At 35.6% G+C, this 68,522-nt stretch overlaps 7 protein-coding genes and 3 pseudogenes across 8 annotated transcripts; 4 read left to right on the forward strand and 6 right to left on the reverse strand.

The window, feature by feature from the left end:
- Positions 1–10: 10 nt before the first annotated feature.
- Positions 11–2,357, forward strand: LOC114747409 (protein FAR1-RELATED SEQUENCE 6-like; annotated as a pseudogene).
- A 1,123-nt stretch (positions 2,358–3,480) lies between these two features.
- LOC114747407 (zinc finger BED domain-containing protein DAYSLEEPER-like) lies at positions 3,481–7,042 on the reverse strand. The gene is made up of 2 exons (XM_028935733.1): positions 6,999–7,042; positions 3,481–5,695 (listed from the first exon to the last, which is right to left on the reverse strand). Coding segments are annotated over exons 1-2 (2,049 nt in total). The 5' UTR covers positions 7,001–7,042; the 3' UTR covers positions 3,481–3,648.
- A 4,395-nt stretch (positions 7,043–11,437) lies between these two features.
- Positions 11,438–18,481, reverse strand: LOC114747413 (chaperone protein DnaJ-like). Its single transcript, XM_028935739.1, has 11 exons — positions 18,020–18,481; positions 17,779–17,847; positions 16,719–16,808; positions 16,349–16,470; positions 15,293–15,488; positions 14,672–14,847; positions 14,274–14,403; positions 12,883–13,043; positions 12,652–12,743; positions 12,314–12,431; positions 11,438–12,037 (listed from the first exon to the last, which is right to left on the reverse strand). Exons 1-11 carry the CDS (start codon positions 18,323–18,325, stop codon positions 11,992–11,994), a joined length of 1,506 nt encoding a protein of 501 aa, XP_028791572.1. The 5' UTR covers positions 18,326–18,481; the 3' UTR covers positions 11,438–11,991.
- Positions 18,482–19,942: 1,461 nt separating this feature from the next.
- Positions 19,943–23,556, reverse strand: LOC114747412 (uncharacterized). The gene is made up of 5 exons (XM_028935738.1): positions 23,173–23,556; positions 22,613–22,745; positions 21,916–22,136; positions 21,209–21,382; positions 19,943–20,355 (listed from the first exon to the last, which is right to left on the reverse strand). The coding sequence occupies exons 1-5, from the start codon at positions 23,332–23,334 to the stop codon at positions 20,269–20,271; spliced, it is 777 nt and encodes a 258-aa protein (XP_028791571.1). The 5' UTR covers positions 23,335–23,556; the 3' UTR covers positions 19,943–20,268.
- A 9,725-nt stretch (positions 23,557–33,281) lies between these two features.
- Positions 33,282–45,691, forward strand: LOC114747410 (pre-mRNA-processing-splicing factor 8A). The gene is made up of 26 exons (XM_028935734.1): positions 33,282–33,707; positions 34,504–34,627; positions 34,739–34,831; positions 34,937–35,327; positions 35,593–36,076; positions 36,196–36,986; positions 37,105–37,190; positions 37,472–37,654; positions 37,782–38,096; positions 38,211–38,515; positions 38,596–39,050; positions 39,143–39,269; positions 39,655–39,896; positions 39,980–40,103; positions 40,201–40,390; positions 40,538–40,645; positions 40,787–41,040; positions 41,441–42,057; positions 42,139–42,245; positions 42,451–42,705; positions 42,794–43,267; positions 43,841–44,002; positions 44,095–44,292; positions 44,373–44,651; positions 44,854–45,096; positions 45,220–45,691. The coding sequence occupies exons 1-26, from the start codon at positions 33,442–33,444 to the stop codon at positions 45,412–45,414; spliced, it is 7,068 nt and encodes a 2,355-aa protein (XP_028791567.1). The 5' UTR covers positions 33,282–33,441; the 3' UTR covers positions 45,415–45,691.
- A 110-nt stretch (positions 45,692–45,801) lies between these two features.
- LOC114747411 (PTI1-like tyrosine-protein kinase At3g15890) lies at positions 45,802–49,264 on the reverse strand. 2 transcript variants are annotated; one of them, XM_028935735.1, is made up of 4 exons: positions 48,794–49,264; positions 48,219–48,366; positions 46,870–47,132; positions 45,802–46,792 (listed from the first exon to the last, which is right to left on the reverse strand). In XM_028935735.1, exons 1-4 carry the CDS (start codon positions 48,835–48,837, stop codon positions 46,144–46,146), a joined length of 1,104 nt encoding a protein of 367 aa, XP_028791568.1. In that variant the 5' UTR covers positions 48,838–49,264; the 3' UTR covers positions 45,802–46,143. The 2 variants fall into 2 exon arrangements, with proteins under 2 accessions (XP_028791568.1, XP_028791569.1); XM_028935736.1 differs by lacking the exon at positions 48,794–49,264 and adding an exon at positions 47,231–47,385 and having other exon boundaries at positions 48,219–48,300.
- Positions 49,265–53,122: 3,858 nt separating this feature from the next.
- Positions 53,123–54,629, reverse strand: LOC114747406 (protein TOO MANY MOUTHS-like). The gene has a single exon (XM_028935732.1). The coding sequence runs from the start codon at positions 54,592–54,594 to the stop codon at positions 53,143–53,145; it is 1,452 nt and encodes a 483-aa protein (XP_028791565.1). The 5' UTR covers positions 54,595–54,629; the 3' UTR covers positions 53,123–53,142.
- Positions 54,630–55,944: 1,315 nt separating this feature from the next.
- On the forward strand, positions 55,945–57,354 carry LOC114747414 (SNF1-related protein kinase regulatory subunit gamma-like PV42a). The gene is made up of 3 exons (XM_028935740.1): positions 55,945–56,390; positions 56,568–56,928; positions 57,019–57,354. Exons 1-3 carry the CDS (start codon positions 55,945–55,947, stop codon positions 57,352–57,354), a joined length of 1,143 nt encoding a protein of 380 aa, XP_028791573.1.
- Positions 57,355–62,373: 5,019 nt separating this feature from the next.
- LOC114747415 (phosphatidylcholine:diacylglycerol cholinephosphotransferase 1-like) lies at positions 62,374–63,897 on the forward strand (annotated as a pseudogene).
- A 1,945-nt stretch (positions 63,898–65,842) lies between these two features.
- On the reverse strand, positions 65,843–67,603 carry LOC114747416 (uncharacterized; annotated as a pseudogene).
- Between the last annotated feature and the right edge of the window lie 919 nt (positions 67,604–68,522).

The raw sequence follows: 68,522 nt of genomic DNA on the forward strand, positions 1-68,522 counted from the left end.
ATTGTTTTATGTATTCGAGAGGTTAGGTATCTAAAATATGATAGCACACTAGATGAGCAGTTATTTATGTCGTGAAATTTTATGTTGATCAGCTTAGTATCTCTATATTTTCTATTTAATTATGTGTGCCATATTGTTATTGTTTGATAGTGCTCTAGATGGAAGATGCCTCCATCTGCCATGAGCAAGTGCCAGATAGTGAATGCATTGAGGATCAGAAAGATGTGGTGTAATAGCTGAATTAGATGGTCAGAATGGTTTTTCTGAAGGAAGAAAGGAATTTGTGGCACCTGCTGTTGGGATGGAGTTTGAGTCCTATGATGACGCCTACAATTATTATATCTGCTACGCCAAGGAGGTGGGATTTCGTGTAAGGGTGAAAAATTCATGGTTCAAGCGGAATAGCAGGGAAAAGTATGGTGCAGTTCTATGCTGTAGTAGTCAGGGTTTTAAAAGAATAAAAGATGTCAACCATTTAAGAAAGAAACAAGAACTGGTTGCCCTGCAATGATAAGGATGAGGCTAGTGGACTCGCAGAGATGGAGGATACTTGAGGTTACACTTGAACATAACCACCTTTTAGGTGCTAAGTTATACAGATCAATTAAGAAGATGGGAACTGGAACCAAATGGAAACCCCACCTGGTTCTGATAATGAAGTGCGAACAATCAAGTTATATAGGGCACTTGTGATAGATGCAGGTGGTGATGTTAATGCAAACTCAAGTACCAGAGCATTCAGGACTTCTTTGGAATCGTCCTCTAAGTTGAGCCTTAAAAAAGGTGACACGCAGGCCATTTATAACTACTTTTGTCGCATGCAACTGACCAATCCAAATTTCTTTTACTTGATGGATTTTAATGAGGAAGGACTGTTGAGAAATGTATTTTGGGCTGATGCTAGGTCTAGGGCTTCCTGTGGCTATTTTGGTGATGTTATTTATTTTGACAACTCGTATTTGTCAAACAAATGAAATCCCTCTTGTGGCATTTGTTGGAATTAATCACCATGGTCAATCAGTGTTACTGGGTTGCGGTCTACTCGCTGGTGAAACATTAGAATCATACATATGGTTATTCAGAACATGGGCTACGTGCATGCCAGGATCTCTTCCCCAAACTGTCATCACTGATAGGTGCAAGGCTTTGCAGAGTGCTATTGCAGAAGTTTTTCCTAGGACACGTCATTGTTTTGGCTTGTCACTAATCATGAAAAGAGTACCGGAGAAGTTAGGAGGGTTGCGTAATTATGATGCAATCAGGAAAGCCTTGAGTAAAGCTGTTTATGAGACGATGAAAGTAATTGAATTTGAAGCAGCTTGGGGATTTATGATTCAGCGATTTGGAATTTGTGATCATGAGTGGCTTCGTTCTATCTATGAAGACCGAGTTCATTGGGCTCCAGTATTCTTGAAGGACACATTTTTTGCTGGAATGTCTGCAGCAAGTCCTGGTGAGACCTTGAGTCCTTTTTTTGAGAAATATGTGCACAAACAGACTCCTTTGAAGGAGTTTCTTGACAAGTATGAATTAGCTCTTCACAAGAAGCACAAGGAAGAATCTGCTGCTGACATTGACTCTAGAAGCTCTACTCCCATGCTGAAAACAAGATGTTCCTTTGAATTGCAGCTATCCAGAATATACACACGAGATATTCATGAAGTTCCAATACGAAGTTGAAGAATGTACTCTTGTTTTAGTACCACACAGTTACATGTGGATGGTCCGATTATAATTTTTTAGTCAAGGATCGTGTTTTAAGTGAAGGAAATAGAAGGGAGATCAAGGACTTTGAAGTCTTGTACAACAGGACAGCCAGCGAAGTTCGCTGCATCTGTAGCTGCTTTAACTTCAATGGGTATTTATGTAGGCATGCACTGTGTGTGCTCAATTTAATGGGGTGGAGGAGATACCTTCCAGATACATACTTGCCAGATGGAAAAAAGATTATAAGCGCCTGCATGTTCCTGATCGCAACTCTGGTATTGTCGATGAGACTGACCGCATTCAATGGTTTAATCAGTTATTTAGAAGCTCCTTGCAAGTTGTCGAGGAAGGGGCAATTTCTCTAGACCACTATAATGTAGCTTTGCATGCTTTTCAGGAATCATTGAGTAGGATACATGATGTAGAACAGAGACAGGAGTAATCTTCAAAATGTAACATACTAGATAAATGAACCATGTTCGTGCCCGGTACGTTTGTATATTTCCTTGCCTGCTTTTGCCGAGCACTATCTAGGTTGTTGTAGAATGTCCATAAAATGTATATATTAAGAGATTTTGGGTCAACACTTGTTTCTGTATCTTATCATTATTCAGTCATTGATCAATGAAATCTCCTGATGGTGTCCTGCTTGTCCCCGATATTGGACGCGCGCACGCGCAGAGAGAGAGAGAGAAGACAAATGAAATCTTCTTAGCATTTTGCGGAGCCCTATCTTTGCGTAACAGCATCAAAAGGCTCTCCCTTGAGAATCCTCTGCAGATGCTAGAAAATGGCAAAAGAACAACAAAATAATTTTTATACCAAAAGAAGGGGATGAAAGGGGTAAGAGCAATGAACGTCAGAATTAATTTGACAGCGAATTTAGACATGTTGAGAATGTAAATAAGGATACAATAGAGAGAAAAGTTCGAAATATTAGAGATTTTGCGTTTTCAAAAAATACTGACATGTTGAATCTCAGCTGTACTCCCCAAAACCAACTTGTGACGATTGCATTTCCTTAGTATTCAAAGGACCAGCATTTCTCGCCTAAAAATCTGACAATCGTAACAAAGAAACAGGATCTGAAATGGGAGAGTAGAAAGAAGCGAAGAAACGAAGGAAATGATCATATAGGAGACGAGATGAGGCAAGGAAAGAAAGGAGGAATGTAGTTGTAGAAAAGAGGTGGAAGCAGGAAACAAATTAATTTCAATATGAACATTTAACAAATTACAACAGGATGCTATTGTCAATATCAATCAATAGTCAATAGCTCCTCCCAATTTACAAATATTACCTCATATTCTTAATATAAAAACTAGTTTAATGTTTAATTTGGTCTTATAAGGCCTCAGTCTACTTGTCTCTTAAATATATATTAATTTCTTTGAAATATCCTATTGATTGTAAAAAATCCCCACTAATGAATAGTTTTACTGCACATGATTAAAGAAGATAGTTTAGAAAAATTAACATATATTTGTTATGATTAACTCACTTAACTAACTTCTTTAATCTCTTTAACTTAGTTATTTGAAGTAATAGTAAATAGTATAACTCAGTTATCTTATTCTGGATACATAGACATGCATACAGGCATGGGTGTTTAGTTGCATGTATAACAAAAAGAAAAATCTCTCCCCTCTCAGCTCACTGGAGTTGACTGCGCAAATGAGGAATTAATCAACTTGAGGGATCATTTTTTCCCTTAGACCAGGAGAATGTACTAGATCCATGGCTCTACAAGACGCATAAAAATCTTTCAGGCGCGTCATTGAAACCATGAATACAATAGACTTCTGGGTACAGAAATAATTTAGTGGTCAATACGAAGTTAAGATAGGATTGATTCTATACTATAAACAAGTAATTGCCATGAACCACAGTATCAATAGCTAAAAGCTACTTGAGGGTCCAGCCCAACCCTTAAACCTAAATCTAAAATCCCATTTCCACAAGTGCATTCGAAACATCTATAGGTAGTGATTCATACTGGAACCAATCCTTGGCACAAATAAGAGCCTCAAGCGTCATAGAGCTTAATGAGCTCCGGGAGCAATTCATATTTCTAAGTTTTGTGTCAAAAACAGAATCTGCGGAGAGTGTGGAGACAGGTATCGACAAAATATCAGATGCCATTGTAGACAAAGTTGGATACTTCAATCTGTTTAGTCTCCACCAACTCAATATGTCAAATTCTTCTGCGCTGGGCAGCAGAGGATCTTCAAGATACTGTTCCAATTCTGACTTCATTTGTTGATTACATGTAAAATCAGATATATAAATGTCAAAATCTGACAGCCCATCTTCGGCAACAAGAAGAGATTCATCAAAAGACTGGTCTTGACATGAATCAGTCCTGATCACATCTTCATTTCCTTCATCCCCATTTGAAGCTGTAAAAGGAAGCATTTGTACAATATATTCAAGGAAGAGCTCACGAAGACCATCCTCAACAATTCTAATCCATGGCTCAGAATTCTCACCAAAGATTTTAGTAAAGGTAAATTCCACTAGCTCTAGTTTGTACCTTGGGTCCATGGCTACAGCAACTGCCAAGATGAGGCAGCTCTCTCTCCAATACTGATCAAACTTCTCTTGCAGAGGCTTAATCAAATCACTGAGGAAGGGATCCTGGCTGACGGCTGCATGAGTCAAATCCAACTGAAGTTTTGCCACTTCATGGAAAAATAAGTTAGCAGTTGGGAAAGGTAGGGTAGTTAAAATATTGGCTGCATCAAACAAATACTTCAAATATGTGCAGAGAGTTTCTATTTGCTTCCATTCACCCATTGACAGAATCATTCTGAAATCAGGATCTGAAGTATCAAAGCAAGCAAAGACTTCCTTTAATTCACAGGCAGCAACAAGCATATGGTAAGTTGTGTCCCATTTAGTTTTGTCATCAATTATAAGGTCCTTCATACTGGGGACTTGAAGTTGTTGTTTCAGTTCAAGAAACTTCTCTTCATGAGACTCTGAAGTTTTTACATATTTCACACACTCGCGAACTTTACCAATGGTTTCTCTCATGGCCCATAGTGCATGTAGTGCAAGGCGACTAAGCACACGAGCATAACAATTACAGCTCAATAACTGGCCATTGAGGATCACAGGGTTCTTCACAGAAAGGAGACCTCTAAGACTTCCAATTAAAGTCTCATTTGAGAAGGATTGATCAAGAGCAAGAGTAAATAGCCGTCCTTCCAAGTGCCAATCAGTTAGGCAATTCAAAATAGATTGACTAACGGAATCATCAGAATCAGGGAATGGTGCCATAATAACACTGAGAATTGGTCGATGTAAATTCCAGTCAGCATCTATGAAGTGCCCTCGAAGAAAAATGTAACCAGCTGTCTGGCTTGAAGTCCATAAGTCTATGGTCAGGTTGACTCGTCCAGGAATCCCATCAATAAGATTTAAAAGATTTTTCTTCTCTCTCAGGTAGATACCAACACAATCTTCTTGAACAGAATTTGAGCTTGGTACATTGAACTGAGGTTGAAGACTATGTACAAAGTCAATGAAACCACGGTGTTCCACAATATGAAGAGGATAATCATGCAAGATTATCATTTTAGTAATATCACGGTTGCTTCTGTCCTGATCAAGTGACATACCAGCAAACCCAGTTGTTTCTCTAGCACGTTTTCTTGGCAGGTCAACTATATCTCCAGAACCACCAGTCGTGGGATATAGGCTTTGCGGATTGTTCTGGCGACTTACTGGACAAATTCCCAAGGAAATATGCCGCTTTAAATGGCTTGTGCCAGCTACTTTAGACCCAGTTATGTAAGCAAATGATTTTTTGCACTGTTTACAGTAAGCTCTGGTACATCCAGCTCCAACATTTTCTACAGTGAAGTGTTCCCACACCATAGATTTCTTTCTCTGACGCTTACCTGGCTGTGTTTCTGGATCAGCTTGCTCATTATCATCAACTGGGGTTAGAGCAGTGTCAATCTCCATGAGAGCAGGTATGTTCCTTCAAGAAGGAAATGTTAAGAAAGCATCAATAGGTGGTTTAGCAAAACAAGCTAATTAAAGAAATTAACTATAAGTGTCCTAACGGCGTTCAAAATCAGAAAATAAAAATTCATTATAATTTCTGATTGAAGCAAATCACATCCAAAACATAAGGTTCTAGTTACTCGAGATTAGAGATATTTCTTACAGAAATTTGTGGAGATGATCTGACAGAAAACCTTTAGACAGTTCAATTTCTAATTGAAGCAAATTACACCCCAAGACACAAGGACCTAGCTACTCATGATTAGAGATCTTTCTTCAGGAAATTTGTGGAGATAACAAAACTGAGAATCTTTGGGCACAGTTCAATACTTGAATTGTTTCATCAGTATCCAGGTCAATGATTTAACAACTTGGATTTTAAGGGAATATAAGTACACTATAGAATTACAGCAACTCACACAGCATAATAGTAGCTGTATAAACAAGAACTAGGGGATCATAGAAAAAAGAAATTACAGGAGGAAGGCCCCTCATTCTTGTTTAAGCCCTACAAATTGAAACAGCCTATCTTTCATGAAAGATAAGTAAAAACAGGAGTGAGGAATCTGGAAGGGGGGAAATATGGATAGCCACTAGTTGGTTGCTTACAACCTTGCATGTTGTTTAGCAGTTCTATGGCAAAGTAAAACAAATTAAAACTCAATAATATTTGCACCCTTGTTGAAGCCCTACAATCTATCAAATCAGTTTAATCACTTAGATGAGGTCCGTTGTTTCCTTTTCTAGAATTTAAACCATTAAAAGGAAACTTTCTATTCATGAATATGGTAAAAAATCGAACAATATTTATGAAAACTCACTGTATCCAATTGAATCTCACAGTGGATAGCCACAACTGATTCTTGTGAAACTTAAGAAACGAGGTTCTTTCCATTTAAAAGCTTATTTTTAAGAATGGAACCTCATGCTTGTTTAATTCTCCATTGTTTAGTACCAAAAAATAGATCCACCTCTGTGAAAGGCCCTAAAAGCCAATTTTGAAGAATGAGCTCCCTATACTTGCTAAGGTCTACATCAATATCTCATTGTATCATGGGCCAAAATGGACTATCCAGTCTCCACCTTCCTTCTATATTGCTTCTTCACGAAACATAAAAATATCAATCATATCATTTCGTTAAAAAGCAGGATACTTGGTACCGTGGTTAAGAATAGAAAATATTATATTATGAACAAAAAGTGGTTCATAACTTTTCTGCAAAAATTTACAGGTTCGCAAATTATTCACATCAATAAGATAAAATACTTATGCATACATCTTTATGCTGAAAATCTTCCTTTCACCAATTTTCCTCCCCTCAACTTGCAACACCTTCAATTTTTGAGTCCTCACTCAGTCAGCAATTCATCATACTAAATAAAGAAAACAAATCTGAACTACACAGGCAAGGTCCTAAAATTGTTTATATAAAAGTACAATTCCTTCAATAAGTTCAAAACTGGCCTGAAACATGAGAGGAAAACAAAACCCAAAAAAACATCGGGGCCACAAGCAAAGGGCTACCATCAAGAAGCTTCGGCCTGACTCATGGGTCATATATCAACATTTTATTGTTGGCTGTTTTTTCCTTTGATAAAATTTTACTGGATATGAAATCTTTTCTTGTATTGAGGTGCCTGTTAGAGCCAAATGTTAGTAAGAGTCCAGCTCCTTCATGGAGCTGCATCTATATTTGACACTTGTCACAGAACTTGTGAGACCTCAAAGGATAAAATACAGCAAATAATGCGAAACCTACACCTAGCTCAGGCCGCTGGGTAGGTTGATTTAGACAGAAGTTCAAGGCTTATTTCGAGAGAGTATCACTTTAAAACATTGAGCACATTTTAAGGGTAAATGACTTATTTGCACATTTCATATTTATATTTGTCTGTGTCTGCATATATCCACACATACACCAACACCAGTCACTCCTTTCTTTTCTTTTTTTATATACCATGAATTTTTACACGTGCTCATATTCATTCTCCATAGTTGGCATAAGTATTCCAGCTAAAACGCTGCATCAAACGCAGGAATAAACACTGCCGTAGAATCACTACCGGCATGTAACGCTCCTCTATCATAGGTATATAATTTTGTAACCAATGCCGCACAAAGCCTAATTCTTTTAAGATATCAAGACGGTTATTTATCAGTCATTAGCAGTAAGAAGACAAGTTTTAATATAAAAACACGGAACTTTGAAAAATATTAATAGCCACTACTCCTGGAGTTTACAAAGAGTAGAACTAATCCATAATTCACCCAAAAAAAACTAAGTTAAATCACGACCAATCACATACAACCCTCCTGTCAAAATCAAGTAGCTAATAACCAGTACAATAACACAGGACGAGATAGGAATATGCGCGAATGGATGTCATGATCAACCGGGAAGAAGGGGCGGGAAGGGAGGGAAAAAAACCTTGAGGATGCCGGAGTTCTAGGACCACATGCTACCGCCGGGACATACGGTGTCGACGGTCACGGCAACAGAGAGAGTGGGGAAACAAGAGATTGATAGTTTAGGAACCGCCCAAGATTTTGGCGTGGTTGAAGATCCTCTAGCGTCAATACCCTGAAGTCTGAAGTCTGAACTGAAACCAATAAAGGGTTTGACAACTGAAAAGTAAACTGAAAATAATTGTTTAACAGGTCGAGAAATTTATAAAATTAACAAAATAAAAAATGACTATATTATACTTATACATAACCACCCTCATTCACAGTTCGCGCAAATTGCAAGTTGCCACCACCCTCATACACGGTTCGTGCAGACTGCAAAGTTGCCACCATCATGAAATCATAATATTCGCAATAAAAAGCGAGACAATTTTTTTTTAAAAAAAAATTTGACCTAATGCATGAATGAACATGTAATATTATAAATGGGACTAAACATGCGACATTCCAAGTTATTGGTCTATTTCTTGAATACTACCTCCAATCCTAATTATAATTGTAAGGTTTCGTTTATAGACTGTAAACTAGGTTTTATAATCAGGACTAGAGGTAGTATTATGTAAACATAATAAAATTAACAAGGGAAAGGATTAATATTCGTACAAATGAAGTGGTTCGTAAGGGTCAAATTCAAAGCTGAAATGAAAATAACAACTGATCATTCTAGCCATAGCAAATGTGCCTATGGTAGTCAATAGTCAAGGTGAAATGAAATATAGAGGACTCAAAAAGAAAAACTGAGATAGATGATGACATTAACAAAGAAAGAAAGAAACAAAAAAAGAGAGGGGGTATTAGGGATTGTTTGGAATGAATCAAGTCCAGAAATGTGGCATGTTTTTCCGCATTTTCCTTGAACTTCTATATGCCCAAAAATGTGTGTGTGTGTGAGAGAGAGAGAGTGAGAGGGTTTAAGCATAAGAAGTTCAAGAAAGCTGTGGAAAAGCAGGACAGGACTTGGGAGCTGTTTCTGTTTGAAATGCTTAGTGAATACAGCAAAATAGAACTGCATATATACACGTAGCTAGAAGCAAACTGGAGAGGCAGGGGCAGGGGCAGGGGCCTTTAGGTAATTAAGCAATCAAAGATCTTCAGGTGTATACATACTTGCCTATTCCCTGACCCCACCCACACAACTTAAGTAAAATTTTTAAGATTTTTATTAATGTATGATAAAAAGGGGAAATTGTTGAAAGTTTTCCCATTTATAGCCCAAAGCTACTTTAAATTTATCCAAAAACTCACGTCGTTTGAATAAGTGCAACTCTCTTTTAGCGGATGTAATTCTTTTTCAGTTGTATGTAATATAATATATTTTCAATTATGCACAAATGTCTTTTATTTTGAAGATTTTTGCACATAATTACATATAGCTAAAAGAAGATTTGTATCCATTAGAAATAGGTTACACATCCTACTTTTAGAGGCAAAATTTCTTTTGCGCATTTTTACATATAGCTAAAAAAGATTTGTATCGATAAGTTATACGTCTTTTTTTTCATAGACAAAATAGAAAACCATTTGCACATAGTTGAAGATTTGTTCCACACACATGTAAAGAAGAGTTACACCTACTAAAGTGGTATGTCCTTAAATTTCAAATACATTTGAGAAATAAAAATTCCAGCGAGATTTGTCAATAATTTTTCCTAATAAAAATTCCCATATCTTAACATAATTTAAAAAAAAAAATGAGGAGTACAAAAGCTTATGATAAATCCTTACTAAATGACTTCAGCTATTTTGATATCATTCGATAGCTCTAAGTACAATCACATGCAAAACTCAGCAATATTAATTATTGGGGCTTCCATTAGGGCTTGCAATAAATATATGATATCTGATTTTTTCCCCCTAAGATTTATATTTCATTTAAAAATGTAATAACCATACATTTACATTTAAAAACTTGTAATTATATAAAAGGAGGGCCAGAAGGAGGACTAAGAACTGAGGGGAGCAGGGTACGGTCAGGTGGGTTGAGTTAAATTCACAAGTTTACTGAAACATCAACTGCACAATGCCTGTTAGCCACGCTTTTCTTGTGAGCATGAGCAGGTGAGGAATAACAATTATATTTATAACAACAAAATATTACCACTGGTACTTAATATAAGAGCTTGTTTAACTTTTATTTTGGTCCTAAATATAAGATCCCAATCCACTTTGTCTCTCATATTTATACATTTTTTTCCAAGATAATCCTTCTAACAATGGTTATTATAGTCAATACACTTAATTAGTAAAGATATTTTAGGAAAGACAACACATATTTATTACAAATAATTAACTTAACTCATTTCCTTAATCTCTTCAAATTAGTCAACTAGCTCCTATAATTAGGATCGGAAGTAGTAAGATAGAACAGTCAAGAGAATAATAGAATGTGAAAACGAAAAAGAAGTAAAAATCAGTGCTCTTGCATTTGAATTGATATTTAGAACTTGTTTGAAGTTATTTGGAATTTTGTGTGCTCTTCAAGACAAAACAAGAATTTTGTTTTTTCATTAATGATAGTTGTGCTAATACGGGAAACTATTATTTCACCATTTTAGATGTATTTTTCAAAATAATGATTCAAACAAATTTTTAAAAATTTTTTAGAACTTATTCTAAAATTATTTTACAGCCCTAAGCCTTTGCTAATTTTATAAAACAAGCCAGCACACGGATCTTTTTTGCCTGTAACGTCTTTTCATTGAAAGTTCTAGCTCGCCATGCTACAGCTTAAACTTTGACATTAAATAATATCTATGGACACAACTACATATAAAAAGTTGCAACACTAGAACCCCAATATATACAGAAGTGATGAAGCATAATTTATAAAAAAAAAAAAAAAAAAACTGGCGACGGAGCATCGAAAAAATTGCTGCAGAATGGTACACAGCATACACACTCAAAGAATTCAAAAATTTCCCATTGATGAGCCCGGCTCCTGCATCACACTGCGATTTCAATCAAAACAAACTTTGAGCTCAAAATCTTTGGTTAATCTATTAGTCACCACCACCACCAAACATTCCCATCATCATGTCTTTCAGAAACTTCAAATATACAAGTAGGAAAATTCTTGCTAGGATAACATAACTATTCATGAAATCTGACAACATTAATGGAGAGCAAATGATCAGAGAAACGCTATTTTTTGGTGTGAATTCGCTACAAATCTTGGACGAGCAATGCAACTATTCATTAAGTCTTGAGAAAAAAACAAGATAAATTATTCATAAAACGTGAAAAATTCCATTCAATCTACAAGAAATTATATCGACTTAAAACAAATTAAAATAAAAACTAGCATTAAAAGAGAACACATCTGATGTGCAGGCAAAATCCCAGATCAAAATCACATTGTCGATGACTCTCCAAGAAGGAGTAGGATAATTTTATAGAAGATTTAATTTCGTTGATGAAAGTTCATGAAACTGACCATAATTGATGAATGATGTGTCAAACATTATTGGGGACTTCTATAGTTCTATCAGAATGTGTACGGTAGACTTTTTCCGGCGGAAATCTGCTTCATGGAATAACATTGGAAGTGTTATTCCTGCCTTGGACAACTTTCCTCCAGCAAGTTGTAGTACTACTGTGTGAATTGACTTGTGTCAATGTACAAGTGAAACAAATGAAAGAATACGCAAGCGAAACTATTCGTTTCTACCGCGCAATGCTAACAAACTTTCTAACGATTGCATCCGCGAGGAAATGTTTCCCATAGCACTCGAACTTCCAGCAGTTTTAGGAATAATGAGAATCAAAATCTAAGCCTCATTCGGTATACCCTTGGGATGGGAGTACTACAGGTTATCTTTTAGCCACTTCAGAGCTCCATTTGCGACAGACCTGAAAATCCAAAAGTACTTTCTGGTCAACTCGAAAGTATTTCCAATGAGGCGTGGAACATTAGCAATTCCATTTAAGAAAAAGTAAAATTTGAATCCTTCTGGAAATTTGTGCCAAACTAGCATATTATGTGGGCTAAATAGTCTTCTTTCTGTGACTTTCCTAAAAAGAGGAAACCAATAATTCAGCATACTAGTAATGAAGTTGGACGTGAAGTTTCCAATTTATAGACAAGCAAACCATACCAAAAAAAAAAAAGATGACAAAACTATTTACCCAGCAAAATTCTTCAATTTATTCCATACGTCATCTTGGTCTTCTGACTGTTCAGTTTTTTCTTCAACTACTGTTGGACTTTCAGCACTTTGAGCCACAGAATCTTCAGCCCTTCCCTCTGCAGAAGGTAAATATCTTGGCTCACAATTCAAATATATGCAACATACTCATTGGTTTCCAAGGCTTCCCTATCGTAACTAGTGATTGCAGTGAAAGGACCAATTCAAATGATATCCATTTTTTTATACATACACATTCAGAAAGATATCAAATGACAACAATCTCGTTCCTGTTGGACAAAAATACATTATAGAAGTACCAAATAATAAACCACCTACTGGAAGAGTGAATGCTAGGACGGGGTTTTGAACGGCTGCTTGTTTTGCTGCCTCGTGAAGCAAGTTCTTCAAGCAACTCACGCTCCTTTAAACTGAAGATGCAGAGGTAATTCTGGATAACTTTCCAATATGGATTCACACGATAGGAAATAGGAAAATACATACAAGCAAGCATGCCCATAAATACACATTTAGACAGAGAGAAATGACATGTTTAATATTATCTATTACCTGACACGTTTTGGTATCATAACTTTAACTGTAAATAAGTGGTCACCACGTATTGATGGTTTGTTTAATTTTGGTGCACCTTTCCTCTCAAGGACAAGGACATCTCCAGGTTGGGTACCGGGGGGAATTTGTAGCTCAGAAATGCCTTCAACTGTATTTACCTGTAGAGTGGCTAAATATTCAATTAATTGATGGATGGCAGGAGGTAGTCCTTCAGCATACCCAAAGAAAACAGAAAATGCAAAGGAATCAAGTAGAAAGTAAATCTCCAATCCTACATTAAGTCATGCACAAAGACCTAGCAAGATCTCAGAAAACTGTGTCCACAAAAGGCTCAAGCCCCAGTCCCCCCCCCCCCAAAAAAAAAAAAGACATGTATTTGGTTTATCAATCAAAGGTCAGATTATATATAATTGCACAAATTCGGAGATTTTTGGGAACATCTGTTCTGGAGTCATGTGAAACTAGCGATACATGCAAACACATATCAGCAAGAGGATTTTGTTAATCAAACTATAAACCCTTGTTTAAATTAATACAATTAAGGTCAGATGATATGTAATTGCATAAATTCAGAGATTTTTGGGAACATCTGTTCTGAAGTCATGCAACTAGTGATACACACAAAAACATATCAGCAAGAGGATTTTGTTAATCAAACTATGAACCCTTGTTTAAATTAATACGATTAAGGACCACCATACAATGGAAGAGTTAAATCAACTGAATCGTATGGCTCTGCCATGTCTTAGTTTCTGATAGAGCTACGGAATTTGCTAAAACCTATAGGAGGAAAGGAAGAAAAAGTTAGAAGGACGCAATACTGCTGGTTTGGAAGATTATTCCATGGTTCCTGGCCGCAAGGGATAAGAAGTGCTATGTGAGTAGGCTTTAGGTGCTACTAGGTATAGGGGTAGCGTCTGTCATAACTTTTAGGGTCTTTGAATCTCCCCTTTAATACAGAGAGAGGGAAGTTCGGTGATTTTAAAATTGCAAGTGGTGAGGAGAGTTCTAGCCTCTCGAATGCTAGGTTGGAGGTGGAGGAAGATCAACTTTCTTCATCATTTTCCGTTTCTGTTTTAGTGTGTCTCCTCTTGCATCCTCTGTGTGACTTCTGTGAGTTTTCCTCTATAGTAACTCCCTTTCATTCCATTGGGGGAGGGGGGGAGATTATTTTGATATTTAATTAAATTCAGTGTTCAATATCTACTATTCTGCCGGGGCTCTATCAGTTTCCATCCCAAGGAGAGCAGGGCGGGGCAGTCACTCATTGGCCATTACATCCAAAGAGAGATATATTACTACAATTCCAGAAGTGAAGACATGATATCTAGCATTAGAAGAAAAACAAATGCATAAAAAAGCATGCATACAGACGGAAAACCATTTACCTTGACAACAACCCCTAGTATGGCATCCAGATAATTGATTGTTATCGTTGAAGAGAGATTAATGCCATCTCTTTGAATTCCTGGAATCTCTTCTACTTCAAGATACACAAATAGATCTCCAGGGGGACCCCTGCAATGACAAGAAAGCCAGCAGCCGCTTCTATAACATTTTCTTAGGCAATAATATCATCTGAATTTACAAACACAAATTACTCAGGTAATTTACTGAGTAAAAACTTTGACGAAGAGAAAAACATTGTATTTCATTCCCATTCTACAGTTATAACTAAACTTGCAAACCGTAACACTTCAAAAATTAGATCTATAATCTATCTAACTGGTTGCGCAAAGATTGTAATAATGAGGCTCAAAGATCATATGTAAATAAAGAAATATACCCTCGAGGTCCAGCATCACCCTCCCCAGCAACTCTCAGAATGCTGCCTGGGCTAACCCCTGGAGGAACTTTCACTTTAATATTTTTCTTAACCCGAATACGTCCTTCACTATTACATTTACGACAAAATTCAGATATGACTTCACCATCCCCTCCACAGTTTGGACATACTGAAACCTAATAGAGAGATAAAAAAACAATATTAATTTCAAGCAGAGAAAGGTGCAAGGCTTCAACCACAAACAATGTGGACTAGAATATGAATCTCATGTAATAAATTGAGTAGATGAGGATGAAGCTATATATGCAGTTGAAAGATGCATTGAGAAAATAGGGAGAGAAATTCAGGAAGAAACCAAGCAAAATATAATATCGAAAGACTCAAGAGACTTCCATTGACCAGACAGAGACACTTGTACAGCATATGATATTGTTTCCCAGGATCCAACAAAGGGCCAACCCATTACACCCCACATAATTATATGTTAGATCTTGACAGTAGAAGTAGAGCTCCAGTCTGGGAACCACATATGAAGAATTATTACTTCTTTTTTCCTCATTTTAGCACAGGAAAGAAAATTAAGAATTTTGCATCCAGACCCATCTAGAAAACTCAAATTACCTGTGAGAACAAGCCAAAAGGTGTTTGTTCAGTCCTCATCACCTGACCCCTCCCACCACAAGTCGAACATATTCTCATCTTGGAGCCAATCTTTGCTCCAGTACCATTACAAGCTTCACATTTTTCCAAATGTGAAAGCTCAAATTCCTTTTCAGCTCCAAAAATTGCCTCAGAAAATTCCAACAAAATATCGTAACTGTTGACATTAAATAGGAAGTCAATTCAAAATTCCAGACTCTCTTAGTAGTAGCATTAAGCAAGTCACACAAGGGAAAAAAAAAAAGAAATTGGCATATAAGCTTCTTATAGATTAGGGGACCTTAAAAAACAATTAACATTTACCAATTCCATTTTTAGCATATGAAAATGATTACTTAAAGACCATGAGTTTCACATTATAATTTTCTCAGATTCCACCCCCCCCAAAAAAAAAAAAAACTCCTCCCCAACCCACACAATGACACATTAAGGATAGGGGAGGCATTGATATATATTAAGCATGACAATCAGCTTTATTTTTCACATGCAATCAGAATACCCTATATGCAATGTGTAAAGAAAGACATAAATTAGCAATATATAAATTGATAGTGAGGCCAAAAGGCCCAGAAAGAGGCAACCATAAAGAGCTTCAGATTGAAGAAATGAGCAATAAATAAAAAGTGTCTCATGAGATGTTTCAAGCAACTACTGACAATTTTTTAGGAAAAATTACCCGAAGGTCTCAAGAAGGAAAGTTAAATGCCAAAAAGTCTCTTGAATTTGATTTAATATTCACAGGTTTGACTTGTAAATGACGCAACTCAACTTGTACATATGAAAGTTTGACTTGAAAACACTAATCCGTAAATTTGACTTGTAACTGATGCAACTCAATTTGTAAATATGAAAGTTTGATTTGTGAATATTAAATCCCTTGAAACCTATTAGTATTGAATAAAATTCGTGGAACACATTTGCATTTAGTTTTCTTACCTATGACCTATGGGTAGGTTTTCCCATTTTTTCAACTTGACAGAACTTTGATATAATCATCCAACTCACTGCATGACTTACCGAATGTCTTGACCCTTAGTAACAGTACTGCGGCGGCGTGTTCCAAAGCCAGTTGGATCCATGCCAGCAAAGCCACCCATACTTGGCCCGAAAAATGTCTCAAACAAATCAAATGGATTAGTCTGCAAGAACAGAGTCAATTCAGTATAAATTTCACAATAAAAGAGAATCTAGGGGGAAAGGGTCATTTGGGCGTGTATTTCAATATTGGCCCACAAAAGAAGACAACATGCACACAAGAATGTCAATGGGAAATTCTTCAGAAAAGAAAAAAGTTCTATCATCGTTGTTACCACCAGCTAATCATTAAATATTTAAATAGTAAAAACCCAAAAAATGGAAAAAAGAAAAAGGAAAGTTATGTGAATACCGTATAAGCATTTGCTCCTCCTACCGTACTCTTAACTCCAGCCTCTCCATATTGATCATACAATGCCCTCTTCTTATCATCTGATAGCACCTGACAGTGTTGTACTTCAGAATTGAAAGGACAATAAAACCCAAACATGTTTGGACGTTTGGCGGGTTGGCTAAAATCCAAAGGCATAATCAAGGCACACATTCATGGCTTTGTTCCGGTACAATGCAGCCATTTTTCAAAACGGTCAACACCTACTCTACAACTACAGAACTTGAAAAATCCAACAAGAAATGTGTGAAATCAGACTCCAGCCACCAAGGCTTTGATGGCAATGCCTTTTTGTTCCAGGCTTTATAACATGTACTTCAAAATGATTGACATGCCAAACAGAGTAGCAAAAGACAAGGACAAATTTATGAATATAATTTATAGGCAATTTCAAATCATGGAGATTAATGTAAACTGTGTAATATTAATGTTCGATAAGAACAAGGGGTTTTCTTTTTACCCCTTTCTATTGGCTGAAGATTAGAAAAAGAAAAATTTTGCATGCCTTTTTTTTTTGGGGGGGGGGGATTTCAGACGCAAAGTTACCTCTTTTCACTTAACTGGCAGAATCATTTACGTCTAAGTAAATCAGATTTGAGAACCAAAAGAGTGTTACATGTATCTAATTCAATTTCATGTACTATAAATCACTGAATCATCCTGAGCATCAGCTTCCTAACCCTTGAACCCAGGGGCATTTTAAGTGCAGTTTCTGAACAGCACATTAGAATAATTAACACCTCCTTCTGCCACGTGATGATTAATTACATCACAAGACCCGCCAAAGATAAAACACCATCACCGCAACTACTTTTCTTATCAAATACTCAATTGCTTCAAAAAGTGTTGTTTAATGCATACTATCGTAGCAAAGAACTACACAGGTACTCCAGTGCATTACAAGGAGTTTAAATAAGCATCACTTTCGATGGTTTGTGAACCGCATGATGATACTGGTGCTTAAAAATTGAAAGAGGCAATAAATAACTCGAACAATCAAGACGGTACTGTCCATGCATACCTCATATGCAGCACTGATTTCCTTGAACTTGTCAATAGCTCCAGGTTCCTTGTTCACGTCAGGATGGTACTAAGAAGAGCACAAGAATTTCAAAATAAGTCCAAGAAGAATTAAGTTTAGGCTCGCAACTCTAGTTCTAACAACTAACGACGAAATTAAACAATTTCCATTTGCATATGCAAATCATTACGAAGATCAAGACAAATAAATAATCCGAATTTCCTCACTAAAAATTGTATACCTGACGAGCTAACTTTCGATAAGCCACCTTAATCTCCTTGTTGGTCGCGGATTTGGAGACTCCAAGAGTAGCATAATAGTCGCCAGAAGCAGCAATCGCCGTTCGAAAGCTCCTCGAGGAGGACCTACTATTTAATGTCGAGGAAGAAAAATGGGAAGGTGAATGGATAGAGATGAAGTTCTTATGGGTCCGAAGGTGGACACCACCACATAAAAAGGAGGAGGAGGAGGAGGAGGAAGACGACGACGACGAAGGAGCGGAGGGGGGATGCAAATAAGGTCGAAAAGAGAAAGAAACAATGGCCATTGAATTTGAAAGAAGCAAAAATGTTGTGATGATTCTGTATTCTAGAACAACAGGCAGAAGAGGAAGAAGCACTTGAATTTGTTCATCCTTTTACCGCATAGGGACAGGGAAAGGATGTGAACTGAGGAAAAAAAAAAAAAAAAAGGGCTTTGTAGCAGCAGTTTCTTGACTGAGTTTGGGGTAGAAACCAGAAAGTGGAGGTGAAGTGGGACCCCGAAGAAAAGGTGTGGAGCTGAGGAAGACGATGCTAGGCTACGGAACTGAACACGCAGTACAATTTCGCAGCAAGAAGAGGAGGGGAGATAAATCTGCTAAAAGTTAAAATTAGACTGAAAAAAAAAAAAAATTCAATCCTCAGCGGAGAATTGGAGAGACGATGACATATTAAGAAGAGCACTGTATTTCTCATCTGCTGGTGTATGCCCCTATTTATGAATAGGCACGCCTTACAATTTATAATTGAATTTACAGACATAATAATGGAAAATAATTGAAGGATTACAGAGATAATAAGAGAGATATGAATATTCACACAGATATTATTAGATAAGTAACAAATCCAAATTAGTCATTAATCAATAAAGGAAAAAATCATCGGTAATTATGTTATAAGCTCACCTTATTTCATTTTAAATGTCTTTTTTTAAAAAAATATTTTAATTATATTTTTATTCACATTAATTATAAAAGTCTAAAACACCATGAATTATCAAAATAATTTAAAAACATTCAGTAACTCAGAATAAAATATAAGAGGGAACACCCTAGGGTTTACGTGACTTGTTGCAGAGTGATTAACTGGGCACTGGCTGCCAAAACATAAAAATAGAAATAATAACAACAAATATGCTATTTTTGTGGAGAAAATCCAATGAAAAAAATCACTATTTCGAAATTTTAAATCTCATATGATTTTATCCTTTACAAGATTCCATATACAGAAAATACTAGTACTTGAATTTAAATCCTCCTTGCCAACAAAATTTCTAAAGTGGGATTATTTTTTTTTACTGATTTTTCCCAAATTTTTTTAAAACCTATGTTCTAGAATTTAAATTGAAAACCCTCCCAGTCCCAATGATGATGAAAGGCTGAAATGAAAAGGTGGATGTAGGAGAATCCTCTCAAAAGAAAATATGGTTTTTATGGGCATGCGCGTTTAGCGTTATTCATTATTCACGATATGGAGGTCAAAGCCGCGACTTTCCGAGCGTTAAGAACCGGGGACATCTTGAGACTGACTGGTGTTAATAAGTAAAGAAACCAAACACGATGAAAGGCTTATTTCATTTCATTCTTTCAAAAGCCAATGTGGCAACACATTACAAGACAATGAAACTAGTCATTTGAGCTTCTCGTTTGGTATAGCTTCAAAAAGGTGGAACGGAGTCTTTTAACATGTGAACCAATAGCTCTCTGTATGAAAAGATGGCTCAGGGCGAAGTAGGAAGATCATGGAAGAGCACCCCAAGAGTCATCTATTGAACTCAAAAAACAGCCCATTATAGATTCAGGTAGCAGCAAAACTAAAACGGCCAATTATATTAATTTGAACTGCCCAGAAATGGAAGTCTCTAAGCAGTTTAAAGAAGCGAGCTTCAAGAAAACCTGTATAGCTAGACGTTAGAAATTCAATCCAATACCATATTACTAATTGTCGTGGGAGAATACAATACATATAAAGGAGACATTGTAAGGGAGGAAAAAAGGAACAAAGCAGAAATCACTAGACGTAATTGAATTAATAGACAAATCTTACTTATAATGACAGATTCTACCCCCAGAATGAGAGGATAGAATCACCCCCTGAACTAGGAACAGCATTAAATCAACCATGCCTTGACCTACAGGAGCTAACCACACTATGGGAACACTAGATATAATTAACACTATGCAGCTATTTTTGCAGCCCTATTATAATAATAGCCTACTTATTGATTTGGTTAGAAGACATCAGGATGGAAACGCCCTGGAAAGGAGTTGCACTGCTGAGCCTGCTTCAGATGCATTGCCAAAGCATAGTTATTCACCTGTCGACAAAACCATAGGCACCACATTCATCAGCATACAAGAAATGTAAATTTGTTTCTTATAATCAACACACGCCAATTGATTTCTTTGAGATTAACTATGAATCAAATTTTGTTAAGTTAATACTTTATGGTACAACAGATACACTACTGTGTATCAAGAAAAAAAAAAAACAATAGATACACCACTAATCAGATGTATAATACCAGAAAGGAAGAGGGGAGAAGTCTTGTCAATGGAAACTTTGCACATGGTCATTGGTAAGGTCTGTAATTGATCTGTTCCCAAATACTATCATTTTTATCTCGGACGCTAAGTTTGTGTCGATATGCATTGCAGAACAGAACATCACAAATATTTGTAACAAGCCACGCCACCCAAAAATTAACAAAATCTTATTTCTTAGAAATTTAAGCATTATAGAAGCCAATTATTATTCATTTCATTTAATAAATATAGTAGTAAATTCCATTTGGCATCATAAACACTGGCATGGTCTGAGATGATAGTGCATTCCAATCGGCAATGCAAACAATGGAATAGCCCCAAATCCCACATCGAAGGGATACAGAACAGCTAGCCTCTTTCCTAAGACACATTTTCAGCTACCAAATTCCCAGCAACATTGCGCTAAGAGTTTATTGTAAATCTTCCATATAATCTGTGTTCACTTCATGCCCTTCCTTTCTATTCCATCTTCAAGGGAAATGAGGTTTTACAATGTTTGCAGATGATAGCTGAATCTATAAACATGTTTTTAACCGAAGAGTATTAGAATTATTTCATGTTTCAAGTTTCCCTGATGAACAGTTCAACCGGGAGAATTAAAACGGAAATAAAGCTCATTCTGACCTCGAGATTTCTCAACTGTTCCTGGTACTGAGACGTCAACTGCTTCAAATGCTGCAACTCTTGACTCTTATTTTCATACTCAATCTGACGTTCGTGCTGGATTTTAAAAGCACTCTTTAAAATAGTATTCTCCCTACTCAGCCCTTCAACTTGCTCTTTCAACATCATATTTTCCTGACAACAAAAGGGCACTTGTCATACAATCCTCAAAGAGAAAAGAGAAATAGAAAATCAAGACTAGGTGGTAATTAATCCTAGAGCATTATTTAATATGTAAATAGATGTGTTGGATAGCAATATAACTATGGAACGGACAATGAGACTTGAGATCTAAGGCCAACCCCCCAAGGGGGTTATGAGACCAGCTTAATCCTGACAATGGCAGATAATCAAAACCAATCATGGCAAATCAAGATGAAAGATGCATGCGTAAGAGCAAGACCACACTCTTGCCAATAATAAAAAATCCTTCAACACCCATTATCACTCCACTGCTTATTTCAATAACCTGTATCCCGTAGCACACACAATTATGCTGTCCTCTAAGTTAGCATGCCTTTTGACTCAAGTAACTGGCTGATAGCATTCTCAGTTATGACCTCAACAAGCTATTTTTAACTTGAATGGATTCCCAAGAACTCACTCTCATGGCGAGTACAGCCATCAGCCATAGAGGTGCGTTAATTAATACTAGCATCAACATATACCTTTTGAATATCGTGTGTTGCCTCAGCACTTGCATGCCCACTGATTGATCTCTCTAAAACCTCCAATATTCTAGAAGCACGGATTCTAGCATCATCAACACTAACAGCACTCATCATTTCCCTCACAAACAAGTCAACCCATTCTGCTCCATCTGCAGGCAGGTCATTTGAAGCTGACTGGTTCTCAGAAGCAGAAGCATGCCCATCATCTCTCAAAGTACCTGGAAATTTTCCGAAAGACTTCAGTTTCTCACTTACGAAAGCTCCAAAAACACACAAATAAACTACTCATTGTTCAGTGTTTTCACCTGCATAATTCACCATACTGATTTCAGAACATTAAATATATGTTCCCCAAAAAAAGCCACATGAAGCCACATCACCAGTTCATGCTACGCAAAAATATAAATGTACCGCTGATACAAGTCATGGCTGCATGCACAGATGCTAATATCATCCATACATTCAACCGCCAAAAAGTCTACAAGCGGAGGCCAGAATATTGGCAAGTCTCAAGAAAAAGATCGTTCAGACTAATTGAGCACTGTCTACTCATGATTCGAGCAGCTAAGAAAGTTTAACATGCTTAAATACTAAATAGCAGACACTGCTCTTGAAAATTAAAATCCAACCTAAGTAAATGCCAAATGCTCCTTAAGCATGCTAATGAAAAAATCCATCGCAGCTACGGGAATACCTGTAACCACAATAGCATCGGATTGCTCAGCAGCACCAGAATTTCCGTCAGCGGATCCCAAGCAACGCTCGTGCAAGCTTTTGATAGCAACATCTAGATCATTTCCACATTCTTGGAGAGCTATCTCAAGAAGCTGAAAGGTTATATACCAACTGATAAGAAATTTGAGTAAAGAAAGTTGTGACAGATATAGAATATTCAATACATTTGCTGATATGAAACAATACAAACATCTAGTGAATCAACTGTAAATAGACAAAATAAGGGGAAAAGAACCCCATCTCTCAATCAACGATAAGCAAAGATGCAAATTCACAACAGTGTAGCACGATTGGTATTATTACTATCATTATCGTCATCGTCATTGTTGTTGTTATTGGCCTAAGAAGGGCGAAGATGTATAGAAAAACCCGACAGTTAATTAAAATCGAAGAATTAAGTAATTTAAAATGAAAAATTAATATATCTGCTTCACTAATGTTTTCTGCTGATTCCCCAGAAACAAACAAATTGCGAGAAATTAAACCAATCAGTCAAACCCAGAAGCCAAGGAAAAACACCTGAACTTCCATTTGAGGGAATACCGCCTGAAGCTGATCGACGAGGCCCGCAGCGGAGAAACGAATGGGAGAAGATGAGCAACGAAGCCTCTTAGATACCGGAGGAGACGGAGGAATATCTTCAAAGAAAGATCTCTTGCTCCCACACACTGCGGCAGACATCGTTCCAATACCAAATTGTTCTATCTATCTTCTTCCAGTTCCTCCACCGACCCTGATCCCCAAATTACAATTGAAAATCCGATAATCCAAAAGAGGGAACAAGGGTCAGGGGACCATAAGAAGATCGAACTTCTGAGGGTTTTGTTGGGGTTCCTCTCTGATTTTCAGTATTGCCTTGGGTCTATTCGCGGGATTTGCAGGGAAAGGCACCAACTTTGGGTGATAATGGGATTGCGTGATATATAGGGACCGTAGAGGCTTTTGAGGATCGGTGCAAGGAAGGTAAAAGAAACGGCGCGGAGAGGGAAGGGATATTTGCACGTGCTTTTCCGGCGCGTTGGTCCAAAGTCAAAAGGCCCATCCCTGCAAAAACTGTTGCCGGAGAAAAAAAAAATGACGGAAAGATAATACCGGACTTTTTATGACAAAATAAAACAAAATTTCTGGAGTCTGGACCCCAGAGAGCACTACAAGCGCCCGCTTTCCAATTTTTTTTATTTTGCCAAATCCAATTTCGTTCTTTTTTTTTTTTGGGAAAGATTAGTGGTTTCTAAAGATTTAGTGTAACTTAAATTTTTTTTTATACGCAATCATCTTTTCTTATGTGTTACTCCTCCGGTCCTTAATATAGGACCCAATTCTTAAGTTGGTTTTGGTCATAAATATAAGATCCATTTCTCATATTTATCAATTTTCTCTAAATTACCCCTATGAATACTCCCTCAACCATAATCAAGTAAAAGAGGGAGATGGGGTATTAAGAAAGATGATTATGGTGTTTTAGGAAAAATGTGTCACTTTTCTTATAATTAACTAATTTACCTAACTTCCTTAATCTAATCAAATTAGTTAAATGGGTCTTATATTAAGGACCGGAAGAGTATTTTTTTTATGTAACCAAACTTCTTACGTGTCCAATCAATTTTTTTATATGCAAATTAGTTCGTTATATCAAGTAATGTATTGTGCAAAACATCTTCTTTTGTGCTACTTTTTTTTTTCCGCAAAGCATAGGCACTATTGCCTACTAAATAAAGACACTTCTCTCAATATTCGAATTTTGATATGTCATGCTGTAAGGGACTAATATTTTTTGTTAGACCCAATAGTATTGGTTTTTCCTTTGTATAATTTAATTTTTCTTGTATGTAACATATCTTTCTTTGTGCAATCTATCGTCTTAATGATCTTTTGCTAGCTTTTTTTGTGTGTTTTTTTCCTAATTTTCTTGCCAACCCTATTTTGCAAGTTTAAATTGATAATTAATTGAAAAATTTGATGAAAGTCATTTATTAGATAATTAATAGTATAAATGCACCTAAAATTTGTTTAAAGATTTAGATGCAGTTTATTTTCCGCAGATGCAACTTATTCAGTTATGTTAAATTCCCTTTTACTTTGAACATGGTTGAATATGGGTTTATGTTAAAATCCCTTTCACTTTGCACATAGTTGAATATAGGTTACGCAAAACTAAAAAAGAATTACCCCTCCTTAAAAATTTAGATCTCTAGGCATCTTCGAATAATTAATTTTCTAATCAGAGATTTTTTATCTTAATTAATTTGATAATATTTAAAATTTCATCTATTTTTGTTATGTACTTTTGTTTTATTAACTCATGTGTTTGTGTTAAAAAGGTAATTTCCATGTTAAAATTATATCTGATGAAATAATAAAACAAGAACATATTAAATTGCAATATAATAATTTGAATTTGAATTCTTGTATCAATGTTTAGTCAAGGTCAAGGATGCTCATGCTCAGAGCTTTTATAGGTGAACATATTTAGATTATCAATAAATGAGCAATCCAATTGATAGGAGATGTACTAGCTTAACCACTCAAAACTACTCCTCCGGTCCTTATTATAAGATCCAATTTGATTTTTTATTTGGTCCTAATTATAAGACCCAATCCATTTTCTCTTTTATATTTATGCATTTTTTTCCAAGATAATCCTTCTAATAATGATAGTTTTAGCCCATATACTTAATTAACAAGGATATTTTAGGAATAACAACACTTATTTATTATAAATAACCAACTTAACTTACTTCCTTAATCTCCTCAAATAAGTCAATTGGGTCTTATAATTAGGACCGGAGGAGTACTAAATATCGAGCTAATAGTTCATGAAATTTTAGAAACTGAAAGAACTAAAAATTATATTTTTATATGATTGATTTGAAGAAGATTATATGAATTTCTTTAATTAAATTCCTCCAATGTGGGCTGTGAAAAATTTAGCTTGAAGTAAGGCTTTTCCTTCGATCATGTGAAATCTAAACAATGTACATTGTTACTTGCATGCCCCATCTTGCCCTGGAGGAGAAGATAACACAGATCCTTTCTTGCTATGTGCCGATATGGATAATATATTCCTTCTTTAGTGTATATTCGTATGTTTGCTTTTCCCACACACCAGGAAATTTGTATGGCCAATAATAAGTCAATAACAACTCACATGGTACCGCCCCTCCCCATACTGGTACTGTTGGAAGACCTCTTTTTCATGAGCCTTCACATAAATATATGGACTTTTTAGTTTACATGTAGTTTAAAAAATGAATCATATGATTCACTATTTATGAATAATGTAATACTACCTCCGATCCTTAATATAAGGTCTTGTTTGACTTTTATATTGATCCTAAATATAAGACCCTAATCCATTTTGTCTCTCATATTTACCAAGATAGTCATTCTAATAATTATAGTTTTAGCCAACATACTTGATTAGTAAGGATATTTTAGGAAAAAACAACACATATTTATTACAAATAACTAACTTAACTTCTTTTCTTAATTTTCTCAAATTAGTCAACTGGCTCTTATAATTAAAACCGGAGGTAGTATAAAATTAAAATTAAGGTTTCATAGTTGAGATATTTATATACTACCTGGTACTTAATATAATAGTCAGTTACAATGTTAGATTTAGTTTTAAATATAAGACATCGATCCACTTTGTTTCCCATTTTTTTCAAAATATCCCTGTTGATTGTAAGGGATTCCAACCAAAAGATAATTTCAATCATTTAATGCATATGATTTAAAATGATAGTTTAAGAAGATCAACTCATCAACACACATTTGTGATAAGTAACCGATTTAACTAATTTTTTTAATAATTCTAAATTAATTATATAGTTCTTATATTAAAAATCACAAGTACGTAGATATGTTAGTTTCTTTTTTTTTTTTACCAGCTAGATATGTTAGTTTCTATATCTTTGAGGGAAAAAAAAAAAGATAAATATTAAGTACATGTTTGTTTGGTTGTCTCTAAAGGGGAGCCGAAACACCATTTTGAAGAACAAAACCCATTTTCCCATAAGACGAAACCAGACGAGTTGGCAAGCGACAAAAATACGGGAGGCATCAAAATCACGATGCAAGAGGAGCAGCCTTTCACATGCTTAGTGTCGGATTTGATTAGCTTTAAAAAGGTATTTTTAGGAATTAGGATGCATAAGATAAATATGCGAGATTCGTTTTATCTCATGAAGTGCAACAAAAATTATTGTAAAACAAGGTCAAAAAACAATAATTATTGTAAAAAGTCTCAATTTTGAAGGGCGCGATTCAAGAAGCAATGAATTCCCACCACACCCATAGGCCCTATTTGGTACACTCACCTAAATTTTAATGGATTGGGAATAAGAATGGAACTGAGAATGAGAGCGAGGATGAAGCTTTGAAATTACATTTAATATAGAGCATGGGTTCCTTTTTATAACTAATTTAAAAATATCAACAGACTATAATGCTCTTATAATTAATTCAAAAAAATGTTACTACATCTTACTTTTAATATAAAACTTCATTTGACTTTCATTTTAGGCTTTGATTGGTTCAACGCATGGGAGAGGAGGGAAAGTTAATTAAAGGAAAGGGAAGGGAGGTCATGGGTTTTGTTTGGTTGGAGGGGAGGGGAATGGAGGGGAGAGAAGGGAAGTTAATTATAAATTGACAAATATGCCATTATCTATATATTTAAACTACTTTATTCATTTATTACAATATTTATATCAAAATTATTATTTCTTAATTTATCAATTTCAAAAAAACCAATTACTTCACTTATATGTGATAAAAAATTATGATAAAACTAAAAAAATTAGAAAATATGATAAAAAATTTAACATTTCATTTCGTTAATTTTATAATTATAATACACACACATGTGTATTAATATATATGATATGTATACATTATATAATTATAATACACACATGCTACGCTATGTATATATTAATATATATGCACGTGTGCAGCCTATCTGAGAACTAAGATTAATATATATGTATGTTTGCACTCCGTTTGAGATTATAATACACACACCATGATATATAATTATAATGCATACATGTTGTGATATGTACAAATTAATATATATCATATGTGTATATTATATAATTATAATACACCACCATCTATTAATGTATACTTGTCATATTATATTACGAAAAAAAAATTACTGCCATGATAGAAATATTATATTATCATTATCAAATATCATTAGTTCATTATAAAATTGTCGCCTAACATCAAAATTATTACAATACAACCAAATTTAAAAGCAACAAGTCTCAAACATTAAATATAATACATAAAAGTCTAACTTTAAAGTTATTATTACATGGCATACTTAAAAACATCAAGTTTCAAGCCTCAAATAAACATGAAACAGCAAGTTCATCAAAGCACAAACTTCAAACTGATTAGGGTACATTACCACCACGTCTCATTAGTTTATTTTGATGATCTACCAACATCTTATTTGCTATGGTATCTCTAATCAACTATCCTCGTGCAGTATCCTCATTGCCACCACGTCAATCATGATTATTATAATCAGATGCGGATTTTTTTGGGCAAGATTGTCAAGAAAGCAACCAACTTAATCAATGCAAAACAAGAGAGACAGCAAAACAGATTTTAAACGAAAACACCAACCTTTTTTTCTGAGTGAGTTTATATTGAACGAGACAAGCGGGAGAAAAATCGGAGGAGATTTTTTTTTTCTTCCTTTTTTCTGATTTTTAAATATTTTTATGGGTATATGATCGACAAGAACACAACAAACTTAATGCGAAAGAAGAATAACAGTTTTTTTTTTTGGAGATGTAGCTTATATCTGGAAATCACCCAAACAAACTCGATCAGAAAATTGAGAACAAGTAAACAAATATAGGAAACAGGAAACGATTCAGAAAATTAGAAGTTCGATTTGAATTGATTTCATCCGTAGTTTGAAGGAAACCGCCAAAGAAATTGGAACAACACAGAATGATGATGAAGCGTTTGAGAGGAATTAGAAACAAAGAAAATGAGATCACCAAGAAGAAGAAGTTGCAAACAAAGTTCTGTAAGAACCTATAAAGAAAAGAGTGCAGCTTTGCTGCCCATATCTGACAAAGACCTGCAATTTTATATTCAACATATCTTATCTGCTTAATTAACTCTTAATATTGTTATAACAATTTAGTAATAGACCAAGACTTTTTCAGAAGTTAGAGTCAACTTTGTTATTCATTGCTTGCTCAATTTAGTTCAATCGGTGTATATGAAAAATAATTCAATTGCTCAACATATGATATTTTTTAGTTTTACTCTCAAAAAACTGATTAAAATTATTTTCAATTTGAGTATTTTTTTCCTATTCGTTTTCAATTTATGCAAAATATAAGCCATGCTACACTATTATATCAACACATAAAAGTTGGAACTTGGCACCTAATAGAAAACAAGCATGTATAAATTAAGTATGCAGGTATATTGACGATGGCAAAAACTTTGACTTTTCAAACAGTTAAGCAGTAAGTCGGTAACCTCCTTTATAGTATAATAATACTGGCTGAAAAGAGAAAGAAGGAAGAAAAGGGTTTCTAATAAGAGGGGCAAACTTGAAATATTGAAAAGCTAGTATGAGTAGTTTAGTCAATATTAGACATAATATTTCTCTTTCCTCTAAAAAACCCCAAATTTGGAGGGAAGAACTAAAAGACAAATTTTTTCCCTGCCCTCCCCTCTATTTTTCCCAACCAAACACACTTCTCATATCCCCTCCTCTCCCCTCTCCTCCCTTCCCCTCAACAACCCTCCAAATAAACAGAGCCTTACCTTCATATTTATCTTTTTTTTTTCAAGATAGTCCTTGTAATAATAGTAGTTATAGTCAATAAAATTGATTAGTAAGGATGTTTTAGGAAAGACAACAACTATTTATTATAAATAATTAATTTAATTTATTTTCTTAATCTACTAGTTCTTATATTTAGGACCGGAGGTAGTATAAACCCAAAACACATTCCTTTTATGGTGTCTGCCACTCTACACAGCAACTAAGCATCACTACTAAGACTACCGTGCCGTCGATGGTAGTCGGAGCAAATGACCAGAAAACCAGACGACGTCCAGACATGGCGCCTTCCTCTTCTAGATTTGCTTCTCTTCATCGTCTTAAAACATATTTGGTCTACTTCTCTGCACAGTGGGAGTGGATAAACGCATTAAAGCAGATGACCTTAAAACGCATTCTCTCTGCGCCATCTTCTTCACCCCTTGGTTCTTCCAAGGTGTCTCCTTTTAATTTTCGTCGTTGATGAGAGTGGATCGATGGGTTTGCAAGATTTCATCTTCTAATCTACTCCCTTGATGGCAAGAAAGACTCTGTGAAAGAAGGATGTTGCCGTGGGTGGAAGAACGTCGTCGACAAGGGAGGATGGAAGTGAGAGGACAACAAAGGGAGAGATGAGAAAGATAGGTTGAAATGTAGCTTGGTATAAAACTATGCAGCGCCGTTATTGATTCTCCAATACTGGCAGCAGTGATATGAATAGCGGTTTTGTGTAGTTTCAAGACTGTAAACGCTAAAAAGTTGATGAGTACCGAAACTGATTCTCCTCTTCCCACACACTTTCAGCACCAAACAAGCTCATTCATTGGCTTTTTTGTTTTGGTAAACTAAGAAGGATTGATATGATTTTAAGTTCTTGAAATTTCCTATCATTTTGGTTTTCATCAGTAAAATTTAAAACACTTAGGTTCTAAGAACTAAAAAACAAAAACAATTAATTTTAAATTTTAAAACCCAAAATCAAAATGAGGTCAAATTCTTAAAAGTGAAAATAATATTAAGAATGTCATTTGTTTATTTATTTTCTTCATTTAAAGAAACTGTCTTTTCAGCTGATTGAATTTTGTTTTTTTTGTTTTTAGCATGAGAGAAATTGAAGGAGAGGGAGGGGAGCGAAAATTTTAGTAAGCTTGGTTTGAAAAATTAGAAAAATGGGTTAGAAAGCTTTTAATTATTTTTTATTACTCTTTTGTACTACTTATTCTCCTTATTAAAATTTTAAAACCTTATTTTTTAATTTTTTAAATAGAACTTATTAAAATTTTGTTCCCTCCCCTCTATTAGAAAGAGTTATTTTGTGTTTTTAATTAAACCAATATTCGAGTAGCTAAATTGCGGACATTGTAGACGGTGTAGAAGTTATAAGATATAAATTGACGTTTAATATTTGTAATGTTATTTTTTTTAAAAATGGATATTTTAATTTATATTTCTCCTTATATGCATTTTTTATATATCGTATGTAGTTTGATTAGGCGTAAAATATTATATTAAAATATCAAATAAGGAATCCAAAAAATTTTATATCTAAATCTACGAAAGTGGATTTTACCAAAATTACAAAATAAATGTGATTTCAAAACAAAAAAAATCCCTTTATTATTTGTCTTTGATGACTAAATTTAATTAATTTAAATAACTACCTTCTATATTAGATGGCTCAAATTATATACAATATCATTTAGAACTTGATTGGTTATCAAAAGTATAGTAAAAGGAGTAGACCAAGTAATATGGTTTACAACAACAATAAAGTAACCACACTGAGATCCGTTCGGATTGGTGGTGGAAAAAGTAACTTATTTCTAATCTGATTTTTAGAAAAATAAGATTAGATAAAAGTTAAATTGTGTAAGGTGAATTGTGTTTGAATTGGAATCTAAAAAAGTTAGTTTGTAAAAGTGAAATTGATAAAATGTTGTTTGGATTATGATTAAGTAAAAATAAGTTTTTTTATAAAATTACCAAAATGAATATGAGTTTTAATAAATAATAAAACATGATTAAAAAATAATTTTACATTAAATTAATTAATATGAAGAAGTAAATTTTAATGAGTGAATTAATTTTTAAAAATAAAAGAAAAGAAAGAGACACGAACTGATAACTAATGCGTACTTACCATTTGCACTCTGTTTCTCTTGATCATAATTCATATCATAACATAAAAATATGCCTTTTTTCTTCTTCTAAAACTAGCAAAGCAAGAAGCCAAGAACTCCATGATAAGCTTCTCACTTTTCACTTTTGATCATTAGCTCAGTTTCAAAAATGGGACTCATATTTTGTCTTCCACTCTCCACTTTTCTAATGTTATAAGCGGCAATTTTTAGCTTTTGGCTTAAATATGTGATTTTAATATAAGCTTTTAATTTTTTAAGCTCTTCCAAACACACTTAAACATATTAAAAGTACTTTTAACCTTGAAAAGCTACTTAAAAGACACTTAAACGTGGGTCTAAATAGGTACTGAATAGTGACAAGATGCACATCAACAGAGATATTTTTATATGCATTTTTATTCGAAACATTAAATTTTACGCTATAAGCAGCTTTGGACCTTTAATATTCAATACCACACGTTTGGCCCAAAAAACATTTAGGGTGTGTTTGGATGAAACCAAACCATAGTTTAGAGAATAGCTTCTGGAGAATATATTCTGTAAACAATAGATTTTGTAAAAAGTGATTTTGAGAAGTGAGAATGTTTGGATAATTGTTATCAGAAGTACTTTTTATATATACAAATTACTAAAAAAACATAAATTAATATGATAATTATATAAAAGATAAATTTTATGATATATTTTAACTTAAAGGAATAAAATTGTTAATAATATATTTTTTTACCAACATAATTAATAATACATAATATAATGTAATTAATAAATAATTAATATGTGTATATATGTTTATAAGATATAAGGTTAAATATGTTTATAAAAAAATAATTGAGAAATGTTAAAGTCATATTATTGTTGAGATCTACTCTGACAGGCACAATCATCTCTCCAATTTGAGCCAGAAGCAGAATGAATTCACTTTTCCTGAAACCATGGTTTTGGCCCAAATCATGGTTTCAGATTATTGGCCCAAAATTGATGGTGTTTGGGTGACATCTCATCAAAACCATGGTTTTGCCTTCCAAACCATAGGTTTGAGGGTCACCCAAGCAGACCCTTAATATTACCAAACGTAGTCAAGCTTATGTCATTTTCATTGTAATTATATTATTTATATAGACCATGTCTTATATTATTTATATTATTTCCATTATTCAACATATTCAATTTCATTGCTGGTCAAAAATATATATTCAGTTTCATGTTATCTATACATTTTTTCAACAAAAAAAATCAACTTTACCGGACAAAAATTGCATATAATTAAATATATGTCATTTTTAGTAATTACATGTTTAAAAGTATTATTTATTTCTATTATCCAAACACTTTCAATTTACTTAAATTAATTTTAAATAAATGTATCAAAACATATATTTTTGAAGATAATTAACTTTCATCACACCCAATTGACTCCAACAAGCGTTTTGCATCTGCTTCGTTTTGGGTTTTTTTTTTTTTATTCATTTTGAACTGAAACAAGGGGGTATGTTGTCACCTTTTTGGGCCCCTGATTGTTAATGGACCAACCCAATTTTTTTGGTACAATGGGCCAACCCAATTGTTAAGTCGGCCTCAGAAAGGCGGCACGTGCTGCCGCCATAGTGCTCATCGACAACCTATAAGCCATCTCTGATCCCCAAGTAGTCGTTCATTTGGCTCTCTCTTCACTGAGAGGGGAACTTATGTCTTAAACCCTAGAACTGGAAGCTTGCAGACGAGCTCTCAAATGCTCTTCGTTTGATACCCCAGAGGAGTTGGGGAAGTATAAGCAATTCTTGTTCAGTAATTTTACCAGTTCGAGTCCATCTGAGTTGATAGGTTTTGTAAGATTTCAAGATGTGGAACAACGGTCAGATTGCACCACCTGGAACTGGCTCTTCCATTCCACCGCCTCCTGCAGCCCAACCGTCGTACACGGTGCTGCCGCCTCCACCGCCTCCAGCCCCGGCGGAGACCGAGGCTGATGCTGAGGCGAAGCTCGAGGAGAAGGCTAGGAAATGGCAGCAGCTGAACTCGAAGCGGTACAGTGATAAGAGGAAATTTGGGTTTGTTGAGACGCAGAAGGAGGATATGCCGCCCGAACATGTGCGGAAAATCATCAGGTAAGTGTTCTCTACCGTTGTATGCTGGGTCGGGAATTTAAAGGTTTCTCACTGATTATGGGATTTCGAGTCCTCAGTTTTCAGAATTTGCGCTTGTGTGAATTACTGTATAACTACGTCTTCCCCTTTCTTTCAATCATTTCTGTTCTGGGCTTTTTGAGCTAAGAGCTTCGGCAAATGATACAACCCGAGAGTGTTGTTTTCCTTTCTTTTATTTAGTTCGGAAAATATTCGCTAAGTTCTGGTGGCGTTGCTACAGTAGGATTTCTCAGAAACTCGTTTCGCTGCTACAAGTTATGGGTTATGGTAATTACTTTAACGTTGTGGCGAAAGAAGCACTTATATACCAAACTTTCCAGGATGCTAAGCTGCCATTTTGTCACTATTGCGGATTAGAAATGGTATTAGTGAGTAATGTGAGGTGGAACAAGCCCAATGCAGCTCCTTGCACTTAAAAGGAATTTTCTTCTTTTTTTCTTAAGCATGAATTTAGATTTCTTGTAATACAGGTATATTGTCGTCGTTTTGCTAGTTTAGGATTGATTGAGGTTCTAGTTAGCTTAAACATTGGTGTAAGGAATTATACTGATGAAACGCCTTCAGACATGCAATGTTTGGTTGATTCTGCAGAAGGATGTTTTTGGCAGTAAATGAGAAATATTGCCTTTCTCTTTGGTCCATTTAGCTTAGCCTTCTTGTTATCGTAATCCAAATAAAATATCTGTAATACCGGTGGTCTTATTTTTGTTACCTCCAGAGACACTTTGTAATTTCCCTTTTTTATTCATTATTTTAGGGATCATGGTGACATGTCCTCAAAAAAATACCGTCACGATAAACGTGTTTATCTTGGAGCTCTTAAATTTATTCCGCATGCAGTTTACAAGCTCCTGGAGAATATGCCTATGCCATGGGAGCAGGTATTCACTATTTTTCACTTGTGGTGTTACACTTCTTTCTCACATGTTCACGTGTCTTGCTATGAGGGCCCATTACTGATACCAGCTCTGGATTTTGGTTTAATAATTTAGGTCCGAGATGTGAAGGTCTTGTACCATATATCTGGGGCAATTACTTTTGTTAATGAAATACCATGGGTTGTTGAGCCAATATATCTGGCACAGGTATGTTGTTTTCTCTCGTACTTATTGTGCAAGCATATCAGCTTGTAGACGTCTCCTTGCCTTTTCTTCCTTCACATAATTCTGACTAGGTTAAATATTTTACAGTGGGGTACTATGTGGATCATGATGAGAAGGGAGAAGAGGGATCGGCGGCATTTCAAGAGAATGCGGTTTCCCCCATTTGATGATGAGGAGCCTCCATTAGATTATGCTGATAATTTGTTAGATGTTGATCCTCTGGAGCCGATTCAGCTTGAATTGGATGAAGAGGAAGATTCTGCTGTATATACTTGGTTTTATGACCATAAACCTCTTGTGAAGACGAAGCTCATAAACGGTCCTAGCTACCGGAAATGGCATCTTTCCCTTCCAATAATGGCCACTCTGCATCGGCTTGCAGGACAGCTTTTGTCTGATTTGATTGACCGGAATTATTTCTATTTGTTTGACATGGAGTCATTCTTTACAGCAAAAGCATTGAACATGTGCATACCTGGTATGTAGTTCTTTATTCTTGTATAAATAATTAAAAAGTTATTAATTCTATTAAAATTTGATTATCTTGATATTGATGTGGGGTAATTGTTTTTATCTGATCACCATGGTTAATAACTCGACTGTGAGATGGACAAGCTGGCTTTGTTTATCATACTAATTTATCTTGCTTCTATATGATGTAAAAAAATTGGAGAGGCAAAACATGTGTGTTTTTGTGCAAGGTCAAAGTTAGGCATCAATGTTTTTCCTGGCACCTCCTGCAGGTGGTCCTAAGTTTGAGCCCCTTTACCGAGACATGGAGAAGGGAGATGAGGACTGGAATGAGTTTAATGACATCAATAAACTCATTATAAGGTCACCTCTAAGGACAGAGTACAGAATTGCATTTCCTCATCTCTATAACAACAGGCCTCGCAAAGTAAAGCTTGGTGTGTACCACACTCCAATGGTCATGTTCATAAAAACTGAAGATCCTGATCTACCTGCATTTTATTATGATCCATTGATACACCCAATAACTAGTGCCAACAAGGAGCGGCGTGAGAAGAGAACTCATGAGGAAGAGGATGAGGAGTGGGAATTACCAGAAGGAGTGGAACCTTTGCTTAAAGATACACAGCTTTACACGGATACCACTGCTGCTGGTATCTCACTACTATTTGCTCCTCGTCCTTTTAACATGAGATCTGGTCGCACACGTCGCGCGGAAGATATTCCCCTTGTGTCAGAGTGGTATAAGGAGCATTGGTAAGTGGTGACTTTCCTCCCTTAAATGCTGTATGATTAGTCTTTCATTGGTTTAAGCATATGTACCCCATATTTTTATCCTATTATGAAAAATAACCTTTTTTTTTTTGCCCCAACAGTCCTCCTTCATATCCAGTTAAAGTCCGAGTTAGTTATCAAAAGTTGCTGAAATGCTTTGTGTTGAATGAGCTGCATCATAGACCTCCTAAGGCTCAAAAGAAGAAGCATCTATTTAGATCTCTTCAAGCAACTAAGTTTTTCCAAACCACTGAACTCGATTGGGTTGAAGCTGGTCTTCAAGTTTGCAGGCAGGGTTATAATATGTTGAATCTCCTGATTCACAGAAAAAATTTGAATTATCTTCACCTTGATTACAATTTCAATCTGAAGCCTGTCAAAACCCTTACTACAAAAGAAAGGAAGAAATCGCGATTTGGAAATGCTTTTCATCTTTGCCGTGAAATTCTCCGTTTGACTAAGCTTGTGGTGGATGCTAATGTCCAGTTCCGTCTGGGTAATGTGGATGCATTCCAACTGGCTGATGGTTTGCAGTATACTTTTTCGCATGTTGGTCAGTTGACTGGTATGTATCGGTACAAGTACAGGCTTATGCGGCAAATTAGAATGTGCAAAGACTTAAAGCACTTGATTTACTATCGGTTTAACACTGGGCCTGTTGGGAAGGGGCCTGGCTGTGGATTTTGGGCTCCTATGTGGAGAGTTTGGTTGTTCTTTCTTCGTGGTATTGTTCCACTTCTTGAACGATGGCTAGGCAATTTACTTGCACGGCAGTTTGAGGGACGCCACTCAAAAGGGGTGGCAAAGACTGTCACTAAGCAGCGTGTTGAGAGCCACTTTGACTTAGAGCTTCGAGCAGCAGTCATGCATGATGTGCTGGATGCCATGCCAGGTATTTATTATTTAGTATCACTTGTGATTTTAGAATTTTGTATTTCCTTTCATTAAGTGGCTTTTGGAATTTAGAGTTTTGCTAAGTAATGGTGCTTTTCCCAACCTTTGAATGGCAGAGGGCATTAAGCAGAATAAGGCCAGGACTATATTGCAGCATTTGAGTGAGGCTTGGCGCTGCTGGAAAGCAAACATTCCTTGGAAGGTAGAGAAACCCTTAATTTTTGCTTTTAAGACCAACATTAATTTCCTAGTAAACTAACAAAAGTAGGATTCTTGTGCTGGCGACAGAGAAAACCAAGATATAAACATTGTAGTAATTTGTTGGCATATGACTAGCCAGGCACAGATACAACTGTCTATGAAAATTATTTTCCAATGTTAGTTCTGGAAAATGATTTGCTAATGCTGCCCGGGAGAGGCTACTTTTGCCCCTCTTCTTGTTTGCAGTTCTATTGTTGATTTTCATACTCTGTTGTTATGTAGGTTCCTGGCCTGCCAGTGCCCATAGAAAACATGATCCTCCGTTATGTGAAGTCTAAAGCAGACTGGTGGACAAATGTTGCCCATTATAATCGTGAACGTATCAGAAGAGGGGCAACTGTTGATAAGACTGTATGTCGTAAAAATCTTGGAAGATTAACACGACTATGGCTGAAGGCAGAGCAGGTCTGTTTAGCCTCCTTCATGAGTCATTCAAATGTTTTATGCCGTTTTTTATAGTTAACGGTTTGTTGTTTCTATCTCAAAACTGTAATAACAATATTTATTCCTTGATCATCTATCTTTGTCACAGGAGCGGCAGCACAATTATTTGAAAGACGGTCCATATGTTACTCCTGAAGAAGCTGTAGCTATCTATACAACCACAGTTCATTGGTTGGAGTCAAGGAAGTTTTCCCCCATTCCGTTCCCTCCTCTGTCTTACAAGCATGATACTAAGCTGCTGATTCTTGCTCTTGAGAGGTTGAAAGAATCCTACAGTGTTGCAGTGAGGTTGAATCAACTTCAAAGGGAAGAGTTGGGGCTGATTGAACAAGCTTATGACAATCCACATGAGGCTTTGTCAAGAATCAAGCGACATCTCCTCACTCAGCGTGCTTTCAAAGAAGTATGTTGTTATTCAATTGAAAGTTTAACTTGAGGATATGGATATCTAGCTCAAGTTTTTTTCCTGGATGGAAATCTAGCTCATCTTAGTTATGAATGTTCTCTCTTGTGGCAGGTTGGGATAGAGTTTATGGATTTATATAGCTACTTGATTCCAGTTTATGAGATAGAGCCGCTTGAGAAGATTACAGATGCCTATCTTGATCAGTATTTATGGTATGAAGGTGATAAGCGACATCTCTTTCCCAACTGGATCAAGCCAGCGGATTCAGAGCCACCTCCACTTTTGGTTTATAAATGGTGTCAGGGTATAAACAATCTGCAAGGTATATGGGATACCAGTGAGGGCCAGTGTGTTGTGATGCTGCAGACCAAGTTTGAGAAGTTCTTTGACAAAATTGATTTAACAATGCTAAACAGGTATGCATTTTGCAAATCACCTAAATCAAATGTAACCAGGATTCAGTGCTGTCCTTCTAAATTAACTTCCTGTGTTGCAGGCTTCTCCGTCTGGTTCTTGACCATAATATTGCTGATTATGTCACTGCAAAAAACAATGTCGTTTTATCATACAAAGATATGAGCCATACAAATTCATATGGTCTTATACGTGGGCTGCAGTTTGCATCATTTGTTGTCCAATATTATGGGCTTGTGCTAGATTTGTTGCTTCTTGGACTTACTCGAGCCAGTGAAATTGCTGGCCCACCACAAATGCCTAATGAATTCATCACTTACTGGGACACAAAAGTTGAGACAAGGCATCCCATTAGGCTTTATTCTCGGTACATAGATCGGGTTCATATATTATTTCGCTTTACTCATGAGGAGGCCCGAGACCTCATACAGCGTTACCTCACGGAGCATCCTGATCCTAACAATGAGAATATGGTGGGCTATAACAATAAGAAGTGCTGGCCAAGAGATGCAAGAATGAGACTCATGAAACATGATGGTACTTGATTTTCCTTTCATCTTGAGTGGGTTGTAATTTATGTTAAAGCTCAGTTGTAATGTTTTGGAAATTTTTGTGTGTGTCCTTTTCAGTCAATCTTGGGAGGAGTGTCTTCTGGGATATGAAGAATCGTCTTCCTCGAAGCATAACAACTTTAGAGTGGGAGAACAGCTTTGTTTCTGTGTACAGCAAGGATAATCCAAACTTGCTTTTCAGCATGTAAGTATTTATTGATTTTTCTGATGATAAATATTTAATGGTTTAAAAATATTTTGTTTTGATTTTCTTGTTCTTAACTGAGGTGGTTGCCTTAATCAAATTCTTCGCGCACTCCGTTTGCAATGTAGAGTAATGATTTAATGTTCAGCTTGGCACCTAAGTAGAAACAATAGAAAGAACATGATCCGAGCAATTTTCTCAGTATCTATCTTTTCCCTGATAGGAATATTGGATATCCCTATAGCTGTTGGTTGCTGTTTTTACCTAGTTGCCAAGAATGGCTGAGCACTATTTTACATAACCCGTCCTTATTTTCTCTCTTGTGCTGGCTCTTTTTATATGAACCAGAAGACTCTGTTTGCTCACATCTTTCAATGACCTGTAGGTGTGGATTTGAAGTACGGATACTCCCTAAAATTCGAATGACTCAAGAGGCATTCAGCAATACGAGAGATGGTGTTTGGAATTTACAAAATGAACAGACCAAAGAAAGGACGGCCGTTGCCTTTCTAAGAGTTGATGATGAACACATGAAAGTCTTTGAGAATCGGGTGAGGCAGATTCTCATGTCTTCCGGATCAACTACTTTTACAAAAATTGTCAATAAATGGAACACAGCTTTGATAGGTCAGTGAAGTTAACTCGTTTTAGTAACCCTAGGAGCTCTTTGTAGTTGTTGTCATCAGTTTGTTAACTGAAACTTCCATCAGGTCTTATGACATACTTCCGAGAGGCAACTGTACACACTCAAGAGCTGCTAGATTTGCTAGTTAAATGTGAAAATAAGATTCAGACTCGTATAAAGATTGGATTGAACTCAAAAATGCCTAGCAGGTAAGTAACTAGATTCTATCGTTAACTTTTTATCATTCATAACTCTTTTTCACAGCATTTGTGCTGAAATCTATACTAATGTATTGTTTTCTATCAGATTTCCTCCTGTCATTTTTTACACCCCAAAAGAAATCGGAGGACTTGGTATGTTGTCCATGGGTCACATCTTGATTCCACAAAGTGATCTCCGATACAGTCAGCAGACTGATGTTGGCGTGACACACTTCAGGAGTGGAATGAGTCATGAAGAGGACCAGTTGATCCCCAACCTTTATCGCTACATTCAGGTGAACCCCCTTCCACCCCCCCCCCCCAAAACAAAAAAAAAAAAAAAAAAGGAACATATAAAACCACCACCGAAGTAAATTTCACAATCTAATGCCTTATATGCTTTTGTAACCTTTTTTGTTTTTTTGAATCTTGGCGTTTGACAGCCTTGGGAGAGTGAATTCATTGACTCACAACGTGTCTGGGCTGAATATGCATTAAAGAGGCAAGAGGCACAAGCACAAAATAGGCGCTTGACCCTGGAAGATCTGGAAGTGAGTTTCTGATGATTTGTTACTGTATCTGTTGCTTTTCCCCCTAAAAGCAAAGGCATTGATGGGGGATGTCTTCTAAATTTTACTTTTGTATTTTATCTTGACTTACAGACATTAATATCTCCTTGTTCTAATTGGTAGGATTCATGGGACAGAGGTATACCGCGTATTAACACTTTATTCCAAAAGGATAGACACACCTTGGCATATGATAAAGGATGGAGGGTACGTACAGACTTTAAGCAATACCAGGTTCTGAAACAAAACCCTTTCTGGTGGACACACCAGAGGCATGATGGGAAGCTGTGGAACTTGAACAATTACCGTACTGATGTTATCCAAGCCCTTGGAGGTGTTGAAGGAATCCTTGAACATACTTTATTCAAAGGAACATAGTAAGTTTTCTGTTCCCTGATAGTATAATGTTGCATTTAGCGGGTGTTTCCTAACTGCTTAACCACCTTATGGGGCTGAGAATATTACTCTGAAGGTTGTCATGTATAAAATTTCAAGAAATGTTGGGACTAGAAATCACAAGTGTTCCGTATTTAGCTCCTATTGCCTGCATGCGATGTGGTAAATAAACCAATGAGTAAGCAAAGATTTCTAACTGTAAGACTCCTAAGCTTAAACAGGTTATTCAAGATGTAGATAACTAATATCCAAACAATCAAAATTAAATGAAGTACCAGTTATATCACCAAAAAAAAAAAAAAAAAAAAAACTAGTTATGAACTATGATTAATGTATAATACTTTTTTTTTTAACTGACTTGCTGCTGCTTTTCACTTTCAGCTTTCCAACCTGGGAAGGTCTGTTTTGGGAAAAGGCATCAGGCTTTGAGGAATCTATGAAGTATAAGAAGTTAACGAATGCTCAGAGATCTGGTCTTAACCAGATACCTAATCGTAGGTTTACTCTTTGGTGGTCACCAACCATAAACCGAGCCAATGTTTATGTGGGGTTTCAAGTGCAGTTAGATCTGACTGGTATTTTCATGCATGGAAAGATACCTACTTTGAAGATATCACTTATTCAGATATTCCGAGCCCACTTGTGGCAGAAGATCCATGAGAGTGTTGTCATGGATCTGTGTCAGGTTTTGGATCAGGAATTGGATGCTTTGGAGATTGAGACTGTCCAGAAGGAAACAATCCATCCAAGGAAAAGTTACAAAATGAACAGCTCTTGTGCGGACGTTCTTCTGTTTGCGGCCCACCGGTGGCCAATGTCAAAACCCAGTCTGGTAGCTGAATCTAAGGATGTTTTTGATCAGAAGGCAAGCAATAAATACTGGATTGATGTGCAGCTTAGATGGGGGGATTATGACTCTCATGATATTGAGCGTTACACACGGGCCAAATTTATGGATTATACAACAGATAATATGTCTATATATCCATCTCCTACAGGTACTTCCAATCTGTCCTATTACTAGCTTGTTTTCTATATTATTGAGTAGACCGTTGGCTTAATTGCTGCTTTCTGTGCAGGGGTGATGATTGGCCTTGATTTGGCATATAACTTGCACTCTGCATTTGGCAACTGGTTCCCTGGTTCAAAGCCGCTGCTTCAGCAGGCCATGAATAAGATTATGAAGGTAGCACAACCATGCCAAAAAGAGTCATGTTGTGTACATTTTAGTTCATAAGTCCCATTGAGGGTAGAACCTAAGTTCCTTACCCAAATTTTGGCCCCTTTAATATACTGGTTTGAAACTGGGTGGCCATGTTATACGTTTGAGCATGTTTATACTTTTTAATTGTGCAACCAGTTGTTTTACTGATTGTATTTTGCATGTCCAGTCAAATCCTGCATTGTATGTCTTGAGAGAGCGTATAAGGAAGGGGCTTCAGTTGTATTCTTCGGAGCCGACGGAACCATACCTGTCATCCCAGAACTATGGAGAGATATTCAGCAATCAGATTATATGGTTTGTTGACGACACTAATGTGTATCGAGTTACAATCCATAAGACCTTTGAAGGAAATCTTACAACAAAACCCATTAATGGTGCCATCTTCATTTTTAATCCAAGGACTGGCCAATTGTTTCTGAAGGTTTTTTCCCTCTCAATTCTTTTCTTCCTATTAGGGTTTTTCCGACAATGATTGTTCAGGTTGTGATGTGTTTTATCCTTTAATGCAGGTTATACATACAAGTGTCTGGGCTGGTCAGAAGCGTCTTGGTCAGCTGGCCAAGTGGAAAACAGCAGAAGAAGTTGCTGCTCTTGTACGTTCTTTGCCTGTTGAAGAACAGCCTAAGCAAATTATTGTCACTCGTAAAGGAATGCTGGATCCTTTAGAGGTTCACCTTCTGGACTTCCCCAACATTGTTATCAAAGGAAGTGAGCTGCAGCTCCCATTCCAAGCATGCTTGAAGATTGAGAAATTTGGGGATCTTATTTTGAAGGCTACAGAACCTCAAATGGTTTTGTTCAACATTTATGATGACTGGCTGAAAAGCATTTCATCTTACACTGCATTCTCCAGGTTGATTTTGATTCTCCGTGCCCTGCACGTAAATAATGAGAAGGCAAAGATGTTACTAAAGCCTGACAAAACAATTATTACCGAACCACATCACATCTGGCCTTCTCTCAGTGATGACCAGTGGATGAAGGTTAGTTTTATCTTACAGTTCAAGAATTTTCTTCCCTGCATTCCGATATCAAGAACTAATCCAAGGCATTACATCTATGCTTAGGAAGTTATATGTTTGTGCTTTAAAAATAGTTGCTATGCCACCATTGTCAGTTGAGGCTGAAGGTTAGAGGGGAGATTTTTCTTTGACCTTGTGGAAAAATTGAAATTATTTTATGCGTGCTAATTATCTTTGGTTTAAAAGCTAGGCTTTCGCTTTATTATTTAAATAACATATTTAGGTCTCATTAGTCAGATTATTGATGAATTATTAGTGACAACTATTTTGCTTTCGGTTATCTTTCAAACCCCCCCCCCCCCCCCGAGGGTCTCTATTCTCCTTCAATTTGCTCGTTTGAAACAACTCCTCCCTCCCTTCTTTCCTCTTGTCCTACATCAGTTAATAACCTAAGGTTAGGTATTTTAATGGAAAGCTGTTAGAAAACCAATTAATGAAATTGTTTGATACCCATTTTCTTCAAGTTGGTTATGTTTCATTATGCTGCTCTTGTTATTTTTAATATAACATAACCTGTACTGAATGCGTGGACAGGTGGAGGTTGCATTAAGAGATCTCATACTCTCAGATTATGCCAAGAAGAACAATGTCAATACATCTGCCTTAACTCAGTCTGAGATTCGTGACATTATACTTGGAGCGGAGATCACTCCTCCTTCTCAACAGCGGCAACAGATTGCAGAGATTGAGAAACAGGTTTTTATTCTTTTCTTTCTTCTTAGATATTGAATTTTAGAGAATTCCATCATGGCTCGCATGTTTACTGGAGTTGTTCAACCTTTTTGCAGGCTAAAGAAGCCAGTCAACTGACAGCTGTAACAACTAAGACAACAAATGTTCATGGTGATGAGCTTATTGTCACCACCACTAGTCCCTATGAGCAGGCTGCATTTGGTTCGAAGACTGACTGGCGTGTCAGAGCAATTTCAGCAACAAATCTGTACCTTCGTGTTAATCATATTTACGTGAACTCTGAGGATATAAAGGTCAGCTGTGTTCTCCTATTTCATTTCTGTCAATCGTATTATAATCTGTATCATCTGCTGATAGCAGAGTGGTTGTGCAGGAAACTGGTTACACCTACATCATGCCCAAGAACATTTTGAAGAAGTTTATCTGCATAGCTGATCTTCGGACACAAATTGCTGGCTACCTGTATGGTATAAGTCCTCCAGACAACCCACAGGTTAAAGAAATCCGATGCATTGCGATGCCACCACAGTGGGGGACTCATCAGCAAGTCCATCTCCCATCAGCTCTTCCAGAGCATGATTTCTTGAATGATTTGGAGCCTTTGGGATGGATGCATACTCAACCAAATGAACTTCCACAGTTGTCTCCTCAGGTTCTTGCTCAACTCTGTTGCTATTAATTTTAAATAGTAATATTGCGAGGTTTCCTAGTCCGCCTGATATTACCATAAAAAACGAGATATAGACCCCAAAAAACAAAACTATGAAATCAATGAACTTCTACATTGGTAAGGGAGAGTACGCTGTTCTTATGACATATGATACATCATCTCACCTGAGTATGAAACATTGCAGGATCTCACTTCGCATGCTAAGATCCTAGAGAACAACAAGCAATGGGACGGCGAGAAGTGCATTATCTTGACTTGCAGTTTTACTCCAGGGTCTTGTTCATTAACGGCATACAAGCTCACTCCATCTGGTTACGAATGGGGACGTGTCAATAAGGATACTGGAAGCAATCCTCATGGTTATCTTCCTACTCATTATGAGAAGGTTCAGATGCTCCTCAGCGATCGCTTCTATGGTTTCTACATGGTAAGTCTATCTTCTTATAGGGTTTTGTCCTTCTATGATTGGAATGCTTCCTCTTAATATTGAGCTCCGCCTCTTTAATTTGATAAGTACTTGTCTTGATGGTTTTCTGGTTTAATTTCTTAGGTTCCTGATAATGGGCCTTGGAATTACAACTTTATGGGGGTGAGACATGCATCTGGAATGAAGTATGGAGTGAAGTTGGGGACACCTCGCGAGTATTACCATGAAGATCACAGACCAACTCACTTCTTAGAGTTCAGCAATATGGAGGAAGGGGAAACAGTTGCTGAGGGAGACCGCGAGGATACGTTCACTTAACTTTTTTTCTTTTTTGTAATTTTGACCTGTAATTGGCAGAATATGTTGTAATATTTTCCTTTAGTTTTGCTTGTCACGACGCTATTACGACACTGTAAATATGTTAGAGAACCACTAGTCAAATTCTTCTGCTTTTGCAGTTGGGTTGTCAAGTTTTGGATTACGGTTTGCTGAATACAGCTATGCAGCTTACGCTAATCCAATTGAGTGAAGTTCAAGGACTCGGAAGCTTTTGCCTGTAAATTCGGAATTTCTCTTCAACTTGCACATTTTTTAAGCATGGTTTGTCGTTGTAAACGGAATGACAGGACTTTTGTTTTTTCCCCATCTGAAATTTAAATGGAAATGAAAATGCGCTAAGGATATTAGGACGGTTCAACAAACAACTTGCTATACAAAGTTTCCATCTCGTACATGAAGCCTTGAAAGGCACAGCATGATGTACATAAACAAGATGCAATGCAGATTTACAAACTATTGACCTTTTGAAGTGCATGTAACAATTTCTCAGATGACTATGTCCAAATTAAATGAAATAGCACGGCAAGTAAAACCCGAAAACTGATAACCAAAAAAGGAAGGAAAAAAACTGCACAAACATCAGTTGCTCTAAAGAAGAAATGTCCATGGCACCCAATATAAATGGTACTAGCCTTGCAATTATAATAAACAGCAATTAGTGGAAGCTTCACAACCTGCACTTATACCACTTTCAGAATACTGCATAAGTTATGGCTCAGGGTTCTCCTTCAACTCAGGTTTTGATTCATTTTCTGCTGATATGAAGTCAGAACTATCTTCAGCAGCTTGTATCCTATCGTCGTTGGAATCAGCAGGTTGAGGGCTTCTGAAAAGTTCATGATCCTCTAGCTGAGAAAACTTAACTTTAGATTCTCCCTTCAATAGCTCTACCACCTCCAGCATGTTGGGTCTCTTCTCAGGCTGATTCTGAGCACAAACAAGTGCAACATAAACAACCCTTTTAAGCTCTTCCTCCAGATAGTCACCATTTAGTCTTGAATCCACAATTTCACTAAATTTCTTCTCCAAAACCAACGGTAATGCCCATTCGGTTATCGAGCGCTTCACTGTCGCACTCAGTTTTTCAATTGGTTTCCTGCCAGTTGCAAGTTCCAGCAAGAGAATTCCAAAACTGTAGACATCACAACTCTCGGATGCTTTACCTAACATAGCATACTCAGGTGCAAGATAACCAAGGGTACCCTTAACTCTTGTAGTCACATGTGTTGCCCCCTCAGGGATCAATTTAGCAAAACCAAAATCTGCAACCTGAGCCTGGAAATCTGCATCCAAGAGCACATTGCTTGCTTTAATATCTCTGTGGATGATGTGTGGAGTTGCTTGGTGGTGGAGATATCTGGAAGGAAATACATTATATGATTAATATACAGAAGTCACAGTACTTATAAAAGAAATAGAGAGATCAGTACTTACGCAATTCCCTCTGCTGATCCAATTGCAATACTCATCCGTCTGCTCCAACTCAGAAGGCATTCTGCTGAGTGTTGTCCATGAAGATGAGAGAGTAAGCTCAAATTTGGCATATAGTCATACACAATTAATCGTTCCTGTCCTTCAGCACAATAGCCCCGCAGACTAAGAAGATTCTTGTGTCGAACTCTTGCCAATATCTCAACTTCAACAGCAAATTCCATATCTGCTTTGTTGCTCCAAACTTTCAATCTTTTCACTGCAATCTGCATGAGTACACATTTTTAATACTTCCTGCTTTATGGGGATAAAAATAATTACTAGCAGCCAGCCCAAAGAGATTTCTGGAAAGAAAAATGTTTACATCAAGTACTATTAAGCTTATTTGAATTCGAACTGCTTCATTTCCCCAATCATTCATTAAAAGTCAGTTGACAGCACCTTAAAACATTTTATCAAAAACATTTTCTGCGAGTCCATGAAACACAGCCCCTTGTGAGGGCAATCCCAAAAATGGCCCTAATTCAGTTAAGAGAGTGATAAGCATCCGCTGATATATGTTGACAGCCGCTTAAAACATGTTAGACATAAAAAATGAGGCATTACCCTTAAAATTCAACAAATACACAAGTACTACTATGCATACGTATGAAAATATAAATAAACACGTGTTTAGCTAGCACATGTCAGAACATGTTTAAAAAGTAACTTAGCTTCAAATATTAAATTTTAAACGCTTCTTGTTTCTAAGAGTACTAATTATAAGAGTCAAATACTTGGAATGTCATAGGGATCACAGCGCTACTTTCTTTGAATGTCGTTGCTTCTGTGACTATTAAAACTCATGAACCATCAATTTTTCTGCATCCACACAGTGCATTCACAATTACCGATTTTCTTAAAAACCATTACACTCTCGTGAAATTTAAGGAAAATTTTTGTATAACTCAAAGCTATCAAAGCAGACTCAAACAATCATCAGATACCAATTGAACCATCATCTTTAGCAAGAAGAAAGGAGTCCCATACAACATTTTACCAATGTCCTTCACAAATGATTTTTGTCATGCTTGATTCTTCAGATGAAGCTAGTAAAATAAAGCCCTTCCCAATATCAAAGAGGCCAAGAGAAGAAGAAGAAGAAGATGTTGCTTCATTAATATTATATAATCATGATCAGATGGAAAGGGTTTTGAATCATTTTGAACCTTCAAAGTCTTGCCATGGGCAGAGAGAGAGTAAAACTAAATGCAAATAATCATTTTGAACCTTCAAAGTCTTGCCTTGAGTTGAAATAATAAATTATCATTGGCAACAAACGATCAAGAATAAAAACAAGAGTATTCCCTTACTTGTGATCCATCCCAAAGCTGGCCCCAGTAAACACTGCCAAATCCCCCTTCTCCAAGTTTATTATCATAATTGAAATTATTTGTAGCTGAGTGTAGCTCCTTTAAGGAAAAGACTCGCCATGTTGGTTGTGCCTTCCCTCGTGCTTTGCTGCATGTTTAGAAACTCTTAGCATCAACTTCCATTAGAAGATGCAGATACAAACAAGTTTAAATCCTATCAAAAAAATAGTTTGAAATATATCCAGGTCATAAAACAACCATACAAACACACCCGGAAATTCCTATTCTGTCAATTTAGTTAGGAGCAGAGTCTAAATGTTCTCTTCACCTACCAAACTAGCCCAGTAGGTTGCTTTTAGTTTCATGCTTTGAGTCATTTGATCATCCCTAGAACACGCGAAACCCAGACTCTAAAACCCTTTCTTAGTTTCATTTTCCACCCAAACACAAGTGAAGTGGAAAATGCCATGACATTGAGGTCATATCATATATATTTGGTCCAAAACAGTAAGAATCAAGGGGGAAAAAATCCAAAGAGCAGTAAGTAACTAGAGAATATTGCATCATTGACGTACCGATCCGAACCCTTTCCACAACAAAAGATTGGGCAAAAAGCCATACCCTTCTGACCAATCAATCCCACCTTCTCGTATTTCGTTGTAGATGACTTCTCTGAACCCTCCAACCTCTCAGTCAAACCCAGGAAGTAAATAAAAATCCGAACTTGAGATTGACCAAGGAAACCAAATCAGATTCTCCTATCGTTCCACCACTGCGGAAGTTGTTTCTTTCCAGAGCGAAGAAGAATTACAAAGAGGGTGTGAAGGAAAAAAGATGGGAGAAAAAAGATGCCAAGCGTAACACCGAGAGAGAAGCCGAAAACATGCTTCAGTGGGCAAAAGCTGATGATGTATCGTCACGCGAACGTTGGCGCTCAGCTAAAAGGAAAACCCAAAAGAGAGCCAAAGATGAAAAATTGCTTCTTCTTTTTTCCGCCGATGAAGAGATGTGTAAGCTAAGTCATCCTTCCTCTTCTTCCTTGCCAAGCCTTAAGTCCAGCTGTTCACACTTTTCAGGAGCACTTACATGGGGTCCATTTTCCATTTTAAAAAATAAGAATGAGGTGATGATCTGCAAAATAAAAAAGCAATTTTTTTTTTAAGAGAAGGAGACGGAAAATAACACCTATTTATTATAAAAATTAACTAATTTAAATTTTTTAATTATTTTAGTCAATTAGCTATTATAAATAGTGAGAGATAAGATTTTAACATCCAAAATACTGTCAACGAATGCATTTTTTCTGAATTAATAATACAGGCCACCAAAGACCCTCAAGTACAAATTAAAATGAGAAAACTAACAATCAGCAAACAAACGTGAATCAAATCTAAGTCAGTGTAAATATATTTAAAAAAACCATTTTTGAGGGAATTACTGTGGAAAAAAAGAGAGATAGATGACTCGGTCTCATAAATATATTGTCAAAAATTTAATCCATAATAATGTTTTTTTTATAATTCCACATTAAAAAAAACGATTATTCCTTGTTTGGTCAGAAGAAGAAAGGTGGGCAAGATATTGGGAATATTGGTTTATTTTATTCCTCTCTAGAACAGAGAAGCAAAAACTAGGCAGGGACACAAATATTCAGAACTTGCATAATTCTTAAATGAGCTAAGTGGGTAGGTTTTGTGATAGGCTGATTCTTTAGTACGGGTATGTCTCCTTGAGACTGCTAAAACAGGACATTCATGGCATGTGCTTTAGCTTCCTTTGTTGTTTGTTTCTTCACTGCCTTTTATCCACTTGGATTTTTCTTCTTTGGCAACTTGGGTGAAAAACAATAATTTTCATCACGATATATTATATGCATATAGGAGTAGAAGATTTAAAAAAATATTTGGAAGCACTCAAAAGAACTTTTTTACATAACGAGACAAATTATTCTACATATTTATTTCGTACATCCTAAAAACACTTTTAAAACCATAGTTTTGATTCCATCTAAACACTATACAAGTGTTATTCTTATTTTAACATCTATTTTTGCCCCCTTAATGAAAGTGAATTATGTTTATTTGCACAGAATGTTAGAATGATTTTAAATTTCCATTCAAAAGGGGGAGAATTACACGTCATATAGGTCTCATGGTAACCAAAAAAAAAAAAAAATTACCCACATATCCCAACCATTTATAAATTATGAAATTTGCTACCACCTCCTATGGTTAATGTAAGAACTAGTCTAACTTTTAATTTGGTTCTAAATATAAGATTTCAATTTACTTTATCTCTCGTATTTATTTATTTATTTTCAAAGTATTCCTTATAGTAGTTGCATATATTAAAGATTTTATCAAATATTAGTTTTAGCTAATAGTCAGGTCAATAAAAAGTTCTAGCTAATGCATATTATCAGCAATGATATTCTAGGAAAGAAAACACCTATTTATTATAAATAACTAACTTACTTAACAAATTTTTTTAATCTATTTAAATTAGTCAGCTAGCTCTTACATTAAGGATAGTTAAATATTGACTTGTAAATGAGATTCATAAAATAATTTTTATTTTGGACTTGATTGTAATTTTTTTCTTTTAATCTTAATACACACACGCATGTATAATAAGTTAATATCTTTCCCTGAATTATTTTGGGCGAAAAGGGCGGTAAGTGGTGTTATTGGCTGTGAAGTAGACGGAAAGTTTTGGCACTTATTATAATACGGGCAAAATATTAGTCTATTGACTGATGACTGATGATTGGTTTGGTGAAAACATTAATTGAATTATTAAGGAATTGATGGGCAAAAAATGTTCTACCAGAGCATTATAGGATGTATATATTACAATAACATAATTATAATGACTATATGATGTTAATTAAATTCAATGATTAATTAATTAGGTGTTGTTAGCAGAATCAAGTTGTCAATCATTGATGTCAGAATAGACTGCAAGTGCTTGTCCCTTAAGCCTCAAAAGACAAATTCCATACAAATGAAATGAGCTGTTCTTTTATTCTATGACCATTGGCTAGCTTCCACCTCATCATAATATATTCATAAATACTTATAGGGATTACTTCACTCAATCATAATATCACCAATATTTTAATCATTTTTTGAACAATATTTATACAAAAAATTTTATATTTATTATGTCAAGTTTTTCAATCACATTTGGTTATATGTTCTATTTTTAAAATATTTGTATTTAATTATAAACCCACATAAAAAAAAATTAAAACAGACGTTTGACTAAGTGGCTTGATATAATGAATATAAGTACCTCAATTTAAGTTTTTTCCCCCTCATTTTCTCTTAATTGGGAGGATTTAGTGAGATTATGGGCTAGTGAGTTTGTTTTACCTGAATCAAACACAATTTAGAGAGACTATGAGCTAGTGAGTTTGTTTTACCTAAACTAAATACTATGTTAATTTTTCGCATTCCCAAATATAAGAGCTGGTGAATCTGTTTTGATCTTAAATATAAGATCTTAATTTTTTTGTCTCTTAAATGTATAATGTTTCTCCTCAACTATCTCTATTAATTGCATATATTAAGTTCATTAAGGGAGTAGTTTTCCATGAAAGTTATTAAAAGAATAAAGAGAGTAATTTAAAAAATCAACATATTTTTTTATAAATAATTAACTTAATTAATTTTTTTTAATCTTTATCAATAAGTTATATCGTTCTTATATTTAGAATTGTGAAAGTATTTGAGAAGTTACCAAGACTCATCTCTCATGCTATTGGATTTTCAAGTTGTTATTAATAATAATGAATAGTTTATATGTGTTATTTTCTTTCTTTTAAAATATCTGTCGTTTTCAAGCTTTTGTAATTTTATTAAACTCATCATCATTTTATAATTCCAATGAAATATCAAACTATTACTAATCTTTTCCCCTTATTTTGCAGTTCATCTACCTTCTTCGTTTAATTTTAAAAAAAATACAGAGAGAATATTGAAGATAGTACCTCATTAAATTAGTGAAAGAGTATATATCTTAGGAAAGCAATACTATATTATTATAATTCAGGGGGTGTTTAGATAGAAACTAAATTATGGTTTTAAAAATACTTTAACGGTATACAAAATAAATATGTAAAAAAATTTATCTTGTTTTAGAGAAAAATACTTGAGTGTTTCCAAACACCTCTCTGTGATCCCTCCCCCCACAAAAAAAACCCCAAAATAACTAACATTTCAAAACGGAGAAAGGTTGTTCCTATATTTTGGACCTGAAAGGATGATGGGTTATTTTCTACCTAACAGTTTAGCATACATTTAGTATATCTCAGTAAGAGCCAACCTAAGTAGCTGAATATTAGTTGCCTGAGAGGCCATATACTGCGAGGTGGTCCCATTTCGGATGCTTATTGATGCACACTAAAGATATACCGCCCCCCTTTTTTTAATATAAAATCTGATTAAAAATTTAATTTAATTTTAAATATAAGATTCAAATTTATTTTATTTTTATTATTTGTTTATTCTTTTTTTTGTAATCCCTTACAGCAAGTACACGTGTTAAGGAATTTTCATTAAAAGATAATTTTAATGTATACGACTATCAAGAATATTTTAAAAAAAACAATACTTATTTATTATAAATAACCAATTTAACTAATTTTTTTTAATTTTATTAAATTAGTTATCTTGTTCTTATATTAACAACCAGAGTGTATTCTAACCCTTCACCGTCAAATCTCAATCAATTTATGATTACTTCTAACCAACCTTTCTCAACTTGAACCTCTAGATTTCTAGCACACAACACAGAAAGTCAGAAGTTTACAGAAAACTCAACTTTATTTATGACACAATCAGAAACAAAACCTATAATAATATTCTACTAGTTCTCGTGTACATACATACATACCACAAACAATCTTAAATCTTTTCATTGCTTACAATAAAATCAAACCAAAGAGAAGCAGTGAAGTCAGCCCCAACAACCTTGTTGTAACTGCAACAACAAGAACAGCATCCGATGAAACAACATTTGTGGTGTTTGGCTCAGACTTATGAGTCACAGAGAGATAATAATGCTGCACTGTTCCCAGTGATCCTTCTGATGAACCACCATTTGAGCTCCCATCACACAATTCAATGTCGTAGTTATTAAATGTACTGAACCCACTTTTCTCTGCATAACACAGCCCAGAATTATTATACAGTCTCAGCTTCTTCTTCATCCTCCACACCATTTCTCTGCTAAATGGGACTGACCCACTTAGTTTATTATCATTCAGTCTCAGTTCACTCAGGTTCTTCAGGTCCTTGAAGCTTTTTGGGACCGACCCGTTTAAGAAATTCCCGTCAAGATGAACCACACGAAGGTTTGGTAATTTGCCCAGGGATTCTGGTATTGGGCCGTGTAAGTTCATGTTGGATAGTATCAGGGTCATTAGATTCGTCAAACCTGTGAACCGGTCGGTGGGTATTATTGTTGGGCCTGGGCCCATTGGGTTCCCTTTGAGAATCAGGGCCTGCAGAGAACTCAGGCTTTTGAGGGATTTTGGGAATGGGCTGCAGAGGTTGTTGTAGCTCAGGTCCATTAACATGAGCTCTTTCAGCCCGGAGATTTTCTCCGGCACCGGTCCGGTGAGATGGTTGCGGCTGAGATCCAATTTGATGAGAGAAAGGCAGGTTCCTAGTGTGGATGGTATTGGGCCAGTCAGAAGATTCTGGCCCAGGTCTAGTACGTTTAGGGCTGGGAACGTTAAATTGGGAATGGGCCCGGTTAATTTGTTGCCGCTTAAGTCTAGCGACCTTAAACCCGTGATCCGGTTCAGGGACAACGGTATTGAACCGTTGAGGTTGTTGTTGTGAAGATCCAGGACTCTCAAACGGGTGAGGTTGCCTAGTTCGTTTGGGATGGGCCCCACGTGGGCGTTTTCTCTGAGGACTAAGGTTTGTAGCGTGGGGCCCAGCTTGCCGAGAAACGTAGGGATTGGCTGAGGATTGTAACTGAAACAACGGTAGAAGAAAAGGGTCTTGAGATGGGGCAGTTTGGTGACGGACCGCGAAATGTAAGACCGGGTCGGGTCGCATGTGGGGAAAGCAGTGTCGTCAGAGAGAGCTCCGAAGGAGAGCGACACAACATGGTAGACATTGTCGTTGTCGGGCATGCACTCAATGCCGTGCCACCGGCCGCGACAGACGTCGGGGATGTCGGTGGCCCAGTCGTTGCCGGTGGCTCGCATGATGTCGTAGACTGCTTCTTGCTCGTGAGAGTCGGTTCGAGCGCCGTCCTGCGTCATGGAGAACCCAGTCTGAGGGCCGTCTACAAGAGATGAAGGCACGCCGGAATCTGACATGATGGCCGTGAAGGACAGAGCAAGGTGGGGAAAAAACATGAGAGCTGGGAGTTGCAGTGGGAGGAAAAGGTAGAGAAGCATCATTTTGGAATTTAGTGAAAGACGACGATGGGGTTTCGGGTTCTTAAATAGAGGGTGCGGAGAGAGAGAAGTAGTGAGAAATGAGGTTGGTGGCTTGGTGCAGAGATTAAAGAAGGCTAATTTATGTGGTCACGAGAATGAGGAGAATGGTTATAAATAGGAGAGAAGAGAATGAGCATTTATGGGTATCACGGGATTTACACCGTAACGCTTAACAAGGACCCCAATAAGGCTCCTCCTATTTGGACCACCTCTGTTGCTAAATGACTCATTACTTTGGGCTCTCATGGGCCTTTTCACTCAGCATGGCCCATTCTCGGTCCATTGCGCCTTTTTAAAAGAAAAGAAAAATTGCTGGAAAATCCCATATTGACATGTTTATAGCCTAGAGCTACATGAAATTTGTAGGTCCATAACAAGGAGCAACTCATTTTCGACCTGTGCAAACTTTTGTTTAACTGACTTCTAACATATATTTAGCCACGAGCAAATCTATGTCTTTCATTTGGCCTTTAATTTAAAATAGTATATGAACAACTTTTTCATATTCATAAGGTTTGACTCTCTTTTTTAATATATTTATATAAATATATTAAAAAATTAAGAGATTAACAGAAAAATATTATTATTAATTATAATTATCATTAATATATAATAAATAAAGATACAACAGAACTACTAAGTTGTTGGTTGAAATAATAAGTGGTCCCATTTCCGTAAAGAGGAGAATACAAGTTTGAATTCTAAGAAATATACTTGTGGGAGGGCTTTAACCTTAACGCTCTCAGCTCTAAAAAAATTAATCTCAAGATAAAAGTAATTTGAGAATGTTTTAAGTTATACAAAAAAAAAAAACTTTTACACATAATAAAAGATATGTTACATCCTATTACTTAAAACAATTACACTTGCTCAGATTTTTTGACGGGGAATTTTCAGCAAATTTCAGGTATTCAATAAAATTTTGGGTGAGAAATTTTCAACAATTTTCTCTCAAGTTTTAAAGGTGTCCTGTGCATGGGTCTGCCATGAGTTATCACAGCACATGGACACTTGGGAAGAACATAACACGCCACATAATGGTTCGAATCTCTGTAGAGCAACACGTAGAATCATATAGTAGACCAAACAAAAAATGAAAACCAATAAGAGACTGGAGATAAAGTGATCAACTCAGCAATTTGCATAACCTTGATATCTATGCCTCTATATAGTTCCACTACAGTAACCAGCATCGTTTCCTTCAGAAGCACTGCTTTGCTTTTGAAACCCAGAAACATAAACTTATTGTCTTTTAAGACGCAAAACATGCAAGAAATAAAGGAGGCGAATGCCAACATGCAATGGACTGAAAGCACGAGGATTATTACAGACAAGAAGGTGAAAGATTTGATGGCAAATAATGCGAAGAGGCTAGTAGAGGTGCCGTACACGGTGTCGCTGTCTCAGGTGATGGGCACGCTGGTTGCCAACAACGTGGTGGCGGTGCCGGCGGTCGCGCCACCAGGGCAATGGATCGGGGCCGGCGGCTCAATGATCGTGGAAACAGATAAGCAAACGGGAACCCCACGAAAGCATTACATAGGGATCGTGACCATGTTTGATATCGCCGCTCACATAGCTGGTGATGACCGCTTGAGCCAGAACGATGATGGAGTTGAAGATCTTCATGAAAAAATGTCTGCTCCAGTGTCCTCCATTATAGGCCACTGCATCGAAGGTCTCAACTTATGGACTCTCAATCCTAATACCAGGTGAATATATACTCACACAACAGTTTTTGGGCTATATGTGTTATATGTGGGATGGGGACTCAATTGTATGAAATGGTAAGTCCCATATTTAAATATTAAGGACTTCTCATCCCACTTAGTTACTCATCAACACGCATAATTAAACGTTTATATATTAACTTGTGCTTGGATATGTAGTTTAATGGATTGTATGGAAGTATTTAGCAAAGGCGTGCATCGAGCTATGATACCAGTGGACAGCCAGATGCAGCAGATATCAGAAAGTGGTGGGATTGAACTGAGAGAATCTTCTTCAGGCTATCAAATGCTGACCCAAATGGACGTGATCAAGTTCTTGAAACAGCATGCTTCCGAGTGGAACCACATTGTGGGACGCTCTGTTGAAGACCTTTGCGCAGTGACAGATAAAGTGTACGCCATTACTGAACGCACAAGACTTATTGACGCCATCAGATGCTTAAAAGCTTCCATGCTCAACGCGGTTCCAATCGTTAATGCCTCGGAAGTCGGCCCAGATGATCACAAACAGCTTCTTAATGTAAGTCTGAGATCAAAACAAAAACACACTTTCTAGTTTTCTTTGTGTTTTACTGAGAAAGTGTGATGAAATCTGTCCTGTAAATGGCAGGGAAGAAGCAGGAAGCTGATAGGGACATTTTCTGCAACTGACTTGAGGAAATGCGACATAGAGACACTGAGATTCTGGTTAGGCAAAAGTGCTTTAAGATTCACAGAACAGATGGCATCATCAGAAACTCCTCAACAGGAGACTAGTAGTACATCAAGAAGAGAACTAGTGACATGCACTGCTGAAACTGCTTTGTCTGAAGTAATTGACAAGGCAGTGACGAGACATGTTCATAGGGTCTGGGTGGTGGACCAAGAAGGTTTGCTCGTTGGAGTTGTGTCCCTCTCAGACATAATTAGGATTATCAGGACTTGTCTGCTAAGCACAAAGTGGTAATTAAATTCTGTCTGTCAAAAAACTTTTTATGCCTAACAATGTAAATATCTGTTTTCTGTGTACATTAGGGAGTTCATGTAGCTAGCTTCTTGGTTCTTATCCTTAGAAATAGAATCTACAAGAGGGGAATCTGAGTGCGTGATGCAGATTTGGAGTTGGATTTTATAAGACCAGTGGAATATCCGCAGCACATGGGGTGGGTTGGACTCTTGTTGCACCTGACACTTCATAAATAACTGGATGCAATCTCTTGTTTATTCTAAGAATTTTTTTTTCCTTTTAATTGTTTTTTTCCGCATGTGTGACATACAAAAGATGGATGATAATGAGTTTTAACTAAATTAATGGACAGAGATGCAATGAAATTATTAGGTATTTAATTAATTAGATCCAATAGGTGAGATAAATTACAAATATAAAAATAAATGACTTACTGGTAATAATAATTATTTGTGGCATAGATGATACAAATTAACAGCCCTTCACTTCTACTTATTTGTTTGCACCTTGTCTTCCGGTGACATCAATGCTTTTTTATTTGAAAAAATTACATATTTTATTTGATTTGTTCCTTCTATTTACTTAAGAAAATCAGAATGATAAATTAATTATAATATAAATATATTCGAATAAATTATATTATTCCTTTTTATTAGAGATGTTTAAATATTAGATTAGTTCTATTATTAGTAAAGAAATTGTTTATATTCTGCGTTAACTTTAATTAAAGAGACTTCGCAAATTCTCATTCACCTAACAAACCGGATCACGTTAGTTGTATGTTCATCCACTTATGACTTATTATACCCAAGTGTAAAACATATGTAAACATCTAGTATAGGAAGTGATAAATTTTTAAATTTAAAATTTTTCAAAGATACAAATATTGTTATGAAGTACAAAATGTGTAATTGAAATTAAATTTTAAAATTATTTATTACAAATTTTATATTTTTTAGAATAATCCATATTATTGATCAAAAGGGAAACCTTTATAAAATGATGCCACTGCGTGGATGGCTGGATGCCTCTCTGTATAATTCTCAACAAATATGAAACCAATCTCAGCGAATCAAACCAGAATTTTGGCTCTGTTTATGATGTTCCCCCTTTAAATACTTAAATGATACTAGAGTCGGGAAAACGGGTCGAAACTGTCCGGCCAGTTTATGTCTGAAATTATGAGAACTGGGCTTAAAATTTTTCCCCTCAAATTAGAAATAGGCCCTGGAGGGCTGGCCCTAGAGGGCCGAGAGCTTAAAAGGGCTGACCTGTTTAAGCTCTTTTATAATTTTCTTAAATTTTTTTTAATATAATTCTAATATTATTAATTTTTTATATTGTTAATAATATTTCAAATATTTAGTTATTATTATCATTTTAAAATTAAATTTTACAAAATGATTTGATTTATTTAGTTTTAGACAATAATTTATCCAATTAAATTTTTTAAAAATGGTTTAATTTAGACTTTAATAATGATTTGATTTATATTATATGCGTTAATATTTTTAAACTATATATATTTGATAATAGAGTATACTTATATAACTTGTGATTCTATAATTTGAATTAGAAATTCATGAGTTTTAACAACAATGTTTCTTACATTAAAGTAAAATAATAGCTAGATTAAATTTAAAAGTAAAATTCCTATAAAGAAAAAAAACTTCATATTTTTGTTACGAAAGAAAATCATACTTATAAAGAAGAGTAGTTGATTATAGTGATGATGAAGTTTTAAAAGATTAATGATAGTGTTTATTTATTGCACAATTGCACTATAGATAAAACTTTTGGATGTTATTATCTTGTTAATGAATGTTTTAGATGTTCTTCGATGTTGATGGATATTTATATATGATGATATTTTATATTTATAACTTAATTTTATTCATATTTATGTCTTTTATTAACAATTTATTGGTTTATTTTTATTTTTTTGATAAAAAATATGAGAAATATAAAAAATAATATTTTTTTTAAACAGGCCAAAAGCTCGCGGGCCGACCCTGAACCCGTTAACTTAAGAGCCGGGCCTAGCAAATTAGGGTATTTTTGAAATTTTGGTCCTGAAAGACCGGCCCTTTTAAGCCCGCCAGCTTTAAAGGGCCAATCCTGGAGGGCTGGGCCGGTCCTGATTCCCACCTCTAAATGATGTCATGTTTTGTGTTTCAAAAATTTTAAAAATAATCTAATAGTGCATTCCTTAAAGAACAAGGAGAGGTTTTTTTTTTTTTTTTAAGAATGGGGTGGGCCATGTTGTGTCTGCGACTTACTCCTCTGGTTTTGCACTATACTTAGGGGTACTTAGATAAAAACAAAATAATAATTTAAAAAATAATTTTATGATATAAGGAACAAAATATGTGAAAGTTTATCTCGATATATGAAAAAATAATTTTCAAAAGTACTTTATAATTTCCCAAATATCCCCTTTATCTTAGTCAAAAAAATCGAGAAAAGTACTAATTTTCTGGTTCTAGAGTAAAAAGGAAAGAAATTTTTCTGAAATGTATAATTTTACTTTTTATTTATTATTATGTGGACTTTATTTTTAATGATATATAATATATATTAAATATTGGATAGAATTAAAAACTTGTTAAATTTTAAGAAAGAACTAATGAAATTTAAGTTTTTTTTATATACTATTTCCTATTCTTAATATAAGCTTAATTGACTAATTTGAGAGAATAAAAAAAATTTTAAGTTAGTTATTTGTAATAAATAGGTGTTATCTTTTTAGGAATATCCTTACTCATCATGTGTATTAACTATAACTATTATTTGATAAAACATTTGATATGTACAATTACTATTATTTTAAAAGAATAAAATAAATTAGATTCTCATATATTTAGTACTCCCTCCGTCTCTTATTATAAACAATATAAGATTCAATTACGTAGATCAAAAAATTAGTTAAAGACAACAAATATATAAAAATTAAATTTTTTTCTCCAAAATACCCTTATTTATGGGGGAAGAGGATATAAGAAAGAAAATAAGAAAATTATTATAATAAAAAGAATTATGAAAGAAAGAGAATGTGTGATGAAGAGAGATGATAGTTTGATAAATAAGATAATAAATATATTTAATATTAAAATAAGTAATTAATAGAGATAAAATAAAAAATTTATAAAAATAAAAAAAAGACGATGGTTATTGTTTATAAAAATAGACAGAGGAGGAGGGAGTATCAAATTAAACGGGAGATTGCATAAGAAATGTGTTGAAGGTCATTTACAAACAGGTTGAGACCCCTAGCATTTTCCCATCACTTTGGACGGCGCCATGAATAACCCACACACAGTACCATCACATTAATGTGCCTACGACTTTGTTCCTCACACGTGGATCACACAATCCAATTCAAACATGTGTCCTTGGAATCTTGGAATCATGACACGTATGCAACACATGTATAAACAAAAACTTTGATCCGAATTAAATCTAGATTAATAAATATTAATCTTTTTAATATATATAAAACAATTTACAAAATAATACTCTCTTATTCTACCTTTGTTTTAACAGATTTTTTTTAGCTAAAATGTATACTCCTTACCTTCCTCATTTTGAGCTTACTGTTCCCAATCCCAAGATGACACACTCACGCAAAACCAAGTTCCAGGAGCAATTAAAATAGTTTTCTAAAATTGTCCGTTTTAGTTATTAGAATTGCATTTCTCACCCTTGTTTAGTACGTAGTAAAATATATTTAATTGAAGTTGAAAAAAAATGATGGGATTTAATTAAAAGCAACATTGGAAAGAACAACCAAAATTTAAAAGATCACCGCTAGCTCTTTTTAATTTCTCACTTATAAAAGCTCCTCATTCACCTGTTTTATTTATAACCTTTAAGTTTAGGAATAGACGTGATGTATTTTATAAACTTTAATTTTTTTTTGCTTTAACATTTCATGTGTTTTTTAATATTATTTTTAATTATTTCTCTCTTATAGTATTTTTTAATAAATTTCATTTCATCCTTTTTCTTATTTATTATAAGGGCATAATTGAAAACAAATATATATTTTTAACATATTTATTATTTTTAACTAATTTTAACTAGTTGTTCATTATTCATAAATTATTTATTTAAATAGATGAAAATTTTCACTTTTGAACTTGTTAAATAGCTTCTCTGCCTTCTCACTTTTATAATCAACATAGGTAAAATTGAAAATGAAGAATTAAAGAAGGTATAAATGACAATAAAAAGGGCTAAAAAATTTTTCTGCAAGTGACAAATAATAAAGACCAAATGATATTTAGAAAAGTATGCTCCATGTAATGCTATGTTGTTAATTAATTTGTTACTGTCCTTGTCAGGCTCCCCCGGGGCTTGCTTGTAATAAGGATTATAACATTTAAAAAACAGTTTTTCAATCATAATTTGTGAAATATATATAGGATTAGAGGAGTATGAATTAAAGAAGGTGAAATAATTAGAATGTGGAGCATGTAAATTAAAGGATTAAAGTGTACATCCAATATTCTAAAATATTTTATGTATTCAGTATATCAAAATATTTTTTTGATGCATCTAGCACCAAGGTAAAAAAATACTTCAGGTGCTAAACACACCTAGAAAATAGTTTAAATACTGAATGTGATATAAAATATTTTAAAATACTGGATGTATACGAGAAAATACTTCAAATGTCGGATGCTCCCTGTTTCCAAATTAAATATCCATTTCTATTTGCTTGACCAGGAATAATTGTAGTCCAAGATGGGTAAATTTTGTAAATATATACCGGAATGCGGCACAACTCTTAAAACGAAATACTATATTTTTAAATTATTAACAAAAAAAAATATTTTCAAATGGAAAAAGAAATCACCGTCCAACTCCAACCGCGTTAACATGAACAGAAATTTAAAATTTTAAAAAATAAAAATAAAAATAAGAAAGAAAAAAATTCGGAGGCGTGGTCATGAATGAAAAAGCCCCACCATCCCCACTACATCCGCGCCTACACCAATAGACAGCATAGCTTCCCCTCCAAGCCCAAAGAATCAAATCCGCCCAACCTTTTCACGTCTCTCCAATTTCTCTTTTTGTGAATAAACTCTTCAAACTCTTTCAGCAATACTGAATTTTCCCATTAATCCTCTTCCTCATCCCTAATTTCCCACCTAATTAATCCTCGTGAACTCCGCCTTCTTCTTTCCCATCCCCTGCATTAATACCACCTCTCTCTTCTCTTCCCAATGGCTTTCCTCTCTGTCTTCTTCTTCTTCTTCTTCAATCGCCATGGACGGCGTTGATGCCCACCCACTCTCCGCCATCACGCCAGCAACCACTGCTACAACAACGACGTTTGTCGCCGCCGTCAAGCGCAGGCACGCACGCAGAACACCGGAGGCTGATGTGTCCGCCGTTGAGGAAGATCGCCGTGTGAAAGACATGGGGAAGAAGAGTGTGTACAGTCAGGCGTCGTTCATGCAATGGACGATCGCCGACGCCGTCCACGTGGCTAGATTCCATTGGATTCCCTGCTTGTTCGCTCTCGGCCTTCTCTTTTTTATGGCCGTCGAGTATACCCTCCGAATGGTGCCGTCCTCATCTCCGCCGTTTGATTTGGGGTTCGTCGCCACTCGGTCCCTTCACCGTCTCCTTCAATCATCGCCTCAGCTCAATACCCTCCTTGCCGCCCTCAACACGGTACGTCGTCCCCCCCATCCCAGTTTCAGATCTGAACCTATTCGATAAACGACATTGTAGAATCAAATCGCTCTTCTTCCTCTCTGTTCTTTTGCTGGTACAGAAAAATCTAAATCTGTTGGACCAAACCCAAGCAGGTGGGGTAGGATCAAAATCTGATCCCTCTGATCTCTTCATTTATGACCATATTTATTGACTTTGGTTTCTGAACAGGTGTTCGTTGGAATGCAAACCGCTTACATCCTATGGACGTGGCTCATCGAAGGGCGACCCAGAGCCACAATCTCAGCTCTGTTCATGTTCACATGCCGAGGCATTCTAGGCTCCTCCACGCAGCTTCCCTTACCCCAGGTAAACGAACAAATACTGATAATTCTCCAGATTGAAATATTTGTTGTTGCCACATACAGAAAAACATGGGGATGTGTGTGAGAAATGGAAGTGTACATTACATGTTTGGCTGTATCAGGGACTTAATTGGAGATGGGTTTGATTTGAATGGTGTGAACAGGGGTTCGTGGGATCGGGGGTGGATTTTCCGGTGGGGAACGTATCGTTCTTTCTGTTCTTCTCCGGGCACGTGGCTGGATCGGTGATAGCGTCGCTGGACATGAGGAGGATGAAGAGGTGGGAGCTTGCGTGGACGTTCGATGTGTTGAACGTGCTTCAATCAGTGAGGTTGCTGGGGACGAGAGGCCATTACACATAGATTTAGCAGTGGGTTTGGGAGCTGGCATTCTGTTTGATTCTTTGGCTGGCAGATACGAAGACAGCAAGAAGAAGACAACACTTTTAGCTGTCTCTTCTCCCAGTAACGGCTCCACCAAAGAGCCTCTCCTCATGTCTTGTAACACTAAGTAAACTAAAGGAGGCATTTTCCGTAACATATAGATTCATATGAGAGGATTAAGAAAATCGTTTAAGTTGATTATTTATTGTTTTTGTCTAATAATTGTGTTTCTTTCTCTAAAATTTCGTTATTTTATTGTGGATATTAACTGTGAAAGGGAAAAAAAATGAAAGAGAGAAATATGAAATTAATGAGAACAATGTTAGAAAAGATATTGGATGGAGAAGATAAAGAAAATTGAGTTCTTATTTAAGATTAGAGTTAAAATGTATCCAAAATAAAAATATTAGACGAAAAAGATAAAGAAAATAGAGATCGGGTAAAAATGCTTTCAGCTTAGGGAAAAATGTGAGGCACTGTGGGACTAAATGTAAGCAATTTTATCATAGGGATTCCAATCCATCAGATCTGACCCGTTGGTAGTTGTATAATGTATTAGAGTTTTAATATTACATATATACTCCTCTGGTCCTATTTATAGGGTAGAGAGAGAAGGTTTTTTTTGTCCTATTATAAGTCACCTCATTAAATTTTTACTATGACTTTACCATGTTGTCCTTCATTTATTATAGTGTAGATAGTTATTTTTTTAAAATGGGTATATATTAAATAGGGGTAAAGTTGGAAAGTTACTATATTTTAATGAAGAGTTAATGCAGTTTAAGGTTTTTCTTGGTCTGTGTGAAACTTACTGGAAGTGCTTTATAAATAGGATCAGAGGAGTATATTAACAATAATTAGGTCTATTGTTAGTCCAACTGTCCGAGAGGAAGCAGAGTTGATTAGGTATTGGCAATTAAGGTAATTCGTTTTGTATGATCATTTTGTTTTTCAATTAAAAGTTTCAAGTTCATGATAATTTTAAAAGGAAACCAATGTTGGTTGTCATTATTATATTTGTTTTATTTTCACATGAATTTGGGAGTTTTGTGGTGAGGGTGAAATACTAGTAATTGCAAAGGTTGACTTAAAATACGGGATATAACTATATGGGACTTATTATTTATTTATTTATTTTGTCAGGATGGATATGAATGCCTTTGGAGTGTTAGATTTGAATGTCAACAATAAAAATAAAAAAAAAGTGAATTGGCTTCCCACTTCCACGAGCTTCTCATACGCGTTATTCAGCCTTCTTTTCAAATATAATGATAGTAGCAATTATGAAACCCGGTTGAATGGAGACCAATTTTTTATATTTTATTATAACAAATGTTCAAATATCACGTGCCATGTGAATCTATATAATTAAAAAAAAAACTATCCCAAAAAAGAACACATTAAATGTCTGAGTTGAATATAGTGCGCTCCCATAATAAATACCATTTTCCATGCTATTCTCAACACCCAAGTAAATCCCTTGGCTTAATGGATAAATGATTCACATCATCTAATATTTTTTTGTTCTATTAAACAAGAGTCATAATATCAGAAAATTATTTTATATTAAAATTGGTTGCCTCACTATTTTTCTTAAATAAGACTAATGATATTAAGATTAAGGATTAAGAATATAATTTATAAATTTAAAAAATAAACTGAAATTTAATACAGACTTAGAGCATCAAACACAAACTTTAATATAAGTAATTAACAGAAACTCCTGAGGTTAAAAAACAAACATACTTTTCCAATATAAGTATTCCACTGGTGATTTTTTTTTTTTTGGTTGCTTTAAAAAGTTGCCATAACTTATTCCCTGCACAAAACCCAAACTTCCATGCTTTTTTGGGAAAAAAGATGCTCCAGGATTTTTTTTTTGGCCAACAAACTGTGTAACCCTCTAATGTATTGCCTTTTCATTATTTTCTTTTGAATTAATGAAAAGGCAATAAAATTACTATCCTTACAAATAGATTGAAAGAACAATGATGACAGCAGTTCAAATGATTTTTGCACTTGTTATTCTCTAAGTAATGTCTCAAATCTAAGTTTGGTATCTGGAGAAAATATTGCTGATAAAACTTCACATCTATATAATCTGACCCAGCTTGACATTTCATTAATCTGACAAGTTACAGTGCAAACATTATTTGGCTCCAATGCAGCAACAATGCCTCTGAAGGAGGAGAAAAACGGAGACATAACGAAGCAGACATGTAATAAGGTTGTAACTGCAATTTATGTGGGATTAAGAGTGGAATTTACAGTGTCCCCTGTAGGGTTGAGGAGCAATTATACGTACTTTGACTGAGAGACACATCTGTATATGAAGTTATAATAACAATAATCCTATTCCTCAGACACAGAATCCATGTCCAAGGCACATGTACCATCATCTACATTGGCCAATGGTTGTACCAATGGGAGCTAGGATCAGTACACCCAGGAACCAAATCCAAACTGCACCTGTACCCCTGCGATTTATTTATTTTTTCAGTTTCTAAAACAACCACATCAGGAATAAAGAAGATGGTTTGAGGAGAGGTGGATGGGATCTAGTGGAGCTCACTGAAGTGGACCCCATTCCCTTTCTCAACTCTATTTAACTTGAACTTTGGAAGTAACAAAAATAATCATTCTCATAAAAAAAGAAGCACATAATGAAGATTTGAAGAATGTGCTGTTTAGTACTCACCCTTCTTTAGAAAGATTACCAATCATTGCACATCTAGTAACGACTATATTTGTGTCTGGGAATATTGCTTTCACATGCTCCTTCTTTACTCAGTTCCTCTGCCAATCCCTATCACAAGATTTACAACTTCCAATTCAGTATCATTCCGCCATGTGCCCCAAACATATCCCGTTTTTGAACTTTCACATATTTAGTTCCTCGAGTAGCTCATTTACACTGAAAACCATGCCAAGCACACTTTTTAAGACTCAGCCATGACATGTCTGCCTAAATCTATTCATACTGACTTGACATTCTTATGTTTTGTAAAATGAGTCTGTTAGAGAATCTGTCATGTTTTACCTCATTAAAGAAGTCAATTGGCTTGTTTTGCCACCGCTTAGGAACTTGAAACTGAAGCCTGTAGGGGCCATCCCAGTCAACTCCATTTGTAAAGGAGAAGATCAAATTCAGAGCTAAAATAGAAGAGGAAAAATTAGAACATGATGAGAAGACAATAAATGGTTTTACAAGAGGGGAAAAACAAGCAGAGAAAAAGTGTACCATGCTTAGGAATGCATATCTGGATGTGTATATTGGGCATCAGCTTTGCCTCTATCTTTTCTCAGCATTTCTCTTGGCTCACCACCGCACATAATTGGCTGGTTAAAACCTCCTGAAAAGCGTGTAACTTCACAACTTAATCCCAAAAAACATGCCTAGCAATATGAATACCATCAAATCCGAAGTAATATGAACTACAGGGCAGCCTCACTATAACTTGATAAGTCAAATAGTGAAGTCTCCTGAATCATCTGTGGAACTGTTTGAACTTTAAAGGATTAAATTCTTCTACGTTTCGTGAAAAAAATTTGTGGGATAATTAAGTGAGATCATCAAAATTACCGTTAAACCAACTCCAAATTCTTCGTTGGGGGCAAGTGAGTTGCTGCTGGATTATAAAAAGCTTTAGCTTTTCTCCCTGTCAGGATGTGAAAAGATACTTAATTTAAGACAAGAAACTATCAATGGGCTGAACTCTATATTGTACCATCATACTTACTAAGCAGGAGGAAGACCATTCATGGTTTTCCAGAGACAGGAGCTATCCCAAGTTCAAACATAGCCCATGAGGGAAGTTTGTACCTAAAAAGCATCATAGTAGATTTTGTAACATTGCACATAAGATAACTGAATTCTTGAGAAAATCAAATGCTCTTGGAGCACAAAGAACCCTGCAACTTGAGACAATAACTAGAAACTTCAGTAAGTAAAAGATATCTAGTTGGAGTTTCATACTCCTGAATTTCCTCAGCTGGGGCTGCCACAGAAAACAGCAGCGGCACTGATTTTCTGCTGACTTTAACATTTCTCTTGTTCACCGGTGAAGAATTGTCAATGGCACATTGAGAAAATTCTTGGCTGCATCAGAAACGATAAACTGTAACAATAAGAAAAATACAAGACTGATCTAGTTTTATGCAAATTCGGAGTTTTAATGCTTTTTGCCATTCAAACTGACAATCCACATCTTCCCAATACTGGGTGAGGGTAATAGGTATCATATCTAAAGGAAATTTGATTATTAAAAAATAAAACAAATTGTTTTCTTCGCTCTACAGAAATCATTCTGATTTCTGCACATTGTACTATTGAGCTGAGGAATGACGTGAAGTTTATGTTGTAGTAACGATAACTGGCTATTAGAGGAAAGAAGCTCTTAGGTTCTCGTCTAAGTAAGGAACTTATTCCCAGCAATGGCATCATGCAGATGAAATTGTCAAATTGATGTAGATTTATGGGGCCATCATCAATCCATCAACAATTAAAAAAAAAAAAAAAATTGTATGATTGCATGACCAGGGCAAAAAAAAAAAAAAAACACCTTCAATTATTTCATTGACAACTTCTATTGAGGGTTGGTGAAAAAACGAGCTCCTTTGTTGATTCAGATAGCTCTATAAGCCGAAACTCCTTTTTTCACAAAGAAAAAGGCAAATTTCTCCTCATATCATGGATCCAAATGGATCATTAGCACCGAGTATTCAATCACTTCCTTAAGATTAACATAACAGAGTA

The sequence above is a fragment of the Neltuma alba genome, unplaced genomic scaffold, assembly GCF_004799145.2.
Source record: "Neltuma alba isolate B1F8T4 unplaced genomic scaffold, ASM479914v2 tig00005301_pilon, whole genome shotgun sequence".
NCBI classification, from domain to species: domain Eukaryota; kingdom Viridiplantae; phylum Streptophyta; class Magnoliopsida; order Fabales; family Fabaceae; genus Neltuma; species Neltuma alba.

Bases quoted from the DNA above. Each gene is read 5' to 3' on its own strand.
- LOC114747412 (XM_028935738.1), bottom strand. From the start codon at position 23,334: ATGTCTGCCGCAGTGTGTGGGAGCAAGAGATCTTTCTTTGAAGATATT. The intron at 22,137-22,612 runs GTATTCCCGTAG...GAAAATTTCCAG, and splicing joins CGATGCTATTGTGGTTACAG to GTACTTTGAGAGATGATGGG. The intron at 21,383-21,915 runs GTATATGTTGAT...TTTTGTTGTCAG, and splicing joins CAACACACGATATTCAAAAG to GAAAATATGATGTTGAAAGA.
- LOC114747411 (XM_028935735.1), bottom strand. From the start codon at position 48,837: ATGGCTTTTTGCCCAATCTTTTGTTGTGGAAAGGGTTCGGATCG. The intron at 48,367-48,793 runs GTACGTCAATGA...CTAAACATGCAG, and splicing joins TGTGGAAAGGGTTCGGATCG to CAAAGCACGAGGGAAGGCAC. The intron at 47,133-48,218 runs GTAAGGGAATAC...GTACTCATGCAG, and splicing joins AGCTTTGGGATGGATCACAA to ATTGCAGTGAAAAGATTGAA.
- LOC114747413 (XM_028935739.1), bottom strand. From the start codon at position 18,325: ATGGCCATTGTTTCTTTCTCTTTTCGACCTTATTTGCATCCCCCCTCC. The intron at 12,744-12,882 runs GTAATAGATAAT...CTGCATCTTCAG, and splicing joins ATGATACCAAAACGTGTCAG to TTTAAAGGAGCGTGAGTTGC. The intron at 12,432-12,651 runs GTAGGTGGTTTA...TACCTTCTGCAG, and splicing joins TCCTAGCATTCACTCTTCCA to AGGGAAGGGCTGAAGATTCT.
- LOC114747414 (XM_028935740.1), top strand. From the start codon at position 55,945: ATGCAAGAAATAAAGGAGGCGAATGCCAACATGCAATGGACTGAAAGC. The intron at 56,391-56,567 runs GTGAATATATAC...TTGGATATGTAG, and splicing joins ACTCTCAATCCTAATACCAG to TTTAATGGATTGTATGGAAG. The intron at 56,929-57,018 runs GTAAGTCTGAGA...TGTAAATGGCAG, and splicing joins ATCACAAACAGCTTCTTAAT to GGAAGAAGCAGGAAGCTGAT.
- LOC114747406 (XM_028935732.1), bottom strand. From the start codon at position 54,594: ATGTTTTTTCCCCACCTTGCTCTGTCCTTCACGGCCATCATGTCAGAT.
- LOC114747410 (XM_028935734.1), top strand. From the start codon at position 33,442: ATGTGGAACAACGGTCAGATTGCACCACCTGGAACTGGCTCTTCCATT. The intron at 34,628-34,738 runs GTATTCACTATT...TTAATAATTTAG, and splicing joins TGCCTATGCCATGGGAGCAG to GTCCGAGATGTGAAGGTCTT. The intron at 38,516-38,595 runs GTATGCATTTTG...CCTGTGTTGCAG, and splicing joins GATTTAACAATGCTAAACAG to GCTTCTCCGTCTGGTTCTTG.